Source organism: Tauraco erythrolophus, chromosome 1, assembly GCF_009769465.1.
Source record: "Tauraco erythrolophus isolate bTauEry1 chromosome 1, bTauEry1.pri, whole genome shotgun sequence".
In the NCBI taxonomy this organism is placed as follows: domain Eukaryota; kingdom Metazoa; phylum Chordata; class Aves; order Musophagiformes; family Musophagidae; genus Tauraco; species Tauraco erythrolophus.
Window position 1 is genome coordinate 104118375 of NC_141465.1, and position 72089 is coordinate 104190463.

Below are 72089 nucleotides of genomic sequence, written 5' to 3' on the forward strand. Positions count from 1 at the left end.
TCTTTCAGTTTAAAGCCATTGCCCATGTTTTCTTATTGGCAGTAGATACTGATTTATTTCCCAATCTCTTAACAAGGAGCACTTGCAAAGCAAGTTTAACTTTGTTAAACAAAGGATATCAAAGGGAGCCACAGGAGCACTCCAGGCAGAGCTTCTGAGCACTTGAGAAAGGTGCTCCAAGTACCACGTACAAAGACCACGCTTCGGCTAAAGTGCAAGTGAATGGATGCACACCTGTCCCCCTCCCTAGGTACACAGCTATGTACGTACATATCAGGAATACAATTAGCCTTGGAGTAGTGATGGATTCTGCCTGTCTCTGAGTGCATCAACTGTATTTGCTGCTCTTCTCTGCACTGCTTGCACTTGCTCATGTTGCTTGCATGGCATCTGGCAGAGGTTAGGAAAGCGGAGCCCTCCTTTGGACTTTTGCAGGATGCTAGGACCTGTTTGGAGGATGCTGGGACCTGTTTGAGGATGCTGGTGAAGAGAAGCTCCATGGAGCAAAGCTCCTGCCCGCTTTCATTCACCCCTTTCTCGGCTGGTGCGATCCCCACCTACACGAGGCACATCTCACTCTCAGCCCGCGCTGACTGTCAGTCTGTGCCAGCAGATCCACACTGCAGAGAGACTCATCCCTGTCCCATCAGAACAGCAAATGCATCCAAATAGGCACTTGACTTCTCTTCTGTCCATACGGGGCTGGCAAAGGGAGAGGTGAGCTTTTCTACAGCACGCTCTTAGTGTTGCAGTTGCAGACCCCCAGCAAAGCAGTGACAGCGTTGTATGGCTGCTCCAGCACAGCCTCTACAGACTGTTTCACTAGTACCCAAGCAGACGCAGGTCTTGAGGAGAAGGCACAGAGAGGTTGATGCACCTAAGGCTTATCCACCACCTCTCAGACGTGCAGGGTGTTCTGCTCCAGGGCTGTAAAATCAAGGGAGGACATCTTACTGAGGGGCTGGTCAGAAGACATCTCTCCCCACCTCAGTGACAAACCAACACCTGCTCTGAGGTTACCTGCAGTGAAGAGCCAAGACAACTTCACAGGCTGACAGAGGTCCCTGGCAACCGGACGTTGCTTTTCTGCCTGTGTGAATCAAAGCAGATCTGTGCATGTCAATCATCTGCTAGGAGGTTTCCTAGATGCATGTGTGGGCTTTCTCTCCAGGCTTTGTGTGTTTCCAAATATTCATTGCTATATGCCTTTAGATCCTTAACACACGCACTAAATGAGTGCCTGCCCTGAGGGAGTTCAGTGCTTACATGCTTGGTCAGTTATGTAGCTTTCTGCCCTTTTCACAAATTTCAGACATATCATTACCTGTGAGCATGTGGCCTGTGGGAATTCTGACCCTTCTTGGCTTTGGACAGTTTATCATGGATCTGTAATAGCAACAGTAGCTTGCACCCTGGGAGCAAATTAGATTTTCTATAAGATACTGTTGCCTTTAAAGAGTGATCAAGGCACAAAAAGTAAATGAGATGCGATGAAAAATAACACTTTAAAAGTAGTGATTTTACTTCACATCTGTGTGTTACATCCTGAGCAGCAAATGAACCATCAGGATACCAACGCAGTTTTCCTGGTGGTAGGATCAAGATGAAAACAGCAGTAGCTGTGTACTTGCTGTAGGACCACTGCTGCTCATGTGTGTTTTGCAGTCATCTGCCAGAGACAGGGTCCCATTTTCCAAAGCAGGAGCCAGACCAAAGTGGTTGCATGGTTAGGCAGCGATGGACACCAAGACCTGAAGTTTGTGACTGAGCTCACAGCAGAAGTAAGCTGCACTTAGAAGGAGGAGTGATGTCAGGTTGGAGTTTTGGTTCAGTTCCGCCTCTGTAGGAAGTAGAAACGTGACTTTATCTGTACAAGAGCACAGCAGCCAGCCATAGAATCATAGAATCATAGAATCATATAATGGTTAGGGCTGGAAGGGACCTTCAAAGGTCATCTAGTCCAACCCCCCTGCAAGGAACAGGGATATCTCCAACTAGATCAGGTTGCTCAGGGCCTCGTCCAACCTGGCCTTGAACGAATACTGCTTGCTATCCCCTTTCTGAGGCCAGAACAGATGACTTCCAGACAGGACAGATGATTTACAAGAAGGTGTGAAATCCTCATCATGCACCTAATTATGCTCTACTACACTATAGGGGGATATTTCCTTCTGAGTCCATCTGGTGATCAGACTATACCCTGAAGCATGTGGATTGATTGCCCTCATGCTTTTTTTCTCCTAGTTAGTCTAACTGCTGATGCTTTATTTTTATTCATATGAATGTCTAAGCCTTTTGAAGCCTTGAAAATTATGATTAATTATGCGATGAAAATCAATAATGGAAGTGCTTACAAAGCTAGCTTGATTTGGGAGTGAATCCCGAAGACAGCTGCTTTCTGTAAGAGTGATGGAAAAAGTTGAAGAAAATGAACAGCAAAAAATTCCACATCATGGGATTTTTTAGTTCATTTTTTTATTTGTTTGTCATGGGTTTAACCCCTTCAGCTGCTGCTGGGAGCTTTATTACAGGCTACTATCACTAGTTCATGAAAGCAAAACCTCACCTCAAGTCCATCAAAATCCCAAGAATATCCAATTAAACAGAGGTGCATTGAAAACTGAAAATGTTTATACTCGTGTACCAGAATGTGGCTATTCCCACACCTTCAGGTCCATGACAACTTTATTTTTCACAGGAGATTACAGAGATAGGGATGAAGATCTGGTAAGGCATTTACTCTAGTATCCTCGCCAACAGCACTTACTGCCTATTGCACGCTGGCAGGTGCTAGCATTTTGCCTAGGGTTAAATATCCCAATTTTTCTCCGTTTCTCAGAAGAGAGCATTTTCAGAGCTGAGGCATGCCAGTCTCTAAAACTGGAGATAGAGTGAGTGCCACCTCGTGGTTAGCTCTCCCTGCCGCACTGGGGCCAGGGCTGGTGCCAGGGCTTGCTGCTGGTGCAGAGCTGCAGGTTGGGGTTCAGAGGTAGTGCCCCAAAACGCAGCCTGGGAGCCGGAGACTATCATAACAATGGAGAGGGCTGTACGGCAAGGTGCCTGGCTCCGGTGCTGGGATGCTGAGGAGGAGGAAAAGCAGCCCTCTTGACAAAACGTACTTCGAATAACAGTGTACATCTCCTGGCCCCTCTCCAGAGCCTGAGGTAGAGGCGGGTTTCCAACTCCAGGGCCCCTGAAGTCCTACATCTTGCCTATAGGAAATGCATGATGTGTGAAAGCCTCCTTTCCCTGCCTCTCTCAGCAGGCTTCTCTAAAAATCCTACCCCCATGCAAAAAAAAATGAGTCGCTAAGGGCTGGTGAATGGGCAATGCCTGAAAATCTCTTCTTCTCTCTGGGGATAGCAAGTGCCTGTGTTCATTTGGGACCAAGGGGAAAGCCCCCCTCTCCCCCGATGCTCCTACTGTCTCCCATCCATCATCCACTTCATCTCTCACATCTGCCCCTGAGTCTGGAGTGAGGGCATCTCCCTGAGATGTGGAACCAGGAGCAGAGCCATCTTCAGGCAGGACTACCTGACCCTTTCACATCTTCACTGTCTATCCAGCCCAAGATGGCCCTGCAGTGTGCAAACACGCACACACTCGTGCAACACACACAAAATACACGGCCAGTCTCACCCGAGGGAAACGCTGGTGGTCACAGCTTCTGCCTGCAGTTTCCTCTCTCCAGTTTACCTCTGCTGGACTCCCAAGTCAAGCAACACGAGGGGAGAGCAGCCACCTTTTCAGTGCCACCCTCCTTGTATGGCAACAGCGGCTCCTACACCTGGAAGGAGGAGGAATGGTGTAGGCGCCATGCTCTGGTAACTTCCCCTTGCTGGGCAATCAGCTGGGGTGACCTCTCCGTCCTGTAACGCTTGAGAAGTTCTCCTCCTCTGCCAGCACTGGGAGATACTGTAGCATGTTTACACTGCAGAATGCTTAAAGAAGCAAAGTTCATCGATATATGAGCAAAGGAAGAGGATGATGAGTATTGCACTGAATGGGGAAAATTGTACTGGTTCAGGCTGCAGGTCTGGCCAGCACAGTCTCATTTTTGGCAGTATGTCAGAGTGGCATGTTCAGAAATGACCTAGGAAATAATTCATCCTGCTTTCTGCAATCTGTGGTTTCAATAACAACATGGAAGACACATCCTTAGCGAGCCCACGGTTGGTTTTTTAAAAAATCTGTCTCTGTTTCAGCTATATGATACACACTTCCCCATTAGCCCATGAATTACTAAAAGCAAAGACTACACATTTGGCTTTATAGAACATTTTATTTGGAGAGACTTCTCATGTCACTGAATATTGGTTCTTTATTAAGGCAATTCTGAGGGGGCTGGAGGGGAGCGAGAGGGAGAGAGAGGGAACTGAGACTGTGTCAATGGGATTGCATTAAGGCAAAATTCCCTCCTTCTGCATTTCACCACAGTCACACCCACGTAAAGGCCAGAAGAGTAAATGACTCATGCCAAGGAAGAGACTCAGTGCAAATATTACCCGCCAACTATCCATAGACGGGGCTAGGTCCTCGACTGAGGCAAACTGACGGTGCCTTGTTAGCTGCAAAGCTATGCTCGTTTAGCGCCGTTGAGGATCCCAGCCTGGGTTCAGGGAAGCATTTTAATATGTGTTTCATATGCAAGCACAGATTTAAATGCTCTCCTGAATCAGGGCCACAGCCCTTTGAGTGCAAGTCTGTGAATTTAACAGAGTTTAATTTTTATTCACTACATAAATATGTCACTCTGCATCCCTTTGGTTCACTTCTTATATTGCTACTAGCTGAGTATATCCTCTTAGTTTCTTTAACATGGTTTTCATTTCTATCATGCTTTGAATTCTGCTTATGTTTTAAGTGTATTATGACATAAAAAATGAATTATCCTTTGGAGAGCATTTCTTGCAAAGTTTCCAGATTTTGGGTGTTCTTGAAGGCCTAAGTTACAGTACGTTTTTTTCAGTGAGTAGTAATGTTCTCTGTGAGTAATGCCACTGATGGCAGAGGCATAACTTGCAGGGACAAGTACTGCTCAGTTCACATACCAGCAACACATCACAAACCCCAAACACTTCTCTCTTTCCACAAGAATTTCCTAAGAGGATCCTACCGCTCCAAAAATATAGTGACTAATACTTGCATTGGCCTGAGAAAACCCCTTTTGTTATACCAGGTGCAAACCAAACGAAAGTATGGCAGAAATGCTACCAAAAGCATGAAGACATTATCGGGCAGAAGCAGTATATAACATTTCATAATCCTAAAAGCTGTCTGTACGCTCCAAGACAAATGTTGCCATGTGACTTCTGACAGGAAACCCTGGTCTCCATTAACAAAAGGATATGTATAAGCCTCGCTATTGAAAACTTAATCAGGAATATGAAATGGCTATATCTAGCAAAGTGGAAAATAAGGCAAAGAAATCAAGTACGTATTACTGTTCAAAACAAAACATTTCATGGATACATGTGGATACACAACTTTTGTATGATCTGGAACCATGTATAACATTCATGCCTGAAAAGCATGAGCACCCTGCGTATTTCCTTTATACGGAGAAGAGCATCCAGTTTGAGGGAATCAAAAGGGTGAATACCAGGCATCAATACAAGTCTTTTGTGCTTTAAACTTTCTTCATGCCTTTTCCCATAAGGCAAGCAAACACTGTCATGACCATTTTGGGTTTTACTTCAACCAGGTCTTCTGGAAGGGCATAGACTCTTGCTCCAATTTTTCTCGCCATAGAGATGGCATATCTGCATTGCAGGGTTAAAAAAAAAAAAAGGGAAAATAAATAAATTCATGCAGTGGCATTAATTTTCACTCTGTTAAGTTTTTTACATGATTAGAACCAGAGCGGGTTTGAAACTTTCTTACTGATTCATCAAAATGAAACTTTTCTATAGGAATGTATGAGACAGGTTCGTAAAGAACAAATTTCTAGTAAAAGGTAGAGTGTATTCCGTGGTGGTTAGAGCACTGATTACCTGCAGCATGGGAGACTGCAGGTCAAAGTCTGGTATGAAACATTTAATCTCCCATGCCCTGGAAGATTATCCTAACAACCAGCCATTCTGTCCCCCTCAATTTCTGCAACTCAATCTCTGCACGTAAACACATTCACAAGGTTGGAAAGCAGAAGGCTGATGTTGGTAGAGATAAGTGTTGTTGGAAAATCTACATTCAGAGACTTTTCTTCTATTTCAGTCATACTCAGAATTTGCAGGCTGACCTTCCCATCTCCCTGCTTAGAGTGTACTGCTGTATGGCTACTGGCTGTTCTCCAGTGAATATGTCTCCCCTTTCCATTGTTTAATGAAAAAAACTGAAAATCCCAGGTTCTTCCCACTGCAGAGCACGTATGTTTGTGAAATTCCCCCCAAAATGCAGAGAAACATGCAGGCAGGGGAAAGAAAGGGAAGGGAAAGGAGGAAAACATTAGCAGAAGGATGAAGAAATTAAACGTGTAGAGAAGCACATGTAGGACTGCAGGAAAGAAAGAGAACATGTGGTAGGAAAGGGAAAAAGAACAGTGGGAAAAGACTTTATAAAAATGATGGCAGGTCTGATTGCCTCACAGTCATCCTTTTCTCTTTTGTAGGTGCCACATAGCAAAGGAGAAGCTAAACTGATGATCAGATCAGGAGGTCATCTGTATAACTCTAAAAGGGAAGGGAGATGCCCCCAGGACTGGCTCTCTGCTAGGAAATGGTTTGCACTCAGCAAAAAAAAAAAATCAATATCCACATCTGTAAAATCAGTTTTTTGGGCATGAATCCTGTCCCCCTCCTTCTCTCTTACATATGCCCTTGTTCCACCTGTATAGGACTAAAGAGGTATCATGACCTCTAATCACTGGTTTCCATGGCTCAGTGTTGTTGGCATTGTTCCCTGATCTCTGAAAGAATTTTAAATTTAATAAGAGAAAATAGGAGCTTGTGAAGCCAAGTGATTTTGATCCTTTCAAGGGAATTATAAAGCAGGAATTATAACATTACACACTTCATTTCCATTGATAGTCTTTTTTACTGCCTAAGTCCTAGCCTTCATGCTTCTAACTCTGGAGGTATTTCTCAGATGAGAATGACAGCAGAGCAGTTTTCAAAGACAGAGTCAGGCAAGCCTAAGCAGGTAACTCATGTTAAATGTCACTAGGCATGAACATACTTAGCATTATTTAGTTTCTCCTCATCATTCAGGTCCTCTGTTTTCAAGAGGTCATATTTGATTGATCCTGGTTGAATGGCATCAATGAGATCCAGGACTGGCATGCTGGTGCTGATTTTGCTATCCTGCATAAATGAAAAATAGAGTTAGATGCAAGAATTGGATGACAGATTTCCCACAAAACCAGAGTCTAGGCTCAAGAGCAATGAACAACTCAGTCAAATACCATTTTGATCTTCAAAAAAAGGTTCTTTAGCATCTTTTTTTATCTAAGGCAGACTAAGAACCTTTTCAAGGATTTTTTTTTTCTTTCCCCAATGGATGAGACATCATTAAATTAAAAGATGGGGTCCTGGGCTAGTGAACTTGCTTCCTGTGGAGAGATGACATTGATACACATCTACTGATGAGAAGTGTGAAGGAGATCAGCTGTGTGACTTCTGAGCTCATTATATGAAGTCTGATGGATCTGTCCTCGCCTGGTGCAAACTGCTGATTTACATCCACTGAATGTTCCCCAGCTTGGGAAATGTCTCAGATGTGTTAGCAAAATTGGAAGCTCTCTGCAACTGGACCACCTCCGTGTTTACAAGGTGCCTTGCAAAATAGGGCACCACCCCTGAGTGGTACTACCATATTATAAAAGTATTGTTGTTGTTCTTTTTAATGCTGTCATTTGTAATGTGCTATCATTTAATAACCAACAGCATGGCAGTTCTTGCTTAATTCCAGTTGCCATTTCTGACTCTATACTTTGATTTCCTATGTCAAACTGGCATGCAAGGCGTTTCCTGTTATGTTCATATCATGTTTGTGTTACCTTTTCATAATAAAGCCCCTTGAATAAAATCTCTGTATCTGAACTTGCCTTTAGAAGGGAATGAAAAATAATCAAACTATGTAGCTAATTGTATTATAATATATTGTGTGCAGGCAAACGTATTTATATATCTATATGCAGGCAATGTATATAACATACACACAAACACACTGAATAAGAGATTCCTAAGGAGAGACTTCCACCAAAAAACTGTACCTTGAAACTGGAGATGGTTGAATCCTTCCCAGTTGCAGTCAGTGTTTCATTGACCCAGCTGATAATGATTTCATCATTGACCTTCTCTCCACCACCAATGTCTTCAAGGATGTTCAGGGTGTACCTTAAGATGGAAGCCAGGATACCTGCATTTGCTCAAAGTCTACCAAAACCTCAGAACCATCCTGTACATGCGCAGGTTGACTGGGATCACACCAACGGTCCTCTTAGAGCTGATATACCCCTGCTTCCCACCCACTCCCAGTATATATGAATTATATTATAACATACTAATTCATCTGTTGGGTGTAATTGACACCCAGTTCCCTAATCACTGTTTTGGGAGTGTCAAGAGGTTTTGATACTCAAAATTCCTACAATTCTTAGTTGATCTCACTGTAAATGACTCACTCTCACAGTGCTTAAAAAATAATCATTGACTTCAAGGCCAGAAGGGAATTGTTATGCCCATCATATGACTGACCTGCATTATGACTGACCTGCATAAACATAAGCCTGGAATATTTTGCCTATATGTCAGCACACATCTTGGAAAGACGTCCTAAATTGATGGCAAGTAATCACCACAACCCTAGATTAATTACCTGCCTGATAAACCTATACCTTGCCTTATAGACTGAATTTAGTCTGTATTCAGTTCCTAACCACGGGTCTCTTTACACTCAATTATGGAGCTTTTGAACACAAAAACACACATACACAGAGAATTACATTAAAGTGGGGAGAGCTACTGAATTGCATCCACTTCAGGTAGCAGATTACAAAACTTCTGCATCAATTCCTTGTTTCCAGTACATTCTCTCCATTCCCTGATACAGAGACCTTTCAACTTCTTTTTCTTTCTTCCATGCAATGAACATTTATTCATGCTATACAGATAGCGACAATAATAATCTTCTTCATGAGCTGACTGTAATGCCCTTGCCCACAAGATAATATGCTTCCTGATCACATCCCTAACTAGGAGCAAGCAAAAGGTTGCTCTGTCTTTGGATATAAGTGTGAACAGAGGAGTGAGAAAGCTGTAACCTGCAGAGCCTTCTCACTGATAGCACCAGGAGACTATTACGATGCAAACCCGGTGTACCAAAACTCTCTGAAGTTTGTATCTGACTGCCATACCTTCTCATCAACTGCCAGATTAAGGCCAGTGTGAGCGTACGGTTTCCTTCATTCAGATCTTGCCCAGCAATGCCAACAAGGGAAAATTTGGCTTGATTCTTTCCCAGTTCCACTGCATAGTTGCAGTTTTCAAGCTGTTAACAACAGGGTCAGTTAGTGCAGTTCAAAAATACAGAAAAGGTCAAAACACCGTTACTTTAAATCCTTTGGATCGCTTAACCCAGATCCTCCTGGGCAAACAAGAGTTTTGGAGCTCTGTGATAATACAGTTGTTTGACTACCAGCAGCCAGTTCCGTCCCCAAAATACCATGGTAAACAGTTAACGTATAAGGAAATGTTATACTTCATCATCAGGGCCTGAAAAGCAGATTACCTTGGAAAATACGAATCTGTGGCTCATGGGTACCTCCAGCATCACGGCATTGCACTGAGACAAAGCATTAGTGTCCCAGTCAATATTTTAGGTCAGTTAATCACTCTGGCCTAATTGGCTGGAATTACTTATCCAGATAGATAGCTGGGAGAAAGCTTTGTATTTAGCAGCAACTCTGTGATCGGTTCTTGAGGCATCTGGTCAAGAATGCTTATCATCACTTATCCATTTGATGTGGAGGGCAGTGATCCAGAGAGCTGCAATTAAGCTGGTGTCATGTGACTCACGGTGAAGATGCATTATAATTGGTGACTAAAACAGTAGCAAAAGTGGTCTGCAGACAGTTTTTAAATATTGACACAAAAAGTGTCAAGTCTTTTTACTTTACAAATATTGTTCACCTGTCAACAGAGCCAATGAGTTAAATGTATGTTTCTTTTTCAGGATGTAAAATTATTCACTGACTAGACAAAAAATCATTTAATGTGCTGTACTTGGGACTTGAGAGCAACACGAGTGCCCACATTGCTGTTTGAAATCATATCGACATCCTTTGAGGATAAGGCATCACTACTGAGGCTATTACAGCTTTTTGTACCTTCTTCATGTTGCCACCCAGTTTAGGATATGGTGGTTTGTTCACTCTGTTCCAGTCTACTGGCACTTTGATCTTTTCATAGAGCTGGAAGATAACCAGGGCATCTGACAGGTCACTGAAAACAATAAAAAAGATAGATCATTGTCCAAAGAAGAGAAGAAAGGAACCCAACTAAACTGTTAGTAGAGGTAAACTTAGTTTCCTAAAAAAAAAAAAAAAAAGCAGCATATATTCTTATGAGGTCCAAAAGTTTTTATGTTTTTGTAAACAATTTGCTGGCTGAATTTATCATCTGAAGGAAGTGTAATACCTCCTCTTACCTATATAAGTGATTTACACGTGGATTAACACCCAGGGAGTTCATCCAGTTCCTGAACGTCCTCTCTTCCCTTGTCTCACCTGAAACAACAGATAGATCAATCAACAGGCCTGCAAAACGCAACACTCCAGTAAAACGTCTTGTGATGAAACCATAACTCAGAATTTACAGTGCACTGAACCATAAACAGGAGACACTAGTTGACATGTGAAATAAGAGAGCACAGTGCAGCATGTAATATTTCTTCATGTCTTATATATTATAGCGTTTAGGCAGATTGGCCTTGAAATGCCTTCAAGAATTCAAGAACAGCCTGTGCCCTAGCATGAACAGTTTCACTATGAGGTTGAGAAAGAAGGACCTGAAGGTCAGCAAATGATCCATACAACAGTGGTCCTGACTGCAACCCAGAGCAAGCAGGCAGCAGGTTTATGCAAGATCTGGTTTTTAAATTACATTCTCAATTAAGGGAATGCCAGATCAACTCTAAATTCAACTAACAAGCACGTTCAATAGCCTGTACTAGTTCAGACATCCCACAAACGTTTTTCTCTTTTACCATGTGCTATTCACAGAACAGCCTCCCAAAACACCAGAAGCTACATGCAAGTTAAGAGCAGCCTCCCTCTCTCAAGGCTGCCTGTGTTAACAGTGCAATGAATGTATGTCTGAAGGACATAAGGTTAGGTTTATGTATCATCAACTCAGAGCTGGGGATACTGTGGCACGGGTGGCCAGAAATGTCCTTTATTTGCATTTTCCTTACCTTCAATAGAGCTCCAGTCGATGTCCTGGTTCTCTGGCTTATGCAGGGCAGGGTATTTGTTAAACAAGTTGGCGATGAAGGCCAAGTTTAGCTTTGGGTTCCCCCGGACAACGTCGGTGGCTGTGACGAACTGCCGGCAGCCCAGCCGCTCCGCCTGCTGCAGCATGCATTCCGCTCGCTGGACATCGTCTTTCTCCTGCACCAGCAGAAAACGGGACCATCAGCCTCACCCCACCGCCTGGCACTGCACGCAAAACCCACTTGGAGTCTCTGCGTGGGGGGCTATTAACGCAGGTCCTTGGATTTATGGCTATTTCCTGTCCCACTTTTACTAATGGCAGGCCTGTGTTTTCAAACGGGCTTTATCTCCAATCCAGCCATCTCACCATATTGCTTTTATAGTCATATTCCATATAAAAGGGGATGATTTGGTGAAATTCCCAAATACGTGTATTTAGATACACTTGTTACACGTCAGTAGTTTATCAGTGTGATTAAATGGTTGTTAAAGTTTCAGTGGTAATATCTAACAAAAGGCAAAACACATCATTTAATTCTCTGAAAGCTTGGATTTCTGAAATGCAAGACTGTATTGCAATGCTAAAAAGAGTTCATTTGTTCTGACATCCCAGTGGAACTCTGTGCTGGCCAGCAATGCAAGTAACAGGCAGAAAATATTGGCATTTTCTCTAAACTTATCTCATCTTACCCTTAATCCTGACATGTCAATAGTAATAGCTGGAATGCCTTCTTCATCTCCCTTGGGAGCAACTTGGTTCAGCAAATGGTAATAAGCTCTTGAGTCCTGTGACAGACAGAGAAATTAAAGGGAGGAAAAATTGCATCTAAAGCACAGGTTTTGCATGCCAGCGCTCCCCTGAACAATGTGCCTGCATGCTTCATTTTTATTACATAAATCATTGGGCTACATAATTAAATTAATTAAGATGGAAGCACTTAGCAACTCCTGCTTTATGCTGTACTACTTGCCAGATCCATTTCTTCCCTAAGCCAATATATATATATATATATATACACTGCAGAACTCCCAATGCACAAGACAAAATGCTGTGCGCTGCACTTACAAAAAGGACAGCAACAACAAAGAGATCTTAGAATTGACTTAATCTGGACATTATATTAGAGATAAGAAAATACATACCTTTATAATGCTATAGAAGTCAGGCTGCTGAGCATTTAATAAAAGAAAATGCAGAAGGAGAAAGAAGATGTTTAAAGCAGATTTCAAAGCAACGCTGGAACAGTTATGGAAGAGAAAGCATAGTTTTCAGGGACAAAAGTTAAAACCAACAACAGTATCAGCATTTTTCAGGCAAAAAGGCAGGAACAAGAATTTAACATGTTGTGTCTTTAATCTTTTGCGAAATGTAATGTTGCTTCCATATGTGGAAAATATTAATCTCACTTCAGAAATAACTCGAGGAACTGAAAATAAAGCTCCATCTTGGTGTCTAGGGACTTGACTAACTAACCCAACTAATACTATTCAAAATATAAAGCAGATTACCTGAATTATTTTAAATCTTATACATCTGTATTTCTACCCATCATATCTAGAAAGCAGTTATTTATAACAGAAGTGAGGTGAGGAGACACACTTAATTAGAGAATGGCTGTAAAGGCTGAACTCTTGGCCTCTTAGAGGTCAATGTGTGCCTTATTTTCCAACTGTAAATATGGTGAGTGTGATTTATCTTTCAATTGCAGCTATGATTTAATCAGTTGCATTACAGTTCTCTCGGCCAGCCTACAGAAAGATGGGAAATATTCCATTCTCTTCCCATTCCATGGATGTTCTCCAGTCACCTCCACCCAGAGAACCAAAAATCTGTTACAGTAAAAATTGTGTTGTCAAATGTGACTTTCAGACTCTCTCCTGTGGCCTTCCCTGGTGTTTTTTTTCTGTATGTCAAGTAAGTCATGATAAATGACATCTCATGCTTCAGTCCCTGGTGAAGTCTACCACAGACATCTCTAAAGAGGGGCTTTTCCCACGCCATGCTGGGAGCAGGCAGATTGGGTTGTGGCTGGTGAGGTCAGTGCCAGCCACTCCCTGGCTTGCCTGGAAGCCAGCTCAGACACTCTCCCTTATATACCCCCTACAGCCCTGGGATCCTGCTGGGCCTCACACTGTAGCTTTAGTGTCTGAAACTCATCAGCGTGCACCACTGAGGTTCAGATACATCTGTCTAGGAAGAATGAAGGTCCTACAGAGAAAGCTCTGCTGAAATCTGCACCCACAAGCCCATGAAGTCCTAAGTACGTGAAATATGCTGCATGGACTAGAGACCCATCCTTGCAAGTGCCTCCTCATCTAGCTATATTATTTTGAATAGTCCCACTGAATTAAAACTTTCAGGTAAGTGCATGCAGGGTTATAGCAAAGGTTGATACAGAGGAGCATATAACCCAGGTGTTGTACGGAAGGAAAGATGAAGTGAGCGAGTTGGAAGAGCCCCATCCTCTTCCCCTACACCTAATTATATGTCTGGGTAAGGTCTAGCCTTTTCCAAACCAAAGCCAGGTCAAGAGGCATTTAAGGACATTTAGGAAGGAGGACACCAATAGAGGCAGGAACTGAAAATACAGTGGTAGAGTCCGTATGCCCTGTCCAGGGTCAGCAGCTATTTCTTTCCCGGGCATTTGGTGCGCTGGGGCTGGCAGTGATGACTGGGAGGTCAGGAGGAGGAGGAATACTACTGAGCAGAAAGGCAAACCCCTCTAACATGATTTAATGTACCCAGATCCACGTGTCTGGCAAAGCAGTCTCAACTGCTTGGATTGGTTCAGTGCACAATCCTCATTTGGAGGACAGGGATTTGGGTGTGGAGCTGCTGTTTTGCTATTGTTGGTGTTTCCATACCTTGATGTCTGAGCTGAAGTTGCTGACTTTGTTGCATCCTGCATTCTCCAGATGATAGTTTGCCCACCTCAGCAGCAGTTCCTCTGGAGACAATTTCATCAGATCCTCCAGGCTCTCTCCTTCTCTCAGAAGAGCGATCAAAGCTAGTCAGGGAAAGAGAAAAATTAGTGATGATGTGAATACTTGTGGAGGAGAATGTATAACTATTTTTTCTTTAAACATTTTGCTACTCTAGTTTCTAGAAGTGACCAATGAAAGTGTTGGCAAAATTCAAGCTAGGTTAGCATGACAGAGGACATAAACAGAAAAAGGATCTCATCAATAAAATGAGGACAAGGCTGTTAGTTGTGGATCTGGTAGTGGATTATATAGAAATGCAAGACAATTTCAGTGTGGTCCTTGCCTCAGATCTTAACGAAAAGATCATCATAGAATCATAGAATAGTTTGGTCTGGAAGGGACCTTTAAAGGTCATCTAGTCCAACCCCCCTGCAATGAGCAAGGACATCTTCAACTAGATCAGGCTGCTCAGAGCCCCATCCAACCTGACTTTGAATGTTTTCAGGGATGGGGCATCTACCACCTCTCTGGGCAACCTGTTCCAGTGTTTCACCATCCTCATTGTAAAAAATTTCTTCCTTCTATCTAGTTTAGATCTACCCTCTTTTAGCTTAAAACCATTATCCCTTGTCCTATTGCAACAGGCCCTGCTAAAAAGTTTCTCCCCATCTTTCTTATAGACCTCCTTTAAGTACTGGAAGGCTGCAGTAAGGTCTCCCTGGAGCCTCCTCTTCTCCAGGCTGAACAACCCCAACTCTCTCAGTCTTTCTTCATAGGAGAGATGTTCCATCTCTCTGATCATTTTTGTGGCCTGCCTCTGGATGCGCTCCAACAGGTCCATGTCTTTCCTGTGCTAAGGACTCCAGAGTTGGATGCAGTGATGTTGAGCACAGGGGCAAGATGGGAATGAAAAAATGAACACAGACTTTCTGCAGCTTAGATGAAAGAAATCTCAGTGACAATCACACTGAAACTGGATCCACACAGGTATTCTGAAGAATGTGCACATGACTTCCTGGGCTTATTGGCCAGTAGGATTAACTCATCTGTCAATTGAAGAAGATACACTATTTCTGTAGAAAAATTGATGTAGTAGTTATGTTCATAAAAGGAGGAAGAGGCAGGAGGGAAGGACTGAGTCTTGCCACTGCAGGAGGTTCAGCTGATGTCTGGAGCATGAAAGGCTTTAGAAGAAGTTTTGAAAAGAACAACTAATAGCACGGAAACTAATTGTTAATGTGATAAAAAGGGAGAGTGTGTCACACTTCTCTGATCTCCTTCTGATATCTTCTGTAATTCCTTGAAAGAAATATGAATTTGCTACATAAAGGAAACAGTGGAGACCTGCTATATCTGGAGTTCCATAGATAATTTGATATAGGGTGCTAGGGGGTTAAACTGAACCAGAAGGGGATAATAGAAGCATTTGAAAGTAGACAGTGGAATTTATGAAGATAACAATGTTAACACTGAGAGAAGTAGGCTGGAAGAAGGATTCTGTGGAGTTGATCATGGATTGATTTTTGGATTAATGTTTTCATTTTTTTTTGCATCAATTATCTTGGCACAAATACTAGCAATGTGCTAAAAATTTGATGATGATATTCACTAGGTGGCATAGTCAATACAGAGGACGATGAGGAAATCAGACAGAAAGAACTAGATGACAGTAATAAAAATGGAATGCAATTTAATAGTGCCATGTTCAAAGACATTCACTAGGGAATTAATATGAATAACTGCTGTTAGCTAAAAGCTTATACAAACCAAGGATGAGAACAACTTGAGTGTATCAGATGTCCTCTGAGCTACTCTGAGCCACTATGTGATATGAGCAGGGGAAAACCAAACATGATATTAGTGCATTCCAGGTATTTCCCATAGAGGTTGAGATGTGTTACTGCCTTGATACCATGTGCTTGTGAGAGCTCATTGGAAATATAGTGTCTCATATTCAAGAACAAGGAATTTCACCTGGAACAGCTGCAGAGAAGGGCTGTCAGGGAAAGAGAGAACCTGAAAAGAAATCAGAATGATCTTGGCTTCTCTACCCTGAGAAACTGAAGTCTGAGATGAGAAGCAAAGGAGAAAACACCAGAAAGGGAAAAATAGCTATTAAGCAGGATAAGGCTACCTACAAAGGAATGGGAACTGCGAACTCTGGGAACTGGTGGCTCTGACTATGAAAAGGATAGAAATGTGCAGTGGGTGAAGCAATGAAGATAACACCTGCATGGTAACTGTAGGAAAGAAGTGTCACTTTTGGTTGAGTGGACTGTCTAGAGGTGCAGGGAACAAAGCAGTAAGATGAGGTGCCACGTGGACTGCATGTACACATCCACAGCCTCACACTGAAGCTATTTCACTGAGAATTTTGGCATTGGTGAGACACATCTGGAGTGCTGTGTCCAGTTTAGGGCTCCCCAGTACAAGAGAGACATTGACAAACTGCAGTGAGTTTAGTGAAGGGAGACCAGGATGGTTGGGCTGGAGTATGTGATATTCGAGAAGAGGATGAGAAAACTGGGTTTGTTTAGCCTGGGAAGAGACCTGAAAGGGAAACCAATACTGTCTTCAACAATTATAGCGGGATCAGAGCTGCATTTCCTCAGCGTGCACAGCAAAAGGATGAGAAGTTACAGTCACAAGGTGCAGGAAGGGAAATTCCAACTAGATATAAGAAAAAAAAATTCAGAAAGTGTTTGGGCACTGGAACAGGCTGCCCAGAGAATACTGGAAAAGGCCCTCAGCAACCTCATCTAACCTTGAGAATGGTACTGCTGCAGGTGGGTAGTTAGATGGCTGAACCAGAGGATCCCAGGGTGGACCTTCAGAGGTTCCTTCCAGCTTAAATTATTCTGTAATTCTACCATACTGATTTCACAAAGGAAGAGGAGATGTTCGGCAACGATTTCATCAAGAGCAAGGAAAGAATAAAGCTTCCTGAACTCGGTGTAGCATTTTCTTATCCCAGATTTAGTGCCAAAACACCAGTACACCTGGGTGTAGATCATCATTCCTGACCTAATGAGCATGAAATTGGCTCTGCACATACAAGCCTACACACAGGCTTGGACTTTGGAGTGCTGGAACTTGTGAAGAGCATGGGAAATTATAGTGGTCAAGACGGGCAGTAAATACTTGAATAAAACAATTGAATTAAGTGGGATTTTTAGAGACCTTTATCCTGAAGACTGTTTAGTGATAACAGAAGAGCACTGAAATGAAGAGTCATTCATACCTTCATTCCTGCTGATCTCTATGTCGGCAAAGAGTCCTATTTTGATGACTTGCCATAAAAGACCCAAAACCAGGTAAGGTTTCCCTTCTTTTAAGTCTTCAGCTCCAATGTTAACAACATGGCACCCAATGGCTGAAGCAGAGTTCAGGGCCAGGTTCAGATTTTCCTGGGGAAAGAAGAGAACTTCCAAATGATGCAGTAACTGGAGAGTTGAGGATACAGGAAGCAAACACAGCCAAAACTAGTTAAATTTGTGAACAGCTCTACTATGAATGAATTTACATACACGTCTGCTCACAGGCAGCAGGGGAATGCAGAATCTTCTGGGATTACAGATAAATTCTGGGTCCCAACATGAAGACAGAAGGGGCCTCCTTGGCAAAGGTGAAAGGCTTGGACACCTGGCCTCACCACGTCCCAAGGCATTGGACCTCATAGCATGCATCTGCATTCACAGTGATGTCCTGGCTCAGTCCTGGTGTCAAAGCCAGGCTTTCCCCACAGCCACACTGCCAGTGCACAAGCACGTGTTCAAGTGAAGACTTGGCTTCAGCATGTGGTAAGCTCCCCTCTGCTCAGTCTTGCACATATGGAGGAATGAGGGAGCTACAAACCAGTCAATCAGCAAATATTCCAGACTTGGCTCTCCCTAAGCACTATGCAAAAGCTATAACACCTAAAATAGATATAAATAATTTGTTAGTTGGCAATGTATACAAAAAGCACATAGTCATAGGAATCAGTATGAATAAGCCTGTTGAGTTTTTCAGCCAAGGTTAGATCTGGTCAGGACTGGATATTTTCTTTCTGAATTTTGGAGTGTGGAGTCCTTCTTTTGGGAATATTCAATGGAAGCAGAGGGTTTCTGTGATGCACAGTATGGGCTGGAAAGAAAGTGATGTTTCAGGAACCTTATGTTCCTTTACCACTTCCTTCCCATTTAAAACAAAGAAAATCTGACCCAAAGGTCTGCACCATTCAAAAAGGTGACTTGGAAAACAGAGGGTAAGTTAAGCAGGCAAAGAAACCTAGAAAATATAATTTATCAATCAGATTTGCAATTTTTCACATGAATTTCATCACTGCTGGTATGACAGAGAGATTTTATTAGATACAAAATGCAGAGAGACATAGTGTAAATTCTCATAAGCTAGAAAAATTGAAGCATTTCAAATTAATTACCTTTTCTTCACCAGACAGCTGTAAAAGGGTTAAGTTAAAGTGGAAGCTATATTGATCAAATTGTGTCTATGTGTGACAGGGATTGATCTGAGCTGCATCACTAAGCTATGCTGCTGACCAAAACGATTAGAACTGAAAAATGTGGTATACAGCATAAAAATCCAATTTAATGGCTTCTGAGCTTACTTGATCCTGGCTAATGTTCCATCAAATCAGAGTAGCTGAGGGCTAAACTGGGTTAGGTTCATATCTATTCCATGTATCTATTTATATTCTGTACCCAGATACATAGATGTTGTTCATATAAAAAATATCTCTCTACATCCTGCTGGGTGAGAAACACAATAAACTTTAAAAAGGTGAAAATTTGCTTTTTTGTCCAATTTTTAAACCATATACATGTGCACATAATAGAAATAAAGAAGGGATTCTGTATTCAAGGTGAAAAAGTACAGCTTGTAACAGGCAAGCAAAGGCTATGGTCCCATCTCAGGCACTTTGCACACCATGGTACTTTCTGGATCACAGTGAATAGTTTGGTGAGGACATCAGACTGCAACACATCAGTTGTGAATTCAAGTCCATGGCAGTGCCTGGTGACTTTGGAAAAGGAGTTCAGCCTTCTGAGAGCTACTCCAACTGGAATTGGTCACCATATCATCTAGTCACTCTTGCATTCCTGTGGCATCTATCACAAAGGTATCTAAAGCTTTGAACTGGTAAACATTTTTACATTGGATTAAGTGTAAATACAAACACAGTTTCTTCAGTCAAATTGTTCATATGTTTGGAAAGAAGCAGAAATATAAGTCTTTATGTTTTTACGACATGGATCTGAGCATCTCACTTTGCCACAAACCACTTTGTCTGATTGTGTTGGGCAGGACCATAGTATCTCCAGCCTTTGCTCTAAGTGGTTATATCAAAATATCCAAAGAGGAAAAGCAAAGAATCTTGTTACATTTTAGTACCTGTATCGTGAAGGGTGTGAGCTTCTTTTTGTTGATTGTTCTCTCATCGATGGTATCTGGCACTGAAAAGTTGATCATCTTACTGGAAATAAACCAAAAAACAACAAGAAATACACCACTAGCTATATGCACACAAAATACAGACACAGCTTCTGTCACTGCGCTATAGGACATGTCAAAGAGCCAGAAAGTTACAGAACCAATATAGATATTCAGCCTCTGTTTTCACAGGTACACACAGAGACACACACACAACACTCGAGCAATACTTCTGGGTCACATGTAGATTGTACTATAGGTGTGAGGCTGTCATGGTTTGATGTGGAGGGGGGGGGTGGTTCTGGTGGCAGGAGAGGGATTTTGCTCCCTGCGACCTCCCCGGTTTCGGATCCGGGTTAGGCTTAGTTCTGGCCACCGGATCAGACTGCCATCCCCCTCGGGGTTGAGCCAATAGGGCGCCTCTGCGAATTGCCCTATTTAAGTCGGGACAAAGGGACCGGAAAAGGTGCTTCGCCCAGGATCGACCAGAGAAGGGAGGAGGGCACTGCCCCCGCTCCCTGGCTCCCGGCCGGGCGGCTGCCTGCGTCGGGCCGGCGCCGCCCACGGAGAATGGCGGCGGCGGAGCCAGCTGGGGAACTCGGGGGCACCCCACTCCCAGGGTGCCCACTGGGCTGCGTTCACCTGGAGAGGACTGAGATCTGAGAGAAACAGCCGCATCGACAGCAGGTCAGTGAGGATGGAGCGGGAGGAGGTGTGCCGGAGCCGAGTTTCCCCTGCGGCTGATGGTGAGATAGCAGGCTGCCCCCCTGCAACCAGGACGGCCTCGGTGGAGCAGCGACCCACTCGCAGCCCGTGGGGAGAAGATGCCTGAGCCCGAGGATGGTCGTGTTGGGGGCACGGCAAGGCAGAAAGGCATCTGGAGTCTTCGTGACGACCCACGCCGGAGCGAGTGGCTACAGCTCCCTAAGTACCCGAGACTGTGGTATAGCCCACACCGGAGCAATCTGTGGGGAAGGATTGTTTCCAGTGGGCTGGACTCACGTTGGAGAAATTTGTGGATTTTTCCTCGTGGGTAGGGGATCCATTGGAGCAGGGGAAAAGGGTGTAAGGACTCCTTCTCCTTTAAGAAAGAAGCAGCAGTAACAGCACGGAATGAACTGACCTGCACTCCCCCAGTCCCTGCCCCCTGTGCTGCTGGGGGGAGGAGGTAGAGCCGGGAGGAAAAGGAAGGTGCGGGGGGGGGGAAGGTGTCGGTTTTAAGATCTGGTTTTGTTTCTTTCTGTCCTCTCAAGTAATCGGTTTTTATTTCCCTTTGTCCTTCTAAGTAATCATTAATAAACTGTTTTGCTTTGAGAAAAGCGCTGCCTGTTTTGCCCAGGACCATGGTTGGTGGGTGCTCCCTCTGTTCTTGCCTCAACCCTCAGTCCTTTTGGTTTTTTTTTTTTCCTCTCCTCTCTACTTTATTGGAGAAGGAGAGACTGTGTGAGTTTTAGTTGCTGGATCAGCCTAAAACCACGACAGTCCTTTTGGCGCCCAACGTGGGGCTCGAGGAATTTGAGATAAGAATAGTGACTGGGAGAGGTAACGGGCAAAACATGGACTTCACAGTGCTGAAAAACAGAAGGACCTTGGGAAACTTTGATTGTTGTGACTGGTGAAGGGACAAGGGGTGGATTGTTTGTAAAATGTGTGTTCTTCTTCTTCTTCAATGTTGTTGTTGATACTGTGTTCTTTTTCTGTAACTCTGTGTTCTCTTTCTGTAACTAAAGTTGTGCCTAAATATGGAATTCGCAGAGGCGAGGGGTGGAATGTCATGGTTTGATGTGGAGGGGGGGGGTGGTTCTGGTGGCAGGAGAGGGATTTTGCTCCCTGCGACCTCCCCGGTTTCGGATCCGGGTTAGGCTTAGTTCTGGCCACCGGATCAGACTGCCATCCCCCTCGGGGTTGAGCCAATAGGGCGCCTCTGCGAATTGCCCTATTTAAGTCGGGACAAAGGGACCGGAAAAGGTGCTTCGCCCAGGATCGACCAGAGAAGGGAGGAGGGCACTGCCCCCGCTCCCTGGCTCCCGGCCGGGCGGCTGCCTGCGTCGGGCCGGCGCCGCCCACGGAGAATGGCGGCGGCGGAGCCAGCTGGGGAACTCGGGGGCACCCCACTCCCAGGGTGCCCACTGGGCTGCGTTCACCTGGAGAGGACTGAGATCTGAGAGAAACAGCCGCATCGACAGCAGGTCAGTGAGGATGGAGCGGGAGGAGGTGTGCCGGAGCCGAGTTTCCCCTGCGGCTGATGGTGAGATAGCAGGCTGCCCCCCTGCAACCAGGACGGCCTCGGTGGAGCAGCGACCCACTCGCAGCCCGTGGGGAGAAGATGCCTGAGCCCGAGGATGGTCGTGTTGGGGGCACGGCAAGGCAGAAAGGCATCTGGAGTCTTCGTGACGACCCACGCCGGAGCGAGTGGCTACAGCTCCCTAAGTACCCGAGACTGTGGTATAGCCCACACCGGAGCAATCTGTGGGGAAGGATTGTTTCCAGTGGGCTGGACTCACGTTGGAGAAATTTGTGGATTTTTCCTCGTGGGTAGGGGATCCATTGGAGCAGGGGAAAAGGGTGTAAGGACTCCTTCTCCTTTAAGAAAGAAGCAGCAGTAACAGCACGGAATGAACTGACCTGCACTCCCCCAGTCCCTGCCCCCTGTGCTGCTGGGGGGAGGAGGTAGAGCCGGGAGGAAAAGGAAGGTGCGGGGGGGGGGAAGGTGTCGGTTTTAAGATCTGGTTTTGTTTCTTTCTGTCCTCTCAAGTAATCGGTTTTTATTTCCCTTTGTCCTTCTAAGTAATCATTAATAAACTGTTTTGCTTTGAGAAAAGCGCTGCCTGTTTTGCCCAGGACCATGGTTGGTGGGTGCTCCCTCTGTTCTTGCCTCAACCCTCAGTCCTTTTGGTTTTTTTTTTTTCCTCTCCTCTCTACTTTATTGGAGAAGGAGAGACTGTGTGAGTTTTAGTTGCTGGATCAGCCTAAAACCACGACAGAGGCCAAGAATGTCAGAAGGTGAAATTGTGTGAGAAGTTTATTGTGCAGAAATTCCTGTGAAAGCACCCCCTGTCTTGCGCTGCTTCGTGTGAGGCCCCAAAAGTCCTTGGACGAAAATAAAGTCAAGTAACTTCTCAAATTTCACTGACTTCATCTTATTGAAACAGCCCAGAGGCAAAAAAAAACCCTCTTATCTAACATGAAAGGAGCTTTATATTTTTGAAGAGAAAGGAGAAAAAAAATTGTATTATTAAGGCCCTGAATCTGCAAAGATTCATGAGCTTAATGTAAAGTCAGCAGCTTCCATTCAAGCAGAGGTGTGAATTTCTGCAGACTCATGGTTTCATTTGTGAGAAAGACAGGTATTATTTACCAAAGCACTATGCCATCTCCGACTGCCTGGAAGAGGTCATCTGTTTCTGGATTCATCGGGACCACGTGTTTACAGTCAGGGTCCTTCTCCAGCGCTTTATTAATCCAGTTGACAAAGGCATACTTTTCTTCCTCTGTAGACACAAGACCAAATCCATCAGTTTGCTGTGTAATACTTCTACCATTATCTGCTTACAAAGGCAGAACTCCTGAGGAAGAAGACTGTCCCATCAATGTGACTGATCAACGAATCCCTACAAGGGAAGAAGGCTCTGAGGAGACAGGCTGAAGACAGTAATGGGCTTGAGCTCATTAATACTCCTTCCATACTCCTTCCCACTGACTGATCTTGCCCAGTGTCATGAGGGTGGGCATATTATAGAGCCTGGGAATGAAGTTCATGTGATTCAATGGTATGTTGCTGTTGCTCTGCTCTGCTAAGCATAATTTGTACTTGCACCATCACTTGAATGCATTGCTGTATCGCTCTGTTCAATTGATATCCCACGTAACTTCAAATAAGTTCAAAGAAGTGAATTCTATATTGTACATTACACCCTCCACATGTGGAATATCTACAAGAGCTTGGCCAGGGTGTATTGAACTCTGAAAAGGACCATTCAGAGAGTAATGGGCAAATGTTTCCTGCAGTCCAAGAGGGCTGTAATGTAGCTATCCTGCACCAGTAGCAGCTCACACCACCCTCAGTAGCTCAGAGGTGTCCTCTGTGCTCAGGTGGGTGGAGACATTGAAAGCATCCTCCACTCTCCCTTCCCTGTAGACCATCAGTTCTCTACTCCTGCCTCTGGAGAAGACAGCCAAAGGTGGGACCTCCTCCCTGTGGAGCTGCTTCAGAGCAGGCTGTGACAAGGAGGCAGCAGAACCAACCATGGGTGCTCCAAAACTTCAGCTTGAAGAAACAGGCTGGGAGAAGAGCCCTGATGGGGTCATGCCCCCTTTAGGAAAAGGTCAGGAACCATTTGGTTACACATTAATTTACAGAGGGACTACCAGAGAACTGGTAAACTGTAGAAGGAAATGGGTTAGCCCCAGCAGAAAGCCTGTGCCTTGCCTTGCACAGGGACAGCAACGAGCAGGGACAGCAACGAGCCAGTCTTTGTGCTGTTGCAGCCATGCTGGGAGGCTCTTCCCAGCAGAGATGCAATGCCTTTATCTTAAGGGAAGCTAAGCTGACTGAAGCTTCCTTCCGTAGCCACAGCTCTGCCCACCTCAGTAAACTGGCTCACACTATTTTTGACAAAAGACCCACTCCAGGGTCACTTTCACAACTCTTTGCTTTCCACCAGCCTCGTCTAAACAGCCACTGAAGCTCACCAAGGCCAGAGCACTTGGGTTTTCACTGAGATAAGGTGCAGATGATCTCCAAGGGCACACTTGCTCCTAGGTGCTATCAGTATAGGGCAGCTGTACCTACCTGAGTAAGAGTGCTGTGTGCCGGCACTGGACTGCTCTGACGTTCCACCAATAGCACAAATCCCCTCTTTTTTGTTGATTTGTTTTCGGAACGACTTAGCAACATCATCACTCTTCAGGTTTTGGAAAATCTTTCAAGCACAAGAGACAACTGTAAAATTTCAGAAAACTAAACCAAGCTAAAACAGTGAGGCCTTGGGCCAGGAGACACATTCTTTCTGCTTCGTACGTAGGGAAGCACGGCTTGAGTATTATACAGTGAGTTTCTGTGTAAAGTCTGTGTATCTGCCATGGCAGAATCTGTTTTCAAAGCAATGAACAAAGAGCACGTAAGTAACAGAAACATATATGGTACGAAACCATGGAGCTAAGATGTGCAGGAGGATGGCCTTTAACAGTTTTTTTTTGAAGAAAGGACAAGTAAAAATCGATTTCTTCATCCCAAGGGAAATTTCACTATTTTAGCATTTGCTTTTTTCCCAGTTCAGACCAGAAAAAGAAGCAGCTTTTTAATAGAAAAAATGCCCCATGGAGTTTTCCGTTTCATTCTGCTGAAATTTTTCGCAATCATCTAGCCATAAGATAATATTTTTGCAACTTACAACTGAAAAACTTCATCCCGCTGTATCAACCAAACTGAAAAATATTTAATCTGTTCAATACACAGTTGCATTCGTGTAACTTGTCCCAGTTAATTGCAGAATTTCTAGTTCGGTTATCTCCTGCTCTCATCTTTTCCAAGGGGACTCCTTGGATCATTTAGGTGCCCATGAAATCCTGTGCTTGTGCCTCTGCTGTGCCCTAGGAATCACCTTGAGCATCCTGTCTGGCATCTTACTTACTGAAATATATAACATCTTACTTACTGAAATAAATTCATTGAAACTGATTCTGCCATTCCCTGTGGTTGTCAAATTCTGAATGAGTTCTCTGGCTTTATATCCTGGAAGAGGGAGATTGGCTGCCTTCAACACATCTGTTAAATCATTGGCATGGATGAAGCCATTTCCACTGATATCTGCAAAGATTAAAGCAAACATTTAGATTCTACATCAGCCCAATAAAATTTTATGCAAACAAAGGCTGTTGTTTTTCTTTTACCTGGAGAAGGGTACATTGTATATGAAGATTTGTTATCCTGAAATCCAGTATTTTCAACGACTGTAGTATCATTCACACCCAAGAAAAAATTATAATCACCATTTAATAGACAAAAACTCACAGTGATGAATATATATGTTTTAGACATACAGTAATACCTTAACAAAGCTAGGTTTAGGCAAATATAATTGACTTTCCAAGGTTTACTTATAGACGAACATGTTATTTATAAAGGACGCATCCTGTCTACAGAATAGCTAAAGAAAATGGAGTTGACACAAAACAGTGTTACACCTTACACGTGCATATATTCATAGATACAACTTGTAATTTTGGCCTGGTTTCTGCATCTAGTATCATCAGAAGTCACGAGTTTAGAGGCTTGCAAATGCATATCACTAGATGATCTTTGAGATGATCACTAGATGATCTTTGAGGTCCCTACCAACCCTAACCATTCTATGATTCTATATGGTCATCTTTAAAATAAAAACTTGGGTGTTTCTCTGTGATGATGTTAACACAGATAGTCTTGTGGAGCCTGTTGCAAGATCTGGGGTAGGATTTTACGAGAAGATCATCAATAAAGGTTAAATAGTCCTTTCTTTTCTACCAGTTTGTGAAAATCTCGACAGATTGAAAAGAAAATTGAATCTATTGAGGAAGGTGATTCTGCCCCTCTGCTCAGCTCTCATGAGACCCCACCTGGAATACTGTGTTCAACTCTGGAGTCCCCAGCACAAGAAGGACATGGAGCTACTGGAACGAGTCCAGAGGAGGGCCACGAAGATGATCAGAGGGCTGGAGCACCTCTGCTATGAAGACAGGCTGAGAGAGTTGGGGCTGTTCAGCCTGGAGAAGAGAAGGCTCCGGGGTGATCTTATAGCAGCTTTCCAGTACCTAACATGGGCCTACAGGAAAGCTGGAGAGGGACTTTTTACAAGAGTGTGTAGTGATAGGACAAGGGGCAATGGATTTAAACTGAAAGAGGGCAGATTTAGGTTAGATATAAGAAAGAAATTTTTTACATTGAGGGTGGTGAGGTACTGGAACAGGTTGCCCAGAGAAGTTGTGGATGCCCCATCCCTGAAGGTGTTCAAGGCCAGGTTGGATGAGGCTTTGGGCAACCTGGTGTAGTGGAGGATTTCCCTGCCCATGGCAGGGGGGTTGGAACTATGAGGTCCCTTCTTTGAGGTCCCTTCCAACCCTAACCATTCTATGATTCTATGATTCTATTGCGTGGAGAGTTTCTGCTAAAATGCTATAATTATGTACCTAGTTATATATACAGTTATATATAGTTATATATTTATATTTATATAAATACGTGCATTTCTTGTTCTGCACTCTCTTTCTCCCCCAGTTGAGGTGATTTCAAATAAGCATGTGTCAATTTCCTGTGCGGCGAGTTTCAATGTGAGTCACTTGTTGCATGCTGCAAAAAGGCACCTGGCTCTCAGCATCAGTAGCATGGATTAATACAGATTGCAAAGAGCATCCTATCCATTTCTGAAGTCATATAACGGAAGGATCTGGACTTGGAGAGGAAAATGTCTGGGACAGGAACAAGAATTTCCTTCCAGCCTTGTCAGTGCATCGAGGGCATGGGGCACACACAGTGACCAGATGTTTGAGATTGCCAACCTGGACTACTGTGTGCTCAGAAATCAACCAACCATCACCTGAAGCAGCAGGGACAACTGATTAACACATAATTCAGTGAGGGTGACAGATCTGCTAATAAAAGTTAAGTGAGCTGTGAGAAGCATGAGGGTCTTTTCTTAGAATTTGGGTAGGCAGTGATGGATCTGCATGGCTTAAAGGAGACAAATCAGATGAGAGCTTTAAAGGCTTGGAAAGGAAACATGCACTTCAAAAATATTTGGGGCTTGAAAGGTCATAGTAAAGGGATTACGAATTTTTCAGCTATTTGCACATTTGTCCTTTCCAGACTCTTTGTCCCCAGAGGGAGTACTCAATTTACACTAAAATAAAAACTTTTTGTGTTCCAAATAATTTGTCATGAACAAACAATATTCTTAGGAAAACACTTGAGAGTGTTTCCAACATGGTTTTCTGTACAGCTTTTGAGGTTATTTCATAAACCCCGCTGCTCGTTGCCCTGCCATCTCTCTCCAGTAAGAGGCCATTGCTCTGCAGCATGCTGATGTGGTTTCATCTAGGAGGGTAGCAGTGGCAGGAAAAGAACTTTCTGTGGTTTCGGTGACACAGCGGATCAGTGCTGGTGTAAGCTCCGTTTCCTCGCGACAGTTCAGTAGATGAGAAAAGAGCTGGCTACCCCTTCACACTTGTGCGGTGTGTTTCCTGTGTGCTGTACTCACCGACTTTGCCGAAAGCCTCTCGTAGCTCTGCCATCTCCTCCTCCGAGAAGTGTGCTGTTGTCGCCATTTCTTATTTCTCTGAGTGGCAGATCTGCAAGAAGAGAGCACATGTTTTTGTTCGGTGCCTTTTCAAGGTTGCAATCGTGATGAAAAAGAGAGGGTTTCGCTTGGATTTTCAAAGTCTCAGAGCAGTTTCCCCTGTCTGAAAACCCAGTTCCTCTCTGCATCCTGAAATCCAGAGAAGGGGTAAAATGCTGCGTACATGAGATACAAATCCTTGTCCTTCCTGCTGTTTAGCCAGGCCCTGCTCAAAATCCCAACAATTTTGTTTATACTAGTTTAACTGGAATTAAAGCCTACCTCTCCCAACTTTTGTTTCTCATGGAGAAAGCAGACAAAATTGTGCTGGATCTTGTTATTCTCCCGTTGGAAACACAGCTCACTATGTGCTTCTTCAGCAGCGCTGGCAGAGAAGCAGCAGCCCTGTCTGCTCCTGGGGCTCTGGTTTGCAGTCAGAGTCCCCGGGATATTTGCACCGTCTACCTCTAAGTACCTAATGAGGAGGCTGGTCACCCTCATGGGGTGGATGGATAGAGAGAAGCTCCTTCACAAGGTGTTCAGAGCGTCAGATCGGACTTCCCAGAGGGCTACTTCTCTTCCTGACTACAGGGAGAGTTTAGGGACTTGCCCTCCAAGGTGCCTGTTAGTGGCTGAGGTTGGGTGGCACTTGAAGAATGGGTGGCACTTGAGGAATGGGTGGCTGGAAGGAGTTTTCCTTCCTTTCCTCTCATCACTGATATATAGCAGGAGAAAAGATTAGACTTTCCCTTTCTAGGCACCTTTCTTAATAGTCAGAAAGGGAAAGTTTACTTCCGTTCGTCACATCATTTAATGCACTGCCAGAAGATGCACATGCTTTTTCACACACCTACTGTCCCTTGCATCTATTCATGAGGAAACTGTTCAGGAGACAGACTATCTATTATTCTATATTTGTAAGAATGGCTCCAGTGTCCTATGTCACTTTAAGTATTAATTAACCAAGCAACTATTTAAATAGAATAGAATGGAAACCTGAGTTGATCCTGGAAGGTGGTTGCTGTAGCTACAGTGTTCAAATGAGGGAAAAAAAATTAGAAATACCTCATTCCCAGACTAAAGCCAACATTGCATCCTGGAGGCTTGGATTCCAAGCTTCATAGAAAGATACACAGTGATAACTTTAAAAATTACAGATTTGCTATAGCCCTCTACAAAGACACAGAGCTGCGTACAGCCTATCTGGCTTCGGATTTAATGCTCTCCTGAACTCATGCATTGATTCCTTGTCTCTGTGAGAACCACTATGGACATGGCTTTGAAATAGCCCAAAGGCAACCTCATGTCTGCTGTCTCCTTGTAGTATCATGCACCCTTTATCTGACTCATCAGTGCTATTCTAGGGTGAGTCCAGCTTCCAGAGAAAAATCTATTCATTCACTCCAACCTTTATAAATAGAGAAATGCAACATAAGCCACAATGCGATTGCTCTTAGGGCACGAGAAACCATGTGCAGTTTTCAGCACAAGAGAGCTGATAATTGCTACTGAAATACTAACATAATAATAAAAGTGGTTCTAACCACCATACCTTCAAGAATTTCCTGTAAAAATCCCTGTGATCCACTAGCAATGGGGGTTATATGTACTAGGGTAAAATTAGATCCATAGTCTTCCTCTTTCATCCTAGTATCTTTCCTGCCTCTGATTCCTCACTATCAATCTTTTTCTGCTGCATGCTGTGTGGTTTTGAAACATGTGGATTACCTAAAATGCACCCAGACACATGACAATCTTACACTATCAGCAAGAAAATCCATATTCTACTGCAAGATTATCCCTTCCAGTCCAGTCACTTGATTAAGCAATATAATTTGCGACACAACTTTTAATAGCATTAAGACTGTTCTAGAGCTTAACAGATAAGAACCACCAGAGATTGTTGCCTACAACATTACTTTTGCAAAAAAGTTTATAGCCTTGAGAAAAAAATTATCATCAACATGAAATGGACTTTTCTTGATTGCATAAGAAGTTGTGATCTCTTGTCAGTAACTAACTGCTCTGTTAAATACAGAGAATCCTATTAAGAGTACATATGTTTACATGTGTGGGCATTTATACTAATAACACATAATAGGATGAAGGGCTTTGCTGTAATGAACCCTTCTGACATCTTTTTTAGGTCAATATTATTTATTCTGTTGTAAAGGTGGCTACACTTAGCTGAGAAACCAGATGAATTTCTGCACCGAGTACGAGAACTGGTCCTCAATCACCTCAGGAGTAGTTGTACTCGGGCGATGGTGGTGTTGTGACTGCCCTCTCCAACACACAACTGAATTTCTTCTGCAGTTTCACCTTCTTAGTATCTCTTGACTTCAGCCTGTCAGCTCCAGCATCTAACATCACCTCGTATTGCTGACTAAAATCCTGCTCTCTATTTACACAGTGGTAAGATTTGGACAGGCACCCTGTGCCAGCCAGCCCTACACTGCCATCTGCACAGCTCTTTTGGCAGATCAAGTGCATTGTAACCCATCCTCTCTCTGAGAGTTTGGCACTAGTGCCCATCACAGTACATCTGCCATATAAAATCCATACCAGCAAGAAAATTCCTTTATAGTCACCACCTCTGCACAGTTTCAGGGTCACTTCTAGTCCAGGTTTTGGCAAGGGACTGCAATAACAGCACAGAAAGAGTCGAAAGTCTTCACTGCGGGTCTTCTAGGTTCACTTGCAGCTAGAAGTCGTCTGCAAAGTGTGTGAAAGCCCTCAAATTTACAGTCAACTACTCAAAACTAGAATTTTCAGATTAAAAGTTTCAGAGTTATTCACAATTAAAAACCAATGCCATTTTTTAAATTGCCCAAGTAGTAAAAACAAAACGTAAGGAAATCAACAGAGTAAAAGTCCAAAGCTTTAGCAACACACAGCAAAAAGGAACAAATCCACTTTCAAAAAAGCTGCTTTTCAATATATAAACTGCTTATTTTGCTTAGATCATTAAAGTAAATGATGATATTTAAGCACAGAGAAATGTAAAATGCTTCTGGATAATGGTGAGGGAGGTCAGGCCCAATATTTTTCTTCTGATTTTATCAGCCAAGAGCAGAGTCATTTGCTTCTAGGGGTCAAACACTTCCAGCACTTCACTGTCCTCCATGCAAACTGAAAATACCTTGGGCATCCCATCAAGAAGGCATCCAACAACCCCGGGTGAATAGTCCAATTACTGATAATCCACAAGGCATTGTAAGCATATAGTGCACTGCTCTGCTCCAAACTATTTGCAAAAACAGTATGACAAGACAGATGCAGCAAAAAAAAATGCAGGGGGTGGTACAACAGCAAAGGATAATATGTGGAGACGATGGGCAATATAAACAAGTTGAAACGGCTTCTTTGAAGGGAATAGCTGTTGAGGAGCTGAGGGAGGAGAAAAGGGAAAATCAGTTGATGAGAACCAGGCGATGGCTTTGAGCATAGAGATGTATAGCAAGAAGCAAAGAGAAAAGCTGAGCAAGGGGCAGGCGTGGCAAGAGGGAGGGGAGTTTGAGAAGGAGCAAATGCAAACAGTTTAGCTATCAGCACAAATGAGATTTTGAAGCTCAGCAGCAGCTTGGAGGAAAGATCTTGAACTTAGTGTGATCGAAGATCAGTGAAAGAATTGAAGTTCCTTAGAGAGAACAAGATGAAAGTCAGCAGATGCTCAGATGTGGAGGCAGGATGCTGAGGAGGGGAAGACAGTTCCACGGGTCAGAGCAAGAAGGGCAGTGGAACTGCCAACAAGAAAGAAATGGAAGGTAATAAAAATTCAGAAGGAAAATAAAACACTCCTTGAGACAGGCTGAGCTTCAGATGGCATCAGGACATCTGGATTACACATTGCCTGGAAGTGACACTTTGCTCTCGTTTGCCAAACAGCATAAACCCGCTATTGCAAAAGCAAAAATAAAGTTGTGCAAATACACTCCTTCCTCCCCAGAAGACTGTTGAGTTACAGGTTAATGTAAAAAGGGGAAAATGGTCTCACCTAGGCTGCTGAGAATTGTGACAAGCTGGTATCAAAAGAGCCTCTACAAAGCACTCCTTTTCCTGCCATCATTTCCAAACCAATGCATTACAGCCATGCCATAAAGCCTTCTTTTATTTGACCTTATCCTCAGAAGAACCTACTATCACACTGATGTTTTAAGAGATCTAATAACAAACTATTTTCAGTTTGGAATATAAAGGAAGAACTAAAATAATCTCAAACCTGAACATTACTGCTAAATTGAAACACAGAGATATTGATGTTCTTTCATCTCTTACGATTTTGAAGCCATAGTCTGAGAAGCTGCCTGGTTATGTATTACTTGGCAAAGTGTGCACCCACCATGCAATATAAATAATAAATGGCAAAGCCATTAAAACCAAAAAGTTTCCAAGACTTGTATTAAATGGTTACCTTCTTTCATATTTTTCTTCACTTCTCTGGTGCTTTATTGCAAGCAAGGCAATGAAAACCTTGAAGATATAAAACAACACTTTACAGCTAGATATAAAGTTGAACCTTTCCCCAAAGCGAAAAAGCAAACTTCATGGGGCAACATTACTTTTCAAAAGCACATATTTAAGTCATCAGGAACTTAACTGTGAATTTGGAGCTGAGAAAGTTGAATAAATTACTAATACTTACTCACTTTCTACCATCAGGGCATTATTTTGTTAGTGCTGTATCACTTTATCAATAATACAATAACCCCTCTAGCTGTTGGAGAGTGATTAGATACAGGATTGCGCATGTGTTCCCTGCCATATATAAATTTCTCTATTTCTTTTGCTATTACTTATCTATTTTTTCTGAAAGTGATGAAACAAGAGGCACTCACTGTTGCAAAACCTAGCTGTTAAGAGTTGCATGGGGCAGCGTAAGACTGTGTCTCCCCTCCATGCACAAAATTCTGCCTTTTACTTTATCAGAGCTCACAGCTCCAGCTCTTCTTTTCTCTTTCTTATCTCATCCACAAATTCAATTTCCAAATGTCCAGCTTTCCATAAGAGTTGGGGAATACTTCCCCAGCTCTTTCCTTCCTAGCTGATATCAAAGAGGTACCACCAGCAATCCTTGGCCAACACACAGCCCACTCTGGACAATAAGAGGAGTGGCCTCAGAATTAGTAGAAACTCTTGTGATAGATCTGAAGTATCTTGCAGGCCAGAAAAATATATGGGAAAAGGGAGCATCTTGAGCATATTAGATCTTTGTCCCATACTTCTTGCACCTTTGGGGCCCTACTCATTCCTGGTCACTCATCAGAATATCCCTGATAGGATACTCCTTCCCAGAAATATTTCCTTCCACCTTTCTCTCATAAAGTCCCACATGTAAGTCCATACATCTGTATGCAATTCTGTTCAAATGACATGCCTCAGTAAGCTGCTTTTTATGGTACGGGAGGGCTGAGGAGGAGACAAGAAAAGAGAAGATTTATGAGTTAGGCTCTGATAAGTATTTTCCTTATGGAGACAAGTTTTTGTCATTTTTGTTCTCAATAAGGGGTGAGAAAAAGAGAAATTATTCAGTGGATCTCATGTTGAAAGAAGAATCAATGCTATAACCACAACAGTGTGGCCTAGAAGTTCCTCAATTTTAAAGTTTCATCTTATACTCATTGGCAAAAAAACTACAACTAAAATGTAACACACAAAGCCATCTTGTTTACAGTCATCCAGACATATTTTTTTCCATAATCCAGAATAGTTTATCTCCCAATTAAACTTCATATTCTCAGCATACTTGCTAATATCATGCTTCTCTCTCATATATTTATTTTATGTATCGTTATTCTTACAGTTCTGATCAAAATAACGTGCTTGTATCCCTGCACTAGCAGGGTGATCCATAGTGTATCCACAGCAAAGTAGGATAGTAGCATTAATGCTAAATTTTACCAGCCTTCCTGCCACTTTGGAGCAGCAATAATGTGAAGCAATGGCTCTAGGGTATCTAGCCATCTTCGACAAACAATCCCATCCACGTCTTTTATTCTTGTTTGGCATCACAGCTTCCAGGCAGATTGCATGGACGTTTTTTGTGATGATTTTTTTTCTGCTAATGATGTAAGATGAAAACTAGAATCCATATGTCTCTTCCTCTCTGGTGAGTTATTCAGCTAGCCAGCTACTCACCATGACTGACAGGATCAGCAAATACCATCAGGTTTTGAACCATGTGTCAATTAGATGCATTTCTTGCACAACAACTTTGAAAATCAGTGAAGAAGCATGAAGAATTGCAGCATCTTTGAACAGGTGATGAGGTTCATTAAAAAAAAGATCATTTTTCAAGCCGTGCCTTTAGTGGTATGACTATTTCCCTGTTTAAATAGCTGTAGATAACACATAGGGATAAGAGCTTTTTCTAATTTGCTCAACAATGCTGAGTTAAATTTTAAATTCTAAAGTAGACAGAAACATATGTGGCTCTATTAGCAATGTGCAACTTAGATATTACAGTACTTTCAATTTAGGTGGGATCTTGCTATTTAAATCAGCTTGCAAAATACAGAGAGGAGTCTTTCTGAAGTTGTGGCAAATAGTTCCTCCCTGGTACGTGATAAGTTTCACAGTTTAGCCTGCAATAAATGACACTCTTTGTCCCAAAGGCATTTTAAAAGACTGGTGCCTGCAACAGTAAAATCTCACCATGTATGCAGGCACTGGAATTGTTAAGCTGTTGCACTTCACGTATTTTATTTTGTATACAAATTGAAGAAACACAGAGAAAAGACATTTATTGCTATTCAGAAAGCAATGTGGTGATGCCCATGAATTATTTTCTTAATGTTCTGTTTTATAAAGGACCTTATTTGTCAATGTAATGCCTGTGTCTTAAATCAAATACGAGTCAACAGGGCTTAGGACAGGAAAATCCACAGAGCTTGTAGAGAAATAGAGATTTCTTTCCAATACACCACTCAGTGGCAGGGAGTGCTAATCCTTCAAGGAAATTAAGACATTGAAGAAGCAGAGCTGTGAACCCGTAAATACTCTCCTTATGTGTCTTTTATGTGTCAGATACATCCTACCAGGGATACAGTATGTATATGCACATTACTTTTCAATCACAGTCTGTAGAATTATTTTTTTTAAAGAAAAATTTGATGCAGTACACTACGTTTTATGTTGGGTCACTTATGTTTTCTATCCCTTTGCCAACACAAGCTAGCTAGCTTTTAAGTGAAAACATTTTTCCATAGAAAAAGGAATATTTAGATTCTCAAATACTTCCCAGTTGTTTTCTTCTTCCTTTTTTTATTTTTGTTGTGTCAAAGCTGATTTTCAAACCATGCCAAACTGACAAGCATCTTCAGTCTTTCAGTAGACGTCCTATTTGTCAATGAAAGCCCTGCCCCACCCAGTTTCGCTTTTGCTAACTAAGGTGGAGGAAGAGGAGAGCATCTACAGGGGCTGCTTTGGATATGAGTACGAGGAATTATCCCACCTCTGCCCCATCACGACAGGAGCAGCAGATGGGACACAAAACCCTGGGACAGATAGATGACTGCCTCTCTTCCTGTTCCTGTGAGGTAGTCATCATACTGCAGCCCAACGGCAGAAGACCAGGTCATGAAGTACTGACTCAGTTCCAAATGTCCTGTGAAAGCCTAGTGTCTGATACAAGAAAAGGAGAACATGGCCTATGTTTCCAGTGTGTTAGCAGGAAAACAGTTCCTCTGTGCATGGAAAATATTAAAAACATGTTCAAGCTGTAAAAAGGAGGTGTAAAAGGTGGTTGGAGAGGGGCTTTTTACAAGGCATGTAGTGATAGGACAAGGGGCAATGGCTTTAAACTGAAAAAGAGTAGATTTAGATTAGCTGTAAGGAAGAAATTCTTCACTCTGAGAGGGGTGAGCCACTGGAACAGGTTGCCCAGAGAAGTTGTGGATGCCTCATCGCAGGAAGTGTTCAATATCAGGTTGAATGAGGCTTTAAGCAACCTCATCTAGTTGAAGATGTCCCTACTTACGGCAGGAGGGTTGGAACGAGATGATCCTTCAGGTCTCTTCCAACACAAACCATTCTATGATTCTATGATATATTATTTTTAGATACAAATGTATATTTGCATTTGACTGATTCTACCTGGATTTATGAATCTGTTGCTGTTGCTTCCATGCTGTGAGCTGTATTCTGTCATCAGTTTTGAAGGACCCCGCACTGAATCCCCAACAGGGATTCACAGAGGCTTGGCAAGCCACTGAGTGATCAGGCCCTTCCACCCACACCACGCTAGACCAGAAAACAGAGAGCACATCTGAACATAGCCCTCCTTATGGGCTGTATGGCTGCTTGAGACCTCCTCCTGCAGTGATGCCACGCTGGGAGCTCTAGAGTCTCTGAGTACGCAATGGGGAACCAAAGCAGGGACTGGAGCAGCAGGAGGCACAGTCCACTCGTGCCCCTTTCCTCTGAAGAATAATTTGGCCTTATGGTGTGGTCCCTGAGCCTCCACGGGCCTCATGGCAGTGCACCACCCTCCTCCTTGCAGGCGCTGTCTCCATGTCTGGGGCACCCTGCTTGTCTCACCTAGGGGGTGGTGATTTATTTTCTAGCCTACAGTTTCCCCCTTTGGTAACTGCAAAGATGCAGACAGTGACCAATGCAGAGCCTCTTACTCCATCTTGCAGCGCAGCTGCTTTCACTATCCTAAATGCTGTTTCAGTTTTTTTCATAAATATTTTTTGGTTTGATAAATATTTTACCTTTTGTATCAGCATTTCACTGGAGTTTGTTGTTTTGCATGAAAGGGCTAAAAGTATGAAAATCAGCTACATTTCTGAATGCACTGCACTCTCCTGATCTCCCCCCTCTCCTTCCTTCGCCTTTACTTATCTCTTTCTAAAGTTTTTTCATACTTTAGAAAAAAAATATGATGACTTTTACCTTAGGATTTCTACCAAGACAGATCTGCTCTCTGCTACACAGCTGAGGTTTAGGCTGCTCATGACTGAAATCAGAAGGGAAAAGGATAAAAAACCAATTGGTAGCATAATTGGATGCACACACAATGGAGTGCATGGTACGTTCTGTGAGCAGGGAGAGAGAAGCAACACCGCTAGAATTTTTTAAGTACAATGAGTTTCATATAGGACTCCAAACATTTTATTACCTTAACAGTATTCTGTTCAAGACCTTACTCGATTTCGGTTGAGGAAGCAGATTAAAAAACAGTAACGTAACACAACCTTTTTTTACCTATTGTGTGAGCACTGTCTTCAGCTTCGGAGCTACATAAATCTGGACCTCAGAATTGAAGCAGAAATCCCCACGCTTGTTACCAGCAGGCAGGCAGATACTCCCCAGTCTCTCCTGGCTCTAGCATCCCTCCTCGATGGAGTTTCCCACCACAGAGGGGGTTTCCACATTTCCTGTCCACCCAGGAGAGTTTGCCCAGCCCCATCCCTGACCCCCTGCAGACCCTCTGGCCCCATCTCGGGAAGACAAACTGCTCCTGTGTGACAAGCAAGAGGGGAGGAAGGTGATACATGCTAGAGTTTCTCTACATGGGAGGTTTCAAGACGTTATCTGCTTTTACCAAGACAACGAATCAGCCATCTGATGAGCACCCATCTGCACTTCTGATGGCACAATCTCGCCTGCCATTTGCTGGAGATTATCTTCACTTGATATCTGCAGCAGTGAGGGATCAGCTGGCTGATGTTACACACAACTTTGGCTACACTAACAAAGACCTGAGGTCCCATTTGCTTGAAAAGTCAAGTTACTCACAGGCTTAAGGGTCAGTTGTACAGACAGTGTTCAAATCAAATCCACATGATGAGGAAACCCGTCTGACAAAAACAGCAAGTCTACTGCTCTTACAGAGCAAAAAAGTTAAACCCAAAGGCTCTTGTCCACGATACCACTGCATGAAATGTCTGTAGACATTTGCAAGTCACAGTTCATCTACAGCCAAGCTGAAATCCCCAAAAAGACAAGGGACAAGCCTTACAAGTTCTTAAAAGGCAAATATAATGTTAGGACCACCTCAAATCACTATTTTTAAAGCAGGAGTCCCTACTACAATCAGGCTCCATCTTGAATCAGTTTTATTTATTCTCTGGAGAGCAAAATTACTTTTATAAAAGCTTAGTATAAATGTCCTAACAGTCAGCAGAGTATATTGTAAACAGCATAGGCCAAAATACATTAGTTTTATAAATCAGTGTTTTTCATCACTAGAATTATAATTACCTTCTTGCAGGGATCCACTCTGTAATCTAAATAATGGCTTCTTGCTTTATCACACCCTGCCAAACCAATGAAATGCCAGCAAACGCAAATTCAAAGACTACCACTCTACTCAGTCAAAGACCACTCTGCCCAATTAAATCCATCAAACACTTTCCTGAAGGTCAGTAGAAACACTGTGCCCAAGACATTTGGAAAAGGCTTCACGCTAATACAGAACATGCACCACTTTTTCATGGCGACCACAATTTCCTGTGCAGTTAAACTGCTCGTACGCGTGATGAGGGCAGCTTGCCAAAAAAACAGCAGATGCTGTGATCTTACCTCCTGGGCTCAAGCGGTGGGTCCAAACTGCCAAAGCAACAGCTCAACAGCTGCAGATCCAATGGAAAGAGAAGCAATTCTTAAAAAAAACCCAAAACAACAAAAAACTGTGAAGTAGTATGTCGCAACAGGTTGCTGCGTGACTAGGAAAATCTTCCTTTCCTGCAGAGCAGCTAGTCAAGCCCAAGACTGAGCCAGAAAGGGAAGTGCCTGGTAACAAAACATCACAGTGAAATAGATTTTGTCTTTATAAGGAAGTTTACCGTTCTCTGGTCTCTCTCTTCACCTCGTTACTCCTACAACAGGTCCACTGGCGTCTACCACTTCCTCTCAACCCCTCTTCGGTTCCGTTCTCTCTCACTAAGCATATGCATGCACGCATGCATGCACAAGACACCTCTTCTCTTTGGCAATCAGAGCAGCCCCATTTTAGACTCCCAGAACAACAAGGTCTGCAGTCCTACCCCGTGCTCAAGGCAGGGCTGGCTGCAAAGTCAGTCTGGGGCACTCAGGGTGGTGTCTCCAGGAACGGAGACTCCTCAGCATCTCTGGGCAACCTCCACCAACGTTTGACCATCCTTGCCGTGAAAAGTTTTTTCCTTGCATGTGGTTGGAATTTCCCTTGATGCAACTTGTGACCTTTTTATTCTCAGTGCACACCCCTGAGGAAAGGCTGGCTCCATCTCCTCTATAAGCTCTGATTAGGTAGGTGTAGACACCAAGCAGATCCCTCTCAGACCTCTCCTCTGCAGGCTGAACAAGTCCAGCCCTCTCTGCCTCTTCTCAGACCTCATGTGCTCAGCCCACGACAATCCTAATGGCTCTCTACAGTTTGTCAAAGCCTTTCTTGTACAGGGGAGCCTCAAACACAACACAGTGCTCCTCACACCGCCTCACAACTGACACCGATTTCGAGGACACGGTTCCCAGCTACAGTGAGGGTCAAGCATAAAAGGGCTTGATGGATGCAGACATTAGCTGTCATTCAACCCTGATGACACAGTGTTAAGGGTTTTTCTTAACAGAACTGAAAACACAACACGAATAGATTAAAGTGATTCATCAACCCTGCGGGGATTTTAAGAAATGTCCTGCCTTAACAGCAAAATTCCGACCACTTTCCTTAGGCTGAAGAATCATCCTTCAACTTTTTTAACAACTTCTGTTCTTTTACCTCTGAAAACAGGCAGCTGAAAAAATAACCAAACTGAATGTCTTTAATGAAAAAGCTGTCATTCATGATTCATCAGACCAGCTAGACCATCAGCTACACGCTGATGTAGAGAGCTTCAGGAAAACCTTCTCATTAACAAATCTCCACAGTTAAGATCCATCCTTGAAGCACACATACGTTCACTGTATTCAGAATAACATTGAAGCATGTTCCAAGTGGTTTTGGTTACTTCCTTCTATTAAAGAGATACCTTTCCTATGGTATTTCATTATTTGATAGACTGTGCCATGGCTCTTCTTCTTCATTTTCTGGGATATTTAACACCAGCCTGATGGTTTGCCCCAACTTTATTCTTACAGACCTTTTTCAAATCCTGAATTATTTCTGTTGCTCTCCACAACATCCTCTTGAATGCTGCAATACCTTTTCTGAGATAGGGAAGAGGGCATCAAATGGATGCATGCCTTAAATCTAACATCTCGCTTGCACAGGAAAACTAGAGGTGGGTGTTTCCTTATCAGAGATGTTTGCTAAGCACTCTTGACATCCTCTCTTGAGTTATTATGGCTTATGCAGAAGGTAGGTGAGGGACTCAAATTTTCCACCGTAGCGTATGATATTTTATATTCATCTGACTTAGACTGAGCTCAATATTGTGTCATCAGTACACAGCATTGAGTCATACCAGTACATACCAATCAGCGTCAGCTGTGCTAAAACTGTGTTCTAACAAGCTTAGAAATACAAATACAGCAGGGGTGGGTTTTAAAGTATAATGGATTCTTAAGGCAAGTATAAACAAAATATTTTTATATATTGGCCATGTGGAGCGTGAATCCCTTTCCCTTTTTCTGCCTTATTTCAAGACCTACCGGAATGTCGCTGTGTAAACCAAATGTCGCTGTGTAAACCAAACCAATGCTATCTCACTAAACGTTGTTAAACTTCAGTAGTCTTTACATGTAACACCAGCTGAAGTCCTGTCATGACAACGCAATATTTAAACTCTGCCCTGTGCATCCCTGTGCACACAAATCACAATTTTATTGGGCAGCATTGAAATACGTTAAACTAGTACGGTGCAATACTTAACTCCTACCCATACCTGGATGATGTTCGTTTGTGGTACTGCTGACAGTGTATGATTGTATGACAATGATCTTTCTAATGTAATTTCTTACACGGGGCAGGATACTGCAGGCAATCATTATAGTATCGATTTCCTAGAAGTGTGTTGAATCATAACTCTTCAATATAAATAGCTTGTATTTTGCAATGAAGTATGGTTACGGTTAGCAGTAGCTAGCTGGTGTTACCATAGGACGGACTGTGGTACTGAGTTATATGTCCATTACTGTCCTGCATTAGAAAAATAATACACTTGATCTACAGCACCAGTCTTAGGGCCAAAATTCCAATGCAGCTATTGAGATTTACTTGCCTGAAAGGCAGAAGAGTTAGAGAGGGATGTTCCTCCAGTTACAGGCAAAGATTATTAGGAAACAGCTGATTGTCTACAAATTAAGTATCATGAATTAACATGCACTGGGTCTAAACACTTACAGAGGAAGGACTATAATTATAAATGGACCATGCCACAGCTGAACAGGTCAAATCCAGTCTTTTCCCCTCTGCTGTTACCACTAAAATCTTCAAAAGCCTTGCCCCTCATCGTCCCTGTGCCTGAAGGACCCTTCTTTCCACGCACCTTTTGTGACACTGACACTTTCATCCTGCTGCCCGTGCAACGCAGCCACTCTTCACTGCAGGTCAGCCAGACCGTGTCACCGCAGACTTCAAACCCTTCCTCGGCTTCTCTCCTCCTCTCCCGCAGCCCCAGCTCTCCTGTGCCTCTGCATCAGCCCGCGGCTCTGAGCAGCAATGTGTGTCCACTCCCACCTCCTCGCCTGCCGACAGGCTCTCACTTTCCTCCCCTTCACCCCCGGGTGCCTTGGGGACCCTTAGGAACAGCGATGACTGCCTGCTTTCTCCCATTATCAAGCTCGGATATTTCTTAGCAAGGTAAGCGGCAAACCAAAAAGCCTGCAGGAACCATTGATCCCGTTTCCTCCAATGAATGCGAATTACATTCAGAGGAACTGGGGCATCCGGCTAAAGAGAGGTACTGCAGCTTTGCAGCATTATGTTCTGGCAGCCCCGAGCTGGATGGAGTTGAGGTCTGCTGTAGGTGAACAGTTTCCTTGTGGGAACAAGGGAAGGGTATTACTGCGGTGGCCTTTTCTAGCATGGCCACCTCTTGGCTCCTGCGTTTGCAACTGCCCACTGCAGTCTCCCAAGTCCTTTGCCTTCCTCCAGGCTACTTCTCCTTCAGGGAATAAGTTTCTCCAAAAGCCCTAGTTTGCAAAATCACATTAAAATAATGCACCACTTTCCTTGCTTCTGCTGATACAGTCACAGGTTGTGGATGTGTCCACCATCCAAAAAAATACATGGGATGGGAAGGGTGTAGTGGGGAGCAAAGTGGGGACAGCAGCACAGATCTTCCGAGATGACAGTGGAATCTTCCTGTGGACCTTGCAAAGTGTCTTTAATAACAACATAGTTTTAAATGAACTCTCTGAGGGGAACCTCCTGATCCATGAAAAACAAGGGCAAATCAAAATTAATGAAAATTATTTAACAGGTGATCCATTTAAAGAAATATTGTCTTGCTTTTATATAAGTACAGAGGACCCAATCTAATTTCCATTATGGTTTGACACAATCTAAACCACACCTTTACTCCGTGTGACTCTGCCCTTGTTCCTTTTAAAGTCAGTGACACTTCCTGTAGCCACTAGTGGTTTAGGCACTGAAATGCCTGCCTTGTTGCTGAAAATGGACCCTGAGAACATAAATGCTGTTGAAAGGTAAATGAGTCCTTGTGAAGCAGGAGTCATTACTCTGATGGCATGTGCTCAGGTAGGGGGAGGTAATTTGACTCTCTGCTGGGACTGTCTATGTTAGCAATGTATTCTGAAATGGCACATGTGATCTCTGCAGGAGAGAGAATACTAAAGACTGGGGGCTTTGCAGAATGCATGTGAAAATAATACCTTTTACGTTGTATTCTTCCTGCACTAAATCTGCCATAAAAAGCCTTGAGAATGCAAAGCAATGGTGAGTGATCACATGGAACCTGTCACAACATGGATACTGGGGTCTTTTGGGGGTGGAATCATGATATCATGAACATCTGTCGGTGCAAGAGCATCTCACTCGTTATCTCAACCTGTTCATGCAGGATGGAGTGAGGCAGACCTACCTACTCCTGCAGGGCTTCACCCCCAGCTGGAATCTGCTGCCATGATCTCCTTTCCTTAGACATGGGATCTTTGACCACGCAACCACTGCCCTCCATGCCAGGACCCACCGACCCCCGTGGACCTCTTGTATTGGCATTCCCAGCAGTGCCCTGCACAGCTGCTGTGTGGAGCCAGAGGAGGAGGGAGAAGGTGGCATGGAGGATGATGGCCCATGCCTACACAGGTGTGAAGAAAATAAAGGGAAACCTCTGCCACACAGCAGAGATGGCAACCTCCAGTGTAAATCAGCAAAAAAGGCATTTACACTTGGGCTGGGAGGGACATCTAGGCTTGTACACTGGCGCATCTGGAGAAGGAGGCATGTAAAAGAAGTTCTCTCACACTGAAAATTATGGTTTTGGTGGGGTCATTCTGAGAAGCCGTGGCTCTCTAAACCTCACCCTTTCCCCTGGAGCTGCGCACAGGAATGGCCAGGAGGATAACGTCCTGTTAAACCTAGGCTGGGAGATTGGTTTATGATTTTACATGTTTATGCGGCTTTCGGTTTCCAAACCCTTAACTCTGAAAACCTATCTTTGAGTCTTCTGAGGAAATCTTCATTTAGATTTCACTGACAGGCTGCCTTATTTAGGAATCAAGAAGGGCCACAGACATCAAACCATCTATGAGCAGACTGTTTCCACAAAGCAAAGCAAAGCAAAAGATCACTCCTAAGCAGGGAGTACAACCTACAACCAGCCTAAAAAGATTTACCCTCCCCAAAACATATGTGCAGGGGCCTAGGAGAGATCAGTGCCTGCTGGCAGAGGAGGAGACGAGGCAACGATCAATCACAGGTCTTGGAGCAGGTTGTTCCTTCAGCAGAAGGAGCCAAACACCCCTGTGAAAAAAAAAAACAGACAGCTCCGAGGCCAGGGAAGAACTTTGGGCTGTCAGACGTGGTACCAAAGTCCCAAAGTCATTTGCTTCAAAGAGATGTCCTGCACTGAAGCGACTGAGCGTGTCTGAAAGTTTTCCTTATGGCCCAGTCCCAGGCTTAGCCTTACTTAAAAGACATAAGGAACAAGATTAATTTCCTGGAAGCAGTCTGAACTTTGAAGGAGAGGCATTTAAGCAAGCGAAAAATTAAATAGCAGGGGAAAAAAACTCTATAAAATGAAAGCAACGATAAATAAATAACATGAAAGTGTACACCCCGCTACAAATTTAATAGGCTACGCCCAGCCATGAATTATTGAGCAGAACCATCCATTTGCTGCAACGGGGATTACTGCTGAAATATTAATAACGGTGCATGAGCTATCTTAGGTTTTACTTGGTGAGGGGGAGAGAAGAGGTTGGGAAAGCCTGGCCATGATTAGCCCACTGAGCAGCCATGGCCCACGGCCGGCTGCGGAGGGAGGAGGGTGCGCGCCCCTGGCTCTCCCGGGAAGCTCCGGAATCCCACATCTCGAACAGAGGCTGGCAGTGACTCCGCCAGCTGATAAACCCGCTCCCAGAAGGATACGGATCTAGAAATGTAATTCGTGGAGGCTGTTGCAACAATAATGGCTCTCACTTATTTATTTTTGTGCTCCTAAGAAAACCTGAGTCTTGGTTGGATCTTGACTTGGCCCAAAATCTGTTCCCTAGCTGTTCTGGTTTGGTTTCAGGAAATATTTCACCTTTGGGATGAGGGGAAAAGTATGAAGACGTGACTTCAGTGGCTCAGCTGGCCAGAGGCTCACAGGAGTAAAAGGCATGAAAGAACAGATGGAAAAAATGTTTTATTTTTAATTACAATAATTATGACAGGGTTTTTTTTGCAAAGCTAGGAGGAAACAAAGTCATGATTTTTGAAAATCTGGATCGCGCAAAAGCTGTCTCATAGTTAACCAACCTTCTCGTTTATCTGTTATGCTTAACAGCCTCAATCTCACTCAATTTTTGGTGACCGAACCGTAGGTGGCTTTGGCACAGGAGCAAAATGGGCTTCCCCAGGCCCCCTCCCCTGCCCCCTACATAGGCACTGAACTCTGCCACGTGCCCAGGGTGGCTGCCATGGCAAAGATAAAGCACTTCTGCTGGGAAACCAGGCGCCGCCATCCCACCACCGGAATTTCAAGCACCTGTCTTCTGCTGCAAACTGGTGCGACGGCAGGAAAAAAACGCCAACAATTATACATGAAGCTGCTCTGGGGAACAAATTCTCCACAGGTGGCTTTTTGCCAAGAAAAGAATAATTCTAGATCCAGACATAAATCTACACACAAACACCTATAGGACTGAACAAAATGTTGTGTGCGTGCAGGCACGCTTGCATACGCAACTTCTTGTACACTCTATCATTATGTTTTGATTTCATGTGTTTTTAAATGTTGGAAATTTTAACTTCCTAGGCTGTTTGCTTTGCTTTCAGTTTAGGTTTCTTTTTTTTCACTCAGCTTCTTTAAAAGCTGTATTCCTATATCTCTTCCTCTTTTTTTGGCATGTTTCCCTTTATTCTCTCATTTTCCCTTGGCACATTTTCTATACTTTTTTCCCTTCTCTCTCTGCCTCTTGACATTTCCTCACTCCCTGACTCCTGCCCTAGCAGTTTCCGCTCACTTGCACTCATGCAGTGCTCTTCTGCCAGTGTTCCTCTTAATATTTTTAAGGGTATTCAGCTCAGAAGCACCATTTCTTTTTGCAGCCTCTCGCCTGCATTTTCCAAGCCTGGGGTCAACGGCCTGAAATTCTGCACAGAAGCTGCTGCTCAGAAACCTGTACAAGCAGTTATTAGTTCCCTGTTGGGAAGGGAAGTTTGCCTTCCCGAGGAGGAACTTGCTGTCTTTCTACTGCACATCGAAAAAAAAAAATAAAAATCTCAGTACAGAATCTGGAGAGCAAATGCCCAAACTGAGGGGGTTTCGTTTCCACCCTTGCCCTGCTTCTGGCTCTGCATCAGGGGAACTCACCACCCTCCTGCGGATGAAGGATGAAAGCCAGCACTCGGCTGACCATACACTGTGCTGGGTGACAGCCTTCCACTTAAAAGGAACACGTCCTGCATCCACTGAAGCTGCAGGAAGACAAAAAAAGATTGTGTAGGTGTTTTTTGGTGGAGGCATTAGTATGGGAATTAAACACAGGAGGTATCTGAGGTCAGGCTTTCTGCAAAGGTCCTGAACCCAACAAACTCCTACCTGGTGCATATCTATTTTTGGAAAAGAAATGCGTACTAGGCCACCCTCTTTCCCGACAAATCTAGTTCTAGTAATGTTTTTACATGGTGATTAAGAAAACCTCCAAGTCAGAGATCATATTTGGGATGAATCCCTTCCATGACATACATAAACTAACAAATAGAAGGAGAAAATGCTTAGGAAGGGGAGACATTTCTGCCCCTCTGCCTGCTAGCAATCATGAACACTGATTACAGCCAGTCTTAGCTGTAATTCTGCTTTAGCCCTAGCCCCACAAAAATCCAGTTACGATTTCTTCCTGTTTGCAGTATCACCTTTGCTTATCTTAAATAAGTGAAAACAAGCTTTTCCTTGCATTTTTTTTCCATCTTGCTGGTCAAACACCTTTCTGTTTAGCAGTTGGTATTGATATCTCTTGGAAGCTCAGCTGAGATAAAGTTGAAGAAATGTGGATATGCTCTGAAAGGCAATTGAAGGACATTAATCCAAAGACATGTTCCTATTCTAGAAGTCTACATAGAGCAGTAGTCAGGCTTTGACAGTAACAGTGACCAAGATGGTGAGGCTTTGCACACCCCTGGACAAGTTTTACCAAACAACATATTTAGCACCTGACTAAAATATGGTCAGGAATACTCTCTATATTAGGACAGCAAAGTTATCAGAAGACATGTGTTGTAAAAATGAAAACTAGACTTTAATTTTACTGACTGCTTAAAGTGAAAGAGTTTTGAGGGAACACGGAGAGAAGGAAGATCCATCACTCGAAAACAAGTACCGAGAGCAAAATGTCAGATGCGTATCAGGCAGCATGAGTTTGCTCACACCGATGCTGCTTGTGTTGCTACCAGTGGTATGGTACAGGAGCTGCCTGCACTGCTAGAAAATGGGCAGATCACATCCTCAGACAAGCAGAGGAGTTTCTCATCTCCGCATCCCCACCTAGCTGCTCTGTTTTCTGTGCTGCTGTGGCGAATGCACACTGAAAGCTAATGAGGCAAAGTCACCAGGTGTGTTTTCAAATGTCAGAAGACTCAAAAGAGCCCCTAAGCAACCATTCTTGAAAAGGAGCGTGAAACATTAGCTCTTGAGTGTTATCTAAAAGACAGATAAACTTGAAACAAACATTGCTCTTTTGACACAGCATTCAAGAGGCACAGGGGAAACTGAAATGTCAAACAAATTGGTAACACATGAAAACTCCACAACTGTCTTGATCTTGTCTGTGTGTATTTGTGTTGGTGGTGTCAGGAATTTAGAAACCAAGGCCTTCCACAGGGCAGAGCCAGGAGACAAGCCCTGTGCTAGCCAGGTGACACACACTAATAATCCCAGCAAGAGTCCTGTGTCCTCTTTGCTCTCACAGATCATGGAAAAAGAACAAACTTCCAAGTCGCTACCCAGAAATCCCCCGCATAAACAGCCCAAGGAGCAATAGTGTTCAGCTCTACATCCCACTAAATAAATGCACAGACCATGGCATCCTTGCTGGTCACCCCCAAGTCAACAGTGAGATACATTTTCCCAGGCACTCACTGTCCTGTAGGGAGCAAGAGCGCACAACCTATCCCCTAAACCGAAACCCCAAAAGGGACAGTGTCACTAATCCTGCTCGCAGCCAGCTTTGGTGCCCAGTTTCCATCCTTCACCATACAGCTGAGCTGATGAGTGGGATGGCTTTGGAGATGGTCTCAGGAAGATCAATTTAGCCCCTTCTCAGATATTTATCGGTGCCTCATGCAATGAATGGCCAACTCCATCACCTCTGAGCTCAGCTGTTCCCAAACTGAACACATTCAAGATGAAGGAAACCTCTTTAGGTGATACCACCAGTCAGCTTACATCATGGCTGGGAAGTGGGCAACTCGCTGGTATGGAAAACCAAGGCACAACCAGCAGTCCCTCCATCGCTCTGTCTGGCCAGGCGGCCGAAGTTGTACCAAGGACAAGACGTGAGTGCTAAGTGAGCCTGAGGCTGGGATGACCCTGGTGAGCTGGTGCCTGTCCTGCAGCAGCAGGAGGGAAGGGGGAAAGCAAGTGGTGCAGGAACTGAAGGAGAGAGACAGACTGGCTTCCCAAGTAGCTGAGAGACATTTGTGGAAGCCTATTCTCTGCCTCAGTCTCCTCTGCACACCCCACACAGGCACGTGGAGGAGGGATGGGCACCAGGAATATCACCTGAACAGTAGGATTTCTTGGTGCACCGCCAGTATGAGATGATTTCCTCCTGCAGCTCCAATGCCTAGCAATGCTGGTGGTGTTTTGTAGGCTCCATGGGTGCAAGGACCAAGCCAAAGAGGCTGCAGTGTAAGTCCTCTGCAGATCTCCACAGGGAGGAGTATCTACACATTCCCCTTGGGGTTGCCAGCCCTGTTCTTCTGGGCACGTTCTCACTGAAGCTGGTGGCAAACATGCGGCTGCCAAGCTCTGCCATGGGCAATATGTACAGACTGGCCATGGAGTCCACCCCAATACTCAGGACCAGGTACAATGAGACAGGTTACTGCCCAGGGATGAAAATGGCCTCAGCCACTGCAAAGCGCTGGCCAGAAAATCCCAGTCTTTAGGAGATGCTGCTGGACATGCATGGCTGCCTGGCACTCCAGCCCTGACCAATGTTTAGGAATATCAATGGAGCATCATGGGCAATGGGGTGGCACCGTGCTCTTCAAACACCAGGTCTGTCTAAGCCCAGCTCCTGGCAGTGCCATGGTGTGACATCATCCTGTGGGACATGTGTTGGGGACAGTGTGCAGGGCTGTGCAGGCTGACTGCAGGCATAAACCGAAGAGCACTTTAAGGACCAGATGTTTTCCCTTGCATAGCATGCAAAACATCCTCCCTGGCACCTCAAGTTGAGGTGAGACAAAGAGGGATGTAAGAGAAACCAGATATAACACAGACAGAAGGATGGTTTGCTCTACCACCATCATTCAGAGAGCTACAGGAGAGCAGAAGGAGAAGAAAATACGAGTATCTTTAGTTTTTGTTTCAATTCCCATTGCTAGCCAGGGCCGAAGGACAGGCACACAGGAGAAGTGGAATAAGACTGAAGATAAAAGATTGGTGCAAACCACCAAATAGCTCAAGGGAAAGAGGGTTCAGTGTCAAGAGTGGCAGGAGCAGTCTGCCTGCTGGTTAAACTTGCTTTGGCTGGTTTAATGTTCCTTCAGGCATTTCTTTGCCTTTTCTCACCTGGTGAGTTATGAGCTTCACATGAGCAGCAATGAGTTTCCTACATGACAGTAACTCTAAATCCTCTTCTAAGCATTACTGTGGATCTAAGCTTTAGGTATAGCAAAATATGTTCTTCAGCTCTTTGCAGCATTACATATTACATGACTGAGTAATGTGTTCAAGAAATATCAGTTTTAACTGTCAGAAAAACTACACAGCCAAACCATAGCAGAGCCAGGCAAAGACCTCACACTGGAGAAAATCCCACCAGTTTGCTTGGTCCCTCTCCCTCCTCTGCACGTGAGCTGTTCCTGCAACTGCGACAAGAAGAGGAAGGAAAACTAGGGGGTGGTTCTGATGGCCTGCAATGGTCCCCTACAAACGTATCTTCTCCTGACTCGTTTCATGGAGAAGACAGACCCACTGTACTGCTGTGCAGCACACTGATACTGTAAGCACATCCTCGACTGCATGCTGGAGGCTCTGACGTGCAAATCATGTTTAAACAAGAGGGTTCACAAGTGCCTTTGCAAATACTAGATTGAGTTCAGCCTGTTTACATTTCCTCGGCTGTATGTTGTAATCTCTGTTTCCTCTGTGGCTGAAGAGCTGTTACCTTTCATCTTAAAAACAAGTGTATTTCCACACCCCAGCGAGATTCCAGTACTGTTGGCTTGTTCTACTTAAAAGCTTGGGGGAACCTGCATTTCTGGCCATGACCACATGAATGTGACACCATGAGGACAGCTGACATGTGAACTACAATGCTCCAGCTACTCTACTCCCAAAAGTATATTCCAGCAATGAACGCAAGAGATGTTGACTCATGAATGAGAGAAATTACCGTGCATTTAGTAAAACCTGGTGTAGCAGCTCCTCTGCAGCCTCCCTGCAAAGCTTTGTGGTCTTCCTTCCTTCCTTGCCAGCATACAGGTATCTGCAGCCACTCCAACTTTTACTAAAGGCCATCTTTCCAGCAGCTCTTCCTACCTGCCCTTGTGAAATAAGAGCATTTAGGAAAAGGCTGTGTGCTTCTGTCCATAATTTCTGGGACATGCCACTGTATGAGTTCTGGGCCAGGAAGAGTCCTCAAATCCCACACCAAGAAATGCTATGAGAGGATAAATATATCGCAGATACGCGGTGGTCACAGCCTAAGAGGATACCTCTCTTGTAGCTACTAGGTTTTTTAATGAGGTTGGTTGCACAGAAACAGTTAACTAAGGGCATGTAGGCACTGAAGGCAGAGTAGTCCAGAAATACACACATTATCTTAAAGAAGCGAGCTCAAATGCTGGTAGCAACCTAGCTGCTGCTGACTAATCTGTTCTACTCATTTAAAAAAAATTACATATTTGATATATACATATCCAAGAGAGATCTCTCACGGTTTGAAATAGTGATTTAGCCATTGGACAGTCTTTCCTCTTCTGACTTTCTGCTTGTCTGTGTGGGGTGTGTCACTATGCAAGTAGGTGTTGATGAAGCCTGGATATTGGGATGCAGATGAGAACCACACACAAAGATAAATGTTTGGGCACTCCCAGCTTTGCAGCAAGGGCAGTCAGCAGGGGTTATCTGAAAATCAGTGTAAAATGCAATCCTCATCTGAGGGCTGCTTTCGAAATGGCTTGGAAAATTGTTTTCTCATCTACATGTGCAGCATCCTCACAAAAATACTGAGGCTCACTGGTATATCACAGCATTAAGACTGTACTGCCTTTTTAACTGAATGAACACCTAAAATGAAAAGAAGGCAGGAGAAGGGTGGTATTTCTTAAAAAAAATGTGGTTAATATTAACAAATATTTTGATTCCTTCTGATACTAGAAATCAGATGTAAAATGTATCAGTTACCCTGTTACTTACAGGAGATTGAAGGTGGGTCTAAAGGATCTTTAGTAAGAACATTTTTCTTCTCTGACTATGAATCCGCTTCTCATTTTCTGGGAAGTACCTGTCCTTTGGTATCTCTTTTTTGACCTGGCATGACCTCAATGTCTCTGAGGCAAACAGACAATATAAGAACTGTATTTGCAATATAAGAATAAAGAAACTGATTACTGCCTCATCCTGTTTATCTCATCCATTTACAATCGTCAAGAAAGACAACATGCAAAACCTTATTTTCTCTTTGTAGGACTTTTTGGGTTTTTTAAATTATTTGTCTCAAATATCCTGTGCATACCAACATCTCCAGTACTACCCAAAACCCAACAACTTCTGCAAATATCAGGCTTCCTAGTGACAGGAAGTGACAGGATATTTAAAGACAGTTTCTTTTTAAAAAATTTATAGTTGGTGTTAGTTCTGAGAAGAGCATGGGAGACCTTCAGTGGCTGATGACTCCACTTCATCAGGAAGTGTTACTTCCTCCACCCCAGTGTCCCCTCTCACCATCTATCCATGTTATTACTGCACCACTTCACAGGCAGCAGATGCCCCTGGGCTTATCACTTGATGATACCACAGGTCTCTCCTGCCACATACAGGGGGGCCTGTTCCCACACTCACAGATGGCTTCCTTATGGGGGCAACCCCACTAGCCAGCTTGGCAAGGCTTTAGGTACCTGGTGAGGAAGATGCTTTCCTCTGATTCTTGGTCTTTTTATCAAGGGGAGCTCATCCAAGCTAGGGGTTACTCTACCTACCCTTACAATGGAGCAGTTGGTGAGGACAATCCCCTCCTGATGAGCAGGGTCCAGGCCACTGGGAAAGAATTTTCACAGAGAAAAGTCAAGGTGGGTATTTTAAAACAGAGCTGTTTGTTAGGAGAAACTAAGTTGTTTTTTTACAGAACACGTAACTACTTCATTTCAATTCATGGGCAAAAATAAATGTTCTGACATTATTGCTAATTGTGTGTCCCTGCTCACACTTCCTGTGTTAATCACAGTTCTGATTAGCTTCTCTCGTTAAAGCCAAGCTGATCAAGTCACCAAAATGCAAATGACCTCTCTGTACCTGCAAAATGCACTTTAAGATATTTCCCCTTATGTTGTGTGGTCTTTGCTGTTTTCCCTAATTCTGAGTGGACATGAGTGAACTCTGAGATCTAGAACCCAAGGACTTCAAAAAACTTCTGGTCTGCAGGTCTTCCAGAATGCCTTGGATGCATCCTCTTCCCTGGGACCTCAGAGTACAGTACAGCTTTCTGACAGTAGCTGTTCAGCTCTTTCCAGAGACTGCTCTATTTTTTTCCATGTCTTAAACTAGGTAATCTATAACTGAAGTTTTATTTTGAAAACTCCGACCTGGATACACAGGTGAAAAAACTGAGGAGCAAGGTCATGAGCCCTGCCTGTAAATAAAGACAGCAAATATATGGGCAGGAAAGAAGAGAAAAATAGTCTGTCAAAGGTAACTAATAGGAACCAGTTACATTTTCAAGAGTTTATTACCAATATTTCATGATAAAAATCTCAAAATCTGAATTTCATATTTCTCTATAGAACATCAGGCGAGTAAGGACTGTATAGAAAACAACAGGGCATAAATGCTAGATAAGTTTGCTGACATGCAGGAGCACAGATGCTTTCAAATTTAAAAATAGAGTAAAGGTTGTTGCCTTGAAAAGGCATTTTGATATATGGTGTAAATGATTTGTTTTCTTCTAAATGCAAAGAAGCATTTGTCTGTAAGATACACTGAAATCTCATCTTTTGAGTTCTTCTCATAAGCAATAGAAAAGAAAAATATTGACAACTTCCTAGAATCAATCATTCAGAAACTTTTTTATATAAAAATTAGAGAATGTTCTCATGTATCTTTATATAACCATGAAACAAAGAAGTTGTTTCTAAAAATAGTATTTTTAGGGATGTCTTCAGTGATTCAACTTGAGACTTCTGCTTGAGACACTGGGTTTTTAATTTTTCCTTTTTATTTAACATGATGACCACATAAAACTATTATGAAGAAAGAAAAAAGAAGCAGTAACTCTGCCTTTTTTTCAGTATTTTTTTTCACTCAATTCCACTCTTACCTAGCACACTGGCTCCCTTTTACCAGTACACACACAAAAATGAAAGGTTTTTTGTATTTTTTTTCTGCCCTGAGAGAGATAAGCAATTCAATCCCAACACGACAAGTATTTGTAAAAAGTTAACAAAATTGCTTTCATTTTGAGGTTAGGCAACATAGAATCATAGAACATAACAGAGCGGTGACAGGAACTGTAATGAGGAAAGAAATTCGATAAGAAATAGGGCTATTTCTGCGTACAGGAACAAAAACATTTTGTAAAATACTCAGGTCTCTGAAACAAATATTTTTTTACTGCAGTTTTACAGTGCGTTATCTTTGGGGAAATCAGTCCCAGAATGATGCTGACCTCCTTTTCTAAAGACTTCTGGACTCTCTGATTCAAGCATGATGGGAAAGGCATGTGCTGCCACTCTGCTGCCCTAAATACTTTGACACTAGACTTTTAACGATGCTTTTCCATCTCATGGTACCCTGTTTAAACAGGCTGGGAAGGAAAGACCATGGATATGTTGGTTGTAAGGGACCTCTGGAGTTCATCTGCCCAAATCTCATGCTCAGTGGGTTACATTAAAATGTAATGCAATGCTACGAGGAAGGAAACTTTGCTGCTGTAAAAGCATACATGCTTACTTAGCTCATATCTATGAGTGTTCCCAGCTAAAGCGGCCCACTTTCTGCAGGACAAGGGCTTGCAAGAGCAAAAGGAAATGTGCTGACCTTCTTCTGAAATTTTCTTTAAAGAAAAAACCCTACAAAACAACTTCAGTGGCTTCCTGAAACAGTAGTAGTCAAGGACATACATTCACAACCCAGTAAAGGTCTACTAGTGCTAATATATCACGACAGGAAAGGAAGAGTAAATATCAAAGGCTCAATCATGAAAAACAACAAAGATAAATAAATCTTGAACTAGGGAAATGTTAAATAAGGAAATATGTTAAATATTGATTCAGAATAACCCCCTAAAAAAAAAGTATAAGGATAATAACAACAGAAACAGATTAAATATGACTAAAGGAGATAAAAAAATATATTAGTTTTATTCAAAGGCTGATTAAGTGGACTAGCTATCTTCCCCTAAGTGAGAAGGAAATGAAGGCACTGTAAATACTAAGGGTCACCAGGTGACTAGGTAGGGTAGGAAGGAAAAGAGGAAGCCTACAGACTGCAGCAGATTTTTACACCGGGATTATTCCCCTCCCTAACGCCGAGCATCTGACTCAGGCTCCTAAGCTTACATGCACCGGGATCAACTTCAGGGCTCCTGAGAGCTGGCTGGGTTGGAGGCTGTCCTTGGGCCCTCTCCAGAGGGTCTCTGCCCACAGGCAGCACAGGGAGAGCCTGAAAAAAGCAAAATACTGAGAGAAAAGAATCAGATGTTTTCTTTGCAGAGTCTACCAACAATTTAGAAATCCATCCCTCAAGTCCACCTTGTAATGCTATTACCAATTTGTGAATTTTCCAGTTGTGTGCTCCCTATGTGGCCAATACTAAAGGTCAGTAGGAGGACTAGCAGCATGGTTCTAGCTTCTTCTTGATGAAAATCATTCCATTTTGGTAACTCACACTGTTACAATTGAGATTTATTTCATCCATCCATCAAAACTGAAATGTGGATTCTTTAATAGCAAGGAAGAGACTATAATCTCTGATGAATTATTGTATTTTCATGAGAAAAACCTGCAGGTTATCTGTAAAATAAATAAATATATAAATACATAAATAAATAAATCAGGTTATTTATCAATATTACAGGTTACACGTGGCTTACAGAGGAGCACAAGACGCTTATCTCTGAGTTCCTCCTCTTGATCTCCTGGTATATGCTCCCAACATAACCCTGTCTATGGTTCTTCATTGCTCCTTTCTCTGATTTTGCATGGATGATTGAAGGGTATGAGTTTTCTGAGGACTTATTTTTTAGCAAGGACTACCTGAAGCGTGCATTGCACATGGGAAAATTCAGGAATTGCAGGTCTGTCATAAAGATGCCAATGGGATGCGAGAGAGAATGTGTTAACGGTGAAGAAGCACTGCGTGATGTGGTGGTGTAGGAGAGGGAGTTCCATCTGAGTTTCTAACTGAGGAATAACATCCTTCAGTACTTAAAGGAGGCCTACAAGAAAGCTGGAGAGGGACTTTTTACAAGGGTGTGTAGTAACAGGACAAGGGGCAATGGCTTTAAACTGAAAGAGGGCAGATTTAGATTAGATATAAGGAAGAAATTCTTTACAATGACAGTGGTGAAACACTGGAACAGGTTGCCCAGAGAAGTTGCGGATGCCCCATCCCTGCAGGTGTTCAAGGCCTTGAGCAACCTGATCTAGTGGAAGGTGTCCCTGCCTGTGGCAGGGGAGTTAGAACTAGATGATCCTTAAGGTCCCTTCCAACTCAAACCATTCTATATTTCTATGTATAGCACACTCTGCTACTGGACTGCCACTATTGCTGACCTTCTCACAATTAGTATGTCTTCACAAATAAGTTTGGAAGCAGCTGATGGAAGCACCATCCAACTAGTCACCCAAGACAGATGACCAGTGGAGATCAGTGCCAGACACTGCTGGGGACCTAGGCCACAGTCCCTCCCACATGCCTTGGCACAGCAGACACCTGCCTCAGATGGCTGTGCCACCACCCAGCTGCTGTCACAGCTCCTGCCATCATCACGGGAAGGGTCTGGAACAGAAACTGGAAAAAGGCTCTTTCCCCACCATGGAAAACTCACACAAGTCGTTGAGTGAGACAGTGTTTTAAGCACAGCTCCTGTAACTGTCTTTTATGTTGAAACAAAAAGATAGGTTTTGATCTTGCAAACACAAAGGCCACCTTATTCTTCTCATCTGAAAGGAGAAAAAACCCAATCCTGCTGAAGCCTGGAGAATTTTTTCCAGGAGCCTCTGTAAGAGCAAAATTTCATCCCACTCCCAGAATTCTGCAGGAGAGAAAGCCTAAATTACACTCCGGAATTCGACAAGTAGAGTTTTCATTTTCAGGTCCACATACTACCTTGCACTGGCCCAGACAGACACCGCTGCAGAACCAGGAGACAGCACGGCCAGCGGGTACCTGGGAGAAGGGGCCTGGCCGAGCCCAAGTGCAATACCATCACCTGCTGCACCTGGGCCGACCTGACGTCCCACCTGCCAAATGCTTGGCTTCGTGCATGTTAGTGAAACTACTAACCCTGCTGAAGTCACGGCTCCAGTGAAGAAAAATTAAAAATTTTGGCAAGGGTTTATTGGATTATCCCTATTGCCAGTCACAAAATTCCACATTTACCTCCAAGGGAAGACTGCAACCCAGTATTTTGCTGTCAATGGCATGAGCACATGCAAAATGTTTCAGCAGGAGGATCCTGGTATCCTTCAGGTATCCTGCTAGCCTTCCTCAGGGTGTCATCTTCACTGCATGTGCCTATATCTGACCAGGGGACTTGGAAGTGAGTCTGGGCTCCCAGGTCTGGCTGCTCACCCTGGTGGTACCCTAACTCCAAACTCAAAGGCAGACATGAACACTCCCATTCTGCCCCCCACAGAAAGGGGTGCTGGGGTGGGAAGTGAGGTGTCCCACCAGCCCCAAGCACCACACAGTGGGCGGCCACACCACGGTGGAGATGCAACCGTCGCTACTGTGCAAAGATGGTGACACCAGAGCTGCCCAAACAATTACAGCCTAATGAGGGAGAGCTCACAATTTGGCATGGCGTGCGTGTAAGGTGTATTTCTTCGCTGTGACGTTTTGCTTTGAATCTCGCACTGTTAAGCACAAAAGCCAAGGATAAAATAAATCACTCGGGCACAGTATTGATTCTTGAATGACGATTACATTAAAAAAATGTAAACGCTTTGGTGTGTTACATAAATAATTCCCCTCTGGCACCTATTATGCACTTTGCAGCCATACCTTTAATTTCATTTACGCAGTTTCTTTTGTAGAAAGACGTCCAAATTTTTCCCTCAGCCTATTCCACTCGCTTTATGCAGCAGCATACGTGCAAAGGAAGAGCAGAAGCAGAGGCAAGAGAGGGAAATTGATTGCTGCCAGCCTGGTAGGGAAACGTTAACCTTGCGGGCAGGGGACAAACAGCAGAGTCATCTGCAACATGCAAACCAGCTTCTTCATTTCCATAACGAAGCAAAGGAAATGCCCTTCAGAAATTCTCAGAACTATTACTGCTATAAAGAAGTTGTCTTTAGTGGGACCCTGTGGACAAAAAGGAATTTAAAAAAAAATAAATACCAAGATTAAATGTATCAGCTAAGCAGTTTTTGACACAGAAAACGGTGCTGGGTAGTCAGTGTTCGTGTAACGCAGACGCAGACTACTCATCGGTCCCTAAATGCAACCTAATGAGATCGTTTTCAGCTAACAGAGATGCTAAAACTGCCTCGACTTCGGTGTCCCACCCCTCCCTGCCCTGCCCAGTCCCCCTCTCTGCCCTGTTCCACGTTTCTAAGTCACTCGCAGCAGACACGACTTCTCGCACCCTTGATCAAATGGGGTTTGCTTGAACCAGGACCGCAGCGCCGGGTCTATTTCCGAAATTAATTATATTGCCGAGATTAATTTGAAGATGTTTGGCTCAAGGCTCGACCCAGTTTGCATTAGGAAACACCAGATTTACACCCGCCACCCCATCCAGCCAGCAAACCCGCAGTCAGCGGGTGCTGCTGTGGCACGGCAGAGGGTGACACCAAAAGCAGCCCAGCCCCGTTCCCGGCCCCTCTGATGATGTACGTTATCCGTGCACGGCTCCGCACCCGCGCTCACGCTCTCTGCCGCCCACCGGCCCCGGCGCCCCGTGAAACCCCTCGCCCCCGCAGAACCGCCGCCGGGACTCCCGCACCGCTCCCCGCCGGCCCCGCGGCGGACAGGGTCACCGCCCGCTCGGCGGCCGCTCTCCCCGGCCCCTCCCTGGCGAGCGGCGAGGGCTCCATTTAATTTGGATTTTTGTTTTTTCCCGTGAGCACCGGGGGGCTAAGAATAAGAATAAGAATAAGAATAAGAATAAGAATAAGAATAAGAATAAGAATAGTAATAAATTCTAGTTATTATAGAATCGTTACCAGCGAGAAGCGGCGCTGCAACAGGCGATGCTGGGCAGCCGGGGCGGGCGGGCGGGCTCCCGCACCCCCCTCCGCCTGCTCGCACCGGCGCCCCGCCGGACCCTGCCGCGCCGGGCGGCAGCCGCGCCTGCCCCGCCCACTCCGCGTATGGCCACGCCCCCCCTTTGGTCCACCTCTGAAGTCACTCTGTGCTGCTCTCCCTCTTCATGATAGGTTTTTTCGTAAATTATTTCCCCCCTTCTGTTCTGACTTTGTTCTTCTCCCATACAAAGGTCTCTGCCTGGCAGGGTTCATCGCAGACACCTTCTGCCTTTGCTCCTGTATCCTTTGCTCTGCTCCTGGTACTCATCAGGCTGAATTTCCCCACTATTAATTTTCTTCCTCCCATCTTCAGCATTGTCAAGTCTTGTTGGCTCAACTGTCTGGTGTCTTGAACTAAATTAGACCTACAGTGGTGACCAGACGTGTTTTTGAGGCCACAGTCTTTACAATTCTCAGTTCTGCTTTCATTTTGATTTTTACCTAGAATCTCACCAACTATAGTGGTCAATTTTATCTCATGAGAAAATCATGTTCCCTCTGCCTTTGGCTTGCTTTTAGCCTTCCTGTTTCTAGCAGCTTGAACAACTCTTATCTTCCTTCCCTGCCAGAAACTCTAAGATTTCTTGTCTGCGCTGCATTTGCTTCACTGCTCCCACTCAGTCTCCTGTTTTCCTTCTTATCCACACTGCTCATGTCCATAACTTCAGTGTTTCCTCTGGTGCTTTCAACTCCTTCCCTAACTCTGAGCCAATTCAATGTGCTGTGTACACTCGCTGTCAGTTCTTTCACTCCACTCTCATACTAGACCTTCCTTTCTTTCCAGTCTGTCCTGCCCCCAGGTAATTTTCAGGCAGTGCTCCTCAAGACACTGATGAGAAGAGGAGACTGAGAAGGGACCTCATTAATGTTTATAAATATGTAAAGGGTGACTGTCATGAGGATGGAGCCAGGCTCTTCTCACTGGCATCCAATGATAGGACAAGGGAAAATGGATATAAGGCGGAACATAGGAGGTTCCGCTTAAACATGAGGAAGAACTTCTTCCCGGTAAGGGTAACAGAACACTGGAACAGGCTGCCCAGAGAGGTTGTGGAGTCTCCTTCTCTGGAGGTGTTCAAAACCTGCCTGGACGCGTTCTTGTGTGATCTGATCTAGGTGGTCCTGCTCAGGCAGGGGGATTGGACTAGATGATCCTTTGAGGTCCCTTCCAATCCCTAATATTCTGTGATTCTGTGATTCTGTGATTTCTTCTTAACCAAATCCATGAACATTTCTCGCCATCCTTGATCTGTCAAACAGTTTCAGCACAGGTTGCCTATAAATGAGAGAAAACATTCATTTATCTTTAGATGTGTGTCCTAATTGGGTGTGCACTCTATGTCTTGATTTTTACAGAAGGCCCAGAGGTTCCCCGAAAAGTTGTGGGGTCCCCATCCTTGGGCAAAGCTCTGAGTAATCTGCTTGGACCTCATGGTCAACCCTGCTGTGAACAGGAGGTTGAATTAGAGACCTCGTAAAGTATCTTCCAACCTGAATTATTATCCTGTGTTAAGATCCATGTGGCAGATGCCAGAACCCTTATCCTAAAGAGTGGAAGACTGGAATGGTAAGATGCAGTGTATCACCAGGGAAGTCCAGACATCTTGAACCACGCCAGATTCCAATTATTTTTGTGTAGTGGTACCTCATCTTGTTGAGATGTTAGACCATTTATTCAAACTCAGTATGACTGTAATTGAACTACAGGCTTCCTTTTCAAGCTTCCTTTGCTTCTGCCTTTCTCCATCCCCTTGTTTGACTGTCATTCAAGTCCATTAGCTAATGGTCAAGTCTGAATTCAGTCCTGCTTATACATTTCAGGATTATGTTCATTCTTTTAATCACAGTTTTATGTAATGCTACACTTCACATTTAAATTAATCTTGTCCACATGTAAAATTGCACTGAAGTCTCAAGTTTATCTACTTTCAGATTAAATTATTGAAATATTTTTTTGCCTTGAGATGTCCTTGCTTCTAGCCGCATGTGACAATTTTCTTAATTTTCATAAATCTTCCTGTGAGCCATTAGTTTTCTGATGGCACTTTTCAGTTTCTCTTCAAAGTGGCCTTCATCAATTCTTTCTCTTTTGAGTTTTCCTTCTGATTTCCAGTTCTTTGGGACTGAGTTTTTGTACTGTGTGATGTCTTACATGTTTTTAACCCTACAGTAGAAAAAAAAATGAACCTGCAATTTATGATGTAGATAATTTTGAAAATTACTGCGAATCAGAGATTTGCTAAACTTGGCTACTGGTAAGAGGACTTCTGAAACCGAATCAAGGGTTCTTTAATTGAAATTAGCATCATTCTATGCATTCATAAACTAATAGGAAGTCAGAAAGGAGTATAAAATTGCTACTTGCAGACTCAGCCTTTTACCAAGGTTAACTTGCTCTTATTAAATCTGTTTATCCAGCAGAAAACTGTTTCCGGGAGCTTTCGGGATCCTTGACATGGTGTTTTTCTCCATTTTACTGTTCCTCCTTTGGATCAGAGATTAAAAACTCCAATTGCCTCATCTTTAGTGACAGAGGTGCTGAAAAATATTATGTAATGCAAGGATTCCAAAGTTAATAGAATAGCTCTTCTACTTTTTTTTTTTTAATAATCTCACTGATTTATTTCCTGAAACACTAACGATAACTAGAAAAACTGTTGAATCAGTCACTAAGACTGCCCTTTTTGTCCACTTTTTCCTGTTTTATGATTCTTTTATCATTTTTATCCCTTATCTGAGCAGACATTTATAGTTCAGCACCTTAAAGTAGAGATGACTGTTTCTTCTGTTTTGCCTTGTCAGATTTTTCTGATTCTTTGAACTGTCTTCAGTCATCCGACAAGAACAAAGATAAAGCAGGAAATGGTTGAGCAGCCAAAACTGCTTTGTAGACCTCTGCCTCCTAAGCTGCCTTCTAAACTGTCTACACTAAGGGAGGAGGTAAAGGTAAATTGTTCAAAGACAGTTCCTGTAGTGCATAATTTCACATTCCATGTGTTCTCTAAAATTGACATAGAAGATAGATTGAACTACTAGTGCAAAGCAGTGTGAATAAGACTGTAGTATGACACGTATGACCTGCATCTCTTGGGGAGGCTCTTCATGTAAATAGTAGAAGAGCCATCAGGACAGGTGCTGGAACCTGGGTCTTCCACCTACCAGACTTGACCATTATCCGCTGGATAACAGAGACATTCCTCCTAGCTCATCCAAAAATATGAGGCAGAACTGAAGAACAGCTGGCATCGAGAAAAATTAAATTAAACCACATGGAGTCAGACCACAGGGGAAGTGAGATACAACTTTGAGTCAGACAAATGAAAAAAATGAGGTTTTGAGGGATGGTCCTGCTCTTTTCAGAATATACCTCCATGTAAAAAGACATATCTTGGCTTATATTATTTTAAAGGCATCAAAGATTTCTAATTAAAACAAAGGACTTGCAGTGCCATATGGTTCAGAAATAACTGGGCATTTTGTGGGCCTGTATATGTGAATGAAAAGCTCTTTCCGGTTTATATAAAGTAGCTATTGATTAAATATTTAAGGAGTAACCTTTAAGAATAGAAGTGAAAAACAATAACATGATCTATAATCAAAACATTTTTAACCTGAGTAATAAAAAAAACCCAACCAAACAGCTGGAAACTAGGCACCAATCCTGAAAACAGATCTGTAGAGAAGGACCCAGGCATCTGAACAGCTTCACTGACTTCAGTCAAAACTTCCAGGCCCCAGGATCTGCTGTAGAAGTTTAGCATACAGAAATTTTAAGGTGGTTTTTTTTCACAGATCAACACATTAAAATAAAGTGGTAGCCTGAAAAAACAATGCTGTTCCTACAAACTGAGCCGAAGAGACAAAAGCAAGCTTTTCTTTTTTCTATCTAGCTTCTGTAATAGTGCAGGAGTACCTAGCTAAAACTCCTCAGTCTTCACGCAGTCAATAAAACACGCTAACAGAAAGAAAAAAGTCAAAATAATGTTTATGATGTTTGAAACAGATAGTAAAGTAATTTGACTCTTTGTTTTGTAAGAATACTGTTGTACTATATTTGTTATTACCATTAGGTAATATTAATTTTACAGGAACAACAATAATATATTAAAAGTAATACCTTTATAACAGTATTAAAAATAGTAAGGAAAATTAAATTAGAGAAGTAAGGTTGAAAAGCCAGAAGGTACAGGTATTGGCCTCTTGAGATTATTAAGCCCTTCTGAATATTATTTTGAAAGACTGGTAAAATCCGTTTCTTACAATATATTTCCAATCTGGTGCTGTCCAAACGGATGTAAATATTTCTGGCTCACTACCAGCGCTGTGCTTCAATGATTTAAACCATTTTAAAAGTGATAGATAAACCTTTTATCTTGAAACAAAGTTCTGTTGTGAAGGCTGTCCTTGTAGCTGTACATATTAGTGAAATATTATTTATAGATTTTGTATTTGTATAGTAAACCTGACAAGAATCTGAGCTGTGCAGTAAAGTTTGTTCAAGGATCATTTCTCCAAATGTAACCATTACATCCGGATGATATTTATACAGCAGCACACCCATTGATCAGCAAGCAACTCTTCAGCAATGGTAATGCAGTCATCTTGGTGGATGGAATTGTTGTGTGCTTCAGGAAGTGTGAGACCTGAGAGTGGGAACCCTGAGCTAGAAAAAAAAGATAATGATGTGGTGTGGCATTTTTTCCCTTGCAGGGGAACACAGAAAGTCAGGACGTAACATAACGAAGCGGTTGACTGAAAAGGCAGCAGAAGTGTCGGGGGTGGACTGTGCCCAGCAGAGGGCGGTAAGCTGTCAGCTACTGTGGCGGAGAGCAAGAAAGCCAGGGAGATAAACCAATGGTCCCAGCTTTCTTTGAGAGCTGAGCTGTAGCAGAAAGCTCTAAAGAGAGACTTCTCCTTCAGCAAGTCCCTGGAAGTGAGTCTTCCTAGCAAGGGAAACTGAGCACCAAGCTTGCAGATCTACATAGGCTGAATGAAGGATAACGTACAAAGTATTTCTTTGTTGATAAAAATCCTCAGGACTAAATGTCCACTGGGTGCAGTACTGTTTGGAAATTGGAGACTAGCTAAGGAACCAATGGACGTCCAGAATGAGGTCTTTGAGGACAGTCCTGGTAGCGAAGGCCAATGAACCTCTGCCTCAGTGGTGTGGGAAACTAAGGCTCAATGCCATCCCAGCACATAGTAGCCATTGAAGAGAGGTGAATAAACTAAGAGAACAGAATTTCTAAGCCTCTCGGTAATCTGTGAAGCAAGGTAAGCAATTTCAAGGAGTTGTTCAGCTGGCTGAAGATCTGGTTCACCCTCTGAAAAGTCTTTCCACTCTTCTGAAGAGAGGAATTGTATATCCTATTGTATTACTAACAGGATCCAGGACAGGAGCAGACAAGCTTCTGACTGTGGTGCTTCAGCTGGGTGAATAACAGTAGAAGGACGAATCCAGACCTCAGGGGCTGGTAGAAGTGCTTCTGCACAGGCATCATCAATTCCGTGAAGCTGCCTATTTGGGAAAGATCCTGCAGTTGCTTTTGAGACAGTTTCCAGAAGCTGATTCACCTGTTCTTTTCACAGCTTGACCACAACTGACCTCACTTGTATAATCAAACTGAAAACAAGTCCACTACATGGTGCTTTTTTGATATGGAAGTTCCCTGAGTGCTTGTTCCTTTCTCATTCAGTAGGGTTAGCTTGAGGTTTAGGCGGTATAGGGAACACTGTGGAGCATAGTGGAACACTCACCAAAGCAGCCCCATCTACTTCTCAGGTGAAAGATCTCATTGCATTGTCATGTGGCACTTAGCAGAATGAATTCAGGATCCCTAAATAGGGACTTGTCAGCAATACAGGTTGCCATGTTTCACATGCAGTAGAATATTGCTCATACATTCTTCTTTAAACTATGGAACTCGGTATCTTGGAAAACCTGCCCTTTCAGTCTTGCCTGTTATCTAACTCTTCTACTGCACAGAATCATAGAATCATTTAGATTGGAAAAGACCAGTAAGATCATTGAGTCCAACCATAAACTTGACGCTGCCAAGTCCATCACTAAACCATGTCCCTAAGCACCACATCTACACCTCATTTAAATACCTCCAGGGATGGTGACTCAACCACTTCACTGGGCAGCCTGTTCCAATGTTTGACAACCCTTTTGGTGAAGAAATTTTTCCTAATATCCAATCTAAACCTCCCCTAGCACAACTTGAGGCCCTTTCCTCTCGTCCTATCGCTTGTTACCTGGAAAAAAGAGACCAACACCCACCTCACTACAACCTTTCAGGTAGTTAGGAGCCATAAGCTCTCCCCTGAGCCTCCTTTTCTCCAGGCTACACAACCTCAGCTCCCTTAGCTGCTCCTCATAAGACTTGTGCTCTAGACCCTTCACCAGCTTCGTTGCCCTTCTCTGGACACGCTCCAGCACCTCAGTGTCTTTCTCATAGCCCAAAACTGAACAGAGTATTCAAGGTGCAGCCTCACGAGTGTCGAGTACAGAGGGATGATCACCTCCCTAGTCCTGCTGGCCACACTATTTCTGATACAAGCCAGGATGCTGTTGGCCACCTGGGCACACTGCTGGCTCATATTCAGCCAGCTATCAACCAATACCCCCAGGTCCTTTTCCACCCGGCAGCTTTCCAGCCACTCTTCCCCAAGCCTGTAGTGTTGCATGGGTTTGCTGTGACTCAGGTGCAAGACCTGACGCTTAGCCTTGTTGAACTTCATATAATTGGCCTCGGCCCATCGATCCAGCCTGTCCAGATCCCTCTGTACAGCCTTCCTACCCTCAAGCAGATCAACACTCATACCCAACTTGGTGTCATCCACAAACTTACTGAGAGTGCACTTCATCCTCTTGCCCAGATGGTTGATAAAGATATTAAACAGAACTGATCCCAGTACTGAGCCCTGGGGAACACCACTTGTGACCAGCCGCCAACTGGATTTAACTCTATTCACCACAATTCTTTGGGCCCAGTCGTCCAGCCAGTTTTTTACCCAGTAAAGACTACACTGGTCCAAGCCATGAGCAGACATTGTTTGTTGTTGTTAAACACCACTCTAAATTTGCCCTGCTTTTAAGCTTTCATAATCCCATCAGCAGACTAGGACCAAAGCATCCAGCTCACTGTCTTGTCCTTGGAGGAATCAAAGAAAGATATCTGAATGGGGAATGTGACCAAATAGCCAAACTCCCCCTGTGCTGCATCCAGAGCACTCTCTGGAGAGAGAAGGAAGGCCAGAGGTGCATCTCTTCTCCAGAGGCACTGCCTGCCAGCCCTCCTGCTTAGGCCCACCAAGGAATCCAAATGTCATCATCCAATTTCAGCCAAAATAGGACAAATTTCCAGGGTTCAGCTGTTGCTTCAAATACTCTGACCATTCACACACCTAAAACCAGAAGTGCTGTGAATTGAAAAAGGGAAGGGCTTGCACATGAAGCAGTCACCACAATTCACACAGTTCAGTAAATGTCAAGATACTTGTTCTCAGGGTTATCATATTGCTTAGAAGACAAAGTGCTTCTGTCTTTCCTCTTCATCCTCAAAGGCAGTTATTTAAAATCAGAAGGAATTGTTGCATCTGTTTGCCAAATTAGTGAACTTTGTTCCATATGAGGAACAGACACTTGAGACCTCTTATCTATTGTTGATGAATTACACAGTTTGAAACAATTCATCGGCATAATGAATTTGAACTCTGTGACAAAATCTTTCAAGTATCTCAGACTGTCTTGTTCGTACTACATCTCTTGAATGTTTCACGACTACCAATGAGAACATCTGCAATGGATTTTCATTTTTGCTGGAGATATTTTTCATCTTTATAACTGCATTTTGTAGATTTTTGTTTACATCCAGAAGAATTTTCTTTTTGGTTTTTAATTTTAATGCAATATAGTACAATAAGTCATGTACTACTACCCTGGGAGATACTCAGCACTGAAGCATTGTTTTTCTTGCAAAACAGATTCCAGGAATCTAAGAAAATTCTGAACTCCAATGCAGTATATAAATCCTGTTTCATTATCATAATTTTAATTATTTACATTTGTGTACCTATTTATTATAACTTGGATTTTATTGTATTGTGTTGTAACCCTTAGGTTTAGATTTTATATGACTTCAAGCAATTTAACAGGCAGTGGATGTTATGTAGATGTACTTTACTGTGTACTTCCTATAAGCCAAGTATGTCTTACAAGGAACTAAATGCTACATTATGTACATTAATGTGTATTTGAGATTATATGTGACACTAGTTAAATATTATCTCAGCATCTCTGTAGTTTGAGGTGAAGTGTGTAACAATAACTGTATACTTTCCTTAAAAGTCATAATAATGCAGAAGCAGTGTTCTCCCAGCAGAGTTTGTATAAAAATTTCTAGGTTAGATATGAAAGAAAGAGTTTAATAAAGGAGCAACAAAATAAAAAAGTTTCACTGCCTGAGCTCTGGCGATGTTTTGGATTGCACGTTTAGATGTTACAGATCCTCTATAGAGGATGAGTATATTCCAGAACTTGACTAGGCTGCCTGAGCTAATATATCCACTATGCCTTAGGAAGGTCACAAAAGGAAGTCTAATACAGTTTGAACAACATGGGAGAGTGAGATAAAAAGAAAATGCAAGCCAAAAATGACAGAGCTCAGAGGCAGCCACAGAACCATGCCACTTATCACACAATTAGGAAAGCAGCCTGAACCCGGGCAGGAGTGAGAGAGAAGACCTTGCTGCTCTCAGTGGTTGCAGATGTGGATCTTGTGTATCAGTGTCTGTGGTCTGTCACATGTTGGTTCCCTGATCGTTTACATTGCAAAAATACTCATTCATCCCCAGTTTTTCTGGGTGCGAGCAAACAGCTTCCTCTACAACAAAACCCTGTTGTAGTGCTGCAGGCGGTTCGTTGCAGGGGCCCAAACTAGTAAGCAGTATGGACAAGACTGCACCTGATTTGTCTCTTTTCCATATTAAATGAATGGTTTAGAGCTTGGTGCTCTCTACCCTCCTGTATGCTATTGCACACACTATAAATACACCAGTATGGTGGTCTTTAGGAAGTGTCCTCACTTTATTTCAGCCTCTGCAATCTGACAAAAACTACCTTGCAGGATAATAATTATATATGAAATCAGAGAGGATACTCATGGCTCAGTGCTATGCAGTACAGGTGCAGTCTGCTCTGAAGCAGGTAAGCAGGCAACATGCACGTATGCCACTCTGTATCACATCAGCTGTAGCCAGAGATTGCTCCTTGAGTGGATAAATTTAGCAGATAGCGTCCACCTTCGAACAAGAGAACAGGTCATTTGGATTTGATGGAAAGGAGTAGGAATGACAGTGAAGGATTTTATGGCAAGGGACAAGGTGGGCTGGGCTTTGAGATGGTAATATGGCCTTTGGGCATATCTTTGGCACTGCTTAAACTGACTCCATCCCACAGGGGAATCAAATTGTGGTGTTTCTGGCTTTGTTTCATGGTAAATCTGTGAGCCCTGAGTAACTGTGCTTAAGGATGATACTTTTTTGCATTTAAATGAAGTCTGAGAGGTTTCTTTATGCAGCTGAACCGCTTTTTATATATCCTTTAGGTCTACTTTTTGTTTCACCTTATAGACCTGACCCCTTTAATGGAAACCTTAGTCTACCTTAACTTGTGGTTCAATAATTTACTCTTCTTTCCTGGATAGGTATGTGCTACTTATTTTCCATGACTTCACTGAAGGGATGTAAGGCTGAAATTTTACAGTTCAGATAGATAAAGTAACTTTCAGAGAGTCATGATTTAATCAGTAAGACAAATGACAGATATTTAAAAGAAATGAAAAATAATAATTTACAATATTCAACTTCTTCACCTTTTTGGTTATTTGGAATTTAGTAAGAATCATGGGAAGAACCACAGAAGTCTTCATGGCTGTCCTTCCAGGCTCCTGTTTGTTCCCACAGGTCTTCCTGTCCCTTATTGACCGTCTTCCGCCAAGACTGAACAACCTGTAGCTACAATTCCCCGTGACCTTAATCTGCCCAGCTCACTTAAGGTATCCAGACGTGATTGGCAGCAGCTAAAACCTACAACTACTTGGAAAATCTAAATTAGAGCAGGTTTAGTGTAAATAGAATCACTAGGAGCAAGTAGCTATTAAAATCTAGAAAAGCTTTAGCGAACATGTGCTGACTATGTATTTTTCACATACTTGGAGTTTAAGCAAATTCCTGACAATGCTGACAGATGCGTCCATTTTAGAGGACTGTGGACATTTGCTTGCTCCATGTCTTACAAGCACTTCCCAGGATAGCACACCCACTGCCATGCTACCTGATATAGCAGTAGTTACATGGTAACATGATGTCTGTCACCTTTTCAGGCCTTGTCTGTCTTGGCAAATGCTTCCTTGGACAACTTAAGAGTTGTACATGCAGGCTGGAATGGAGGTCTGGAGATCTCCTAGTCCAAACCCTCACTCGGAATAGCACCAGTTTAGACCTTCAGATGTCTTTCTCAAGTGCACAGGTCTCGAGCTAAGGAGCTAAAACAGTATATTCCAAACTTTTCTAAAAGGCAATCCTCTCCCTTCCCTGCATTTCTGACTTGCCATCTGTACGCAGCCTACCTTATAAGACCTTAAGAAGTGTGATGAGCAACTTAAATGGAGGTGCTTCTAGTAGTCAAACCTCTCTTTTGAAAACTTTCACTACTCCTTTTGTGGTTTTGATCCATGATTTGAAAAACACTGCCCTTTCAAAAGCAGGAATATTTCATAGAATCATAGAATATCTCAAGTTGGAAGGGACCCCATAAGGATCATTGAGTCCAACTCCCTGCTCCTTGTGGGACTACCTAGAACTAAACCATATGACTAAGAGCATCATGCAGACGCTCCTTGATCTCTAACAGGCTTGGTGACCTGACCACTTCTCTGGAGAGCCTGTTCAAGCGACCGACCACCCTCTCAGTGAAGAACTACTTATCAGGTTGGTTTTTAGGGTCTTTTTAAATGCAGCCCAAACAAAATATTTTTCTCATTTCCTTCTGTATGGTTTTAGCAAAAACATTCTTCGAGCAGACAATTGAGAATTTAATCTCAAAAAGTTAGGATGCAATACTAGGAACAAAACCAAGGCTTATAAAGGGAAATGCTGGGCAGTCTTTACACCCAGCAGCACTAGCAGCTCTGCTTTGCAATTCTCAATCACAGTCTTGTAAGTGATACAGTAGGTGATTGGCAATCGTATCTCACACCGTCTCTGCAGTAATGCTTACAGTAATTAGCTATATCTATGTATACAGTACTCGTAGTAGTTAATCTTACAATATTTATTTCCCAGTTCTTCCAGAATAGTTTACTGATACTAGAAATAAAGAATACTTGTAACAGAACTGTGACATGCTTTGTGATGGACTGATGTTGTTTTTTCCACTCATTGTCCCCTTCCCTCCTCAGGTGTTGAGTATTAAAACCTTACAAGACCTAGTCCTCTGGAACGACCCCATCAGAGAAATTCCTAATGGCATTCACAGACTGAAGAAATTTATAATTTCCTTCAATTTTCTATCATATCTTCCATCCGGGTAAGATTTTTTGAATTAACTGAGAGGATTGCAGCATTTATAAGCACAAACAAAGATTTCTATCTTGACCTACGCTAAAATCATTCCCTAATTTCCATTCTAGCCATGCAATTAACACAAAAAAAAAATACTTTCTCATAGTAGTAGAAGACAGAAGTACTGAAAGTTAGTTGTAATGCTTGCTAAAATACTTTTCCATATTTAATCTTCACTACATAAATGTGTTAGTCAGCTGTGGCTCATTTTCAGTAAACAGACATTTCAGTTTAAAACATTTTGAGAAAGAATGGTCTTGTGGCTTCTGTTCTTAATGCTGCTGTCTGCCTTTGTGTAGCAGTAAAAATAGGTAGCATTTTAAAACTTAGTCAATGCATTAAAATGTGACTGTCCTGTGGAGATTCTGGAGCACAGAAACAGAAGTCCCTTTCTAGAGTATTTTGGAATGCTAAGACCCAGCTTCATCTCCTTGGCTTTTGATATTTAATTGAGGCACCCATCTCAACATCCACTTTAAGTGGAGAGAATACCTCCAGAGGTCGCTTTGGCACATGTAAAAGCTGAAACAATTTTAAATGCTGAAAAGAGGCTAAACCATCATACTTTTTCATACTAGGTAAAAAAATAGAGGCCTGCACACTGTGTAGCAGTTAGGAATGGTCTGAGCTGCAAGGTTGGACCAGGTAACCTTCAGAGATTACCTTCAGCCTAAATTATTCTGACTCCGTGATTTTCTGTAATTTATGCTTCTAATTAATCATTCTGTTTTCTTGCATTGTAGGTTGTTTTTATTAGGAGATCTCCAGTATCTGGACATTGTCTATAATGATGTTACCTTTATTCTTAATGACACTAAGAACCTCGGGTATATAAGCAACATAAAATGAAACCATAGCTGTACATCATAACGTTGCAGAACATACTTTGATATTAATTGTGTCAGTGAATATATCAGGAAGATTCACTCCACCCTCTCTCCCTCATCTTAATCTTGTCCTATGTGAGAGGGTCATTTAAACAAAAACAGTAAATGACGATTGCATACCAGAAATAGCTGTGGGTAGAGCCAGCCACTATTTGCAAGTGTCTTGATAGCTGCAAGTCGAATATCTCCATGCAAAATACAGTCATTCTTTTATTTGGACTATATATGTGTACATACACTTGATCTGTACGATGAGGAAAGAGAAAAAAAACACGTGGTTGTTTTCAAGCAGTGTGGAGTGTTGGTGAGAAAATAATTAAAATTGTGAAGTAGAAACTGCAGAAAATGAGTTATTCGTACATGAGACTGTGTGCTCTTTTGTTGCCTTTAATGTTGATGTTCTCTGTGTACGTCTAATGCATTCAGATACACCCATCCCGGTCTTTCAAGATAACCCAGGTATTTAAATTATAATTAGAAAAGTATTGTATGTACAATTGTGTCCAGTATGTAAAGAACACTCTAAGAAGCACATAGCATTTTATGCATACACGCTATCTTGGTTTATTAATTCATCAAATGGGAATTAGGACACTGTATAACCATGGTCAAGGTAGGATGTGGTGTGAACAACCTATAAATGCCTGGTGGTCCTTGAAATTACAGAAAGCTTGAATGTTTGAACATTGAAGGGAACCAGCTCTCTGCTTTGCCATCTGCAGTTTTGAATCTTCCACTAAAATTCTTTAGAATAGAAAACAACTTAATATACCCCTCGTTAGGGAATGAGAAGATTCAAAACCAACCTCAGAAGCTCACTCATCTGGCTGCCCTTTGCTTCTCCAGAAATAAAGGAAAGATACACAGACATCACAGAAGATATTAGAAAAAATACTGGATAGGTAATGCAGAAATATGTCCTGTTCCCTTGTCCCCCAGAGGAGTGTTGTGTGCAAGAAATATGCATAGTTGGCCCCTAATCTACAAGTAATTATACAAGTACTAGCAGAGTGGAAGTTCATACTTGGTCC

At 43.1% G+C, this 72089-nt stretch overlaps 1 protein-coding gene across 2 annotated transcripts; it reads right to left on the reverse strand.

Annotated features, from left to right (window-relative positions):
- Positions 1-4274: 4274 nt before the first annotated feature.
- LCP1 (lymphocyte cytosolic protein 1) lies at positions 4275-38796 on the reverse strand. Of its 2 annotated transcripts, XM_086612029.1 has the most exons (17): positions 38626-38796; positions 28021-28111; positions 25444-25595; positions 24579-24708; positions 23145-23277; positions 19748-19829; positions 17595-17760; positions 14294-14436; positions 12572-12598; positions 12119-12214; positions 11410-11605; positions 10645-10723; positions 10325-10439; positions 9353-9486; positions 8210-8333; positions 7174-7298; positions 4275-5762 (listed from the first exon to the last, which is right to left on the reverse strand). In XM_086612029.1, exons 2-17 carry the CDS (start codon positions 28085-28087, stop codon positions 5630-5632), a joined length of 1902 nt encoding a protein of 633 aa, XP_086468155.1. In that variant the 5' UTR covers positions 28088-28111; positions 38626-38796; the 3' UTR covers positions 4275-5629. The 2 variants fall into 2 exon arrangements, with proteins under 2 accessions (XP_086468155.1, XP_086468149.1); XM_086612023.1 differs by lacking the exon at positions 12572-12598.
- Positions 38797-72089: the final 33293 nt, after the last annotated feature.

Excerpts from the sequence above, each read along its gene's own strand:
- LCP1 (XM_086612029.1), bottom strand. The coding sequence starts at position 28,087 with ATGGCGACAACAGCACACTTCTCGGAGGAGGAGATGGCAGAGCTACGA. Across the intron at positions 24,709-25,443 it reads GTTTCAATGAATTTATTTCA|ATTTTCCAAAACCTGAAGAG; the intron begins GTAAGTAAGATG and ends TGTGCTTGAAAG. Across the intron at positions 12,599-14,293 it reads ACTTCAGCTCAGACATCAAG|CAGCCTGACTTCTATAGCAT; the intron begins GTATGGAAACAC and ends TTAAATGCTCAG.